This window comes from Hibiscus syriacus, unplaced genomic scaffold (assembly GCF_006381635.1).
Source record: "Hibiscus syriacus cultivar Baekdansim isolate YM2019G1 unplaced genomic scaffold, ASM638163v2 tig00116951_pilon, whole genome shotgun sequence".
Lineage (NCBI taxonomy): Eukaryota > Viridiplantae > Streptophyta > Magnoliopsida > Malvales > Malvaceae > Hibiscus > Hibiscus syriacus.
Genome location: NW_024063482.1, coordinates 1,778,100 through 1,849,551, shown reverse-complemented (window position 1 = coordinate 1,849,551; position 71,452 = coordinate 1,778,100). Strand labels below are relative to the sequence as shown.

General features: G+C 33.6%; 3 protein-coding genes, 1 long non-coding RNA gene, 2 other non-coding genes and 1 pseudogene across 6 annotated transcripts; 4 read left to right on the top strand and 3 right to left on the bottom strand.

Moving 5' to 3' along the window:
- Positions 1-15,149: 15,149 nt before the first annotated feature.
- On the bottom strand, positions 15,150-16,572 carry LOC120188883 (annotated as a pseudogene).
- Positions 16,573-23,671: 7,099 nt separating this feature from the next.
- Positions 23,672-26,990, bottom strand: LOC120188923 (jasmonoyl--L-amino acid synthetase JAR4-like). Its single transcript, XM_039192301.1, has 5 exons — positions 26,689-26,990; positions 26,051-26,355; positions 25,885-25,986; positions 24,959-25,782; positions 23,672-24,272 (listed from the first exon to the last, which is right to left on the bottom strand). The coding sequence occupies exons 2-5, from the start codon at positions 26,341-26,343 to the stop codon at positions 23,734-23,736; spliced, it is 1,758 nt and encodes a 585-aa protein (XP_039048232.1). The 5' UTR covers positions 26,344-26,355; positions 26,689-26,990; the 3' UTR covers positions 23,672-23,733.
- Positions 25,693-47,009, top strand: LOC120188924. Its single transcript, XR_005522458.1, has 3 exons — positions 25,693-25,835; positions 34,707-34,714; positions 47,000-47,009. It is a non-coding gene; the product is annotated as an uncharacterized LOC120188924 (long non-coding RNA).
- On the top strand, positions 35,761-35,841 carry TRNAL-CAG. The gene has a single exon. It is a non-coding gene; the product is annotated as a tRNA-Leu (tRNA).
- Positions 47,010-50,237: 3,228 nt separating the features above from the next.
- On the top strand, positions 50,238-50,317 carry TRNAL-CAG. The gene has a single exon. It is a non-coding gene; the product is annotated as a tRNA-Leu (tRNA).
- Positions 50,318-57,173: 6,856 nt separating this feature from the next.
- LOC120188813 (arabinogalactan protein 41-like) lies at positions 57,174-58,231 on the top strand. The gene is made up of 2 exons (XM_039192207.1): positions 57,174-57,382; positions 57,537-58,231. The coding sequence occupies exons 1-2, from the start codon at positions 57,259-57,261 to the stop codon at positions 57,629-57,631; spliced, it is 219 nt and encodes a 72-aa protein (XP_039048138.1). The 5' UTR covers positions 57,174-57,258; the 3' UTR covers positions 57,632-58,231.
- A 356-nt stretch (positions 58,232-58,587) lies between these two features.
- LOC120188675 lies at positions 58,588-59,555 on the bottom strand. The gene is made up of 2 exons (XM_039192090.1): positions 59,192-59,555; positions 58,588-59,125 (listed from the first exon to the last, which is right to left on the bottom strand). Exons 1-2 carry the CDS (start codon positions 59,411-59,413, stop codon positions 58,634-58,636), a joined length of 714 nt encoding a protein of 237 aa, XP_039048021.1. The 5' UTR covers positions 59,414-59,555; the 3' UTR covers positions 58,588-58,633.
- Between the last annotated feature and the right edge of the window lie 11,897 nt (positions 59,556-71,452).

The window sequence follows — 71,452 nt, the reverse complement described above, 5'->3', positions numbered from 1 at the left end:
TTAATTAATTTCTAAGTCAAATGACCATTTTGCCCTTTAATTCCTTTTATAATTACCAATAACCCTTCAGAAATTATTTTCAAGTAAATCATTGAGCTTTTCAACTTTTCCACTTTAATCACCAAATTCTGAAATTTTATAATTTAATCACTAACCCATAGTTTGGGATGTTACAAATCTCCCCTCCTTTTAAGAAAAATCATCCTCGAATTTTCATTGCCCACATTGATAAGAAAATTTCTAATATTCTCATGTTGCTTCCTTTACTTAATCTTTCCTGTTCATCGTTAACATACTTATCTTTTTCTCTTACTCATTCATCTATTGTCGTTTATCATATAAACAGTAACCAATAATCTCATCCATTTCCGTCTTCCTCTCATTCGATTCTACATTTTCCTTTGACCTTTCTAAAATTCCATATAATATCTCTCATCACGTATACAATAACATCTAATCCTTACTACTCAATATTATAAATCAATTGAATTCCTTCATCCTGCTTTAATTGTTTTACACCATAACCCAAATCTTTACTCATTCCTTAATTCTTGTCAGTATTACAATACACAAAATCTTTTCATATAAACTCACGTACTTGTTCAATGAATAATCACATTTTATAATAAAATGTATTAACTTTAAATCTTCTTCAAACATACTTAAACATATACTTCATAGAATCAAACAATATTTTCACATCACCTTACACACTTTTCGTCTTTCTATATCAAACTTATCATCTACACTTCCATATAACCTTCATCACATTTGATCCTTTATACTTCATCATTTTATTTCCTTATTCCATTATTCTTTTTAAAATCAAAATCTCCATATACATATATCATATCTTTTCATTCATGTTCACATACTTTTTCCTATCTTACTTATACTTATCCCTGATTATCAATCTTCATCACATCTTAATAACTTTGATAAGTAGCTTTACTTATACAGAACCTCATTCTTTACCATCTCTTGTACTTGGTATTATTATTTTTTCTTCCTCAAAACTCTCTTTGAAACTTGTAAATACTCTTTTCTTTGCCTTCATCATATCTATATTATCCAATTACATATCCATATTCAAAACCATATCATACTTAATTAAAGCACTTTATCTTTTCTCCCAATCTTATAACTCTATCACCTTTACTATCACAGTTAGTAAATATCAACTGTTCAATCTAGGGCATGAGCCCTAATTAATTAATCATATATATTTTTTCCAACCAGAATTATCTCAACAATAGTTTACTTAACTTGTCAAATCTATATTCATTCTCATACATCAAGAAATTTTCTTTACTCACACTAAACATTTTAACATCTTCCATCTTATAAAATAATCATTAACATACTTATTTCTTAAACTCTTTCCGAAATACTATTCGCCTCAATGAATCTGCTATTATTCCCATAATAACATTTGTTTACCATATTTTAATTCAACCACATAGTAACTAAATTATTTCATCTAACTTTTTCACTTTGGAATAGTAGAGATCCTCTAACATTATCTGATTGCAAATTAAATTTCTGAACACAATCCTCAACTTTTTAATCTAGGGTACCACCCTTTTCAACTTGATCCCATACCTTCTTTCCATTGAAATTTCCCTTAACGATATCTTATGCACACATAGTATTATTCATCTATTTCAAAATCAAACGTTGTAACTTTCTTTGTCTTATAAACTGTTCAATCTACATACTCATTCTTAAACTTTTCTATTACTCTTTATATTCTCTTGAACATTCAAATCCTTATCTCCTTCACTACATCGCATCACATAATTAAAATATACATTGTATTCGAATCCATTTCATATTTGGCTATCATAACCTGACAATATCTTATAATTACAATACCTTTCCATCACATAATTTTGTCAGCCATTGATAACTCTTTCCATCTATAATGTAAATCCCTTATCATTTCCACACTCTTGCTTATACACAATACTATTTACACGTCTACTATTCCTTTTTACATATCATCTCTTTAATAAATCTTTCGTGCTATCATAAACTTCACTTCATTACTTTAATTCTTTCATTACCTTTTTCCTTATGATTTTATATTCCTTTCATATCATTTATACTTTTCCTTCTTTATCCTTTTAACTTTTCTATCAATCCTTAGTTTCCGTAAAACATACAAATCCTTTAACTTAATACACTCACTATCACACTACTTTATTATTCAACTCATTTCTTTCAATCAAAACATAAACCTTCATCAAACTATCCATATATTTATTCTTCTCAATCAAAATAATTCATTCACTATTTCCATCACTTATCAAACCTTTATTCTCATTCGTCCATAATAAAATTCATTTGGTTCAAATTCAACATTCCATATACCTTTGTCTTATAATCGATCGCTGATATTCATATTCTTAAACCATTCCTTGGTCTTTATCCCTTTATCCTTTTATAATCTGCATTGTCTTATACATAACTAAACCATATCATGTCCTTCATACTCCCATGCTCTTATATATATTTCACATACTTATCCTTAACTATCACTCCTTATCACACTTTTAGGACTTCGATAGTCAACTTTACTTGCACAGAACCTTATTCTTTATCATTCTTATATTTTATCCACTTGTTTCAACAATCACCAAATTTCAATACTCATCTAATCCATTTAAAATACTTTTTCTGCTTCAATTTTCATAACTTCTAACAGAGCTTTTAACCTAATTTGAAAAGGTTGTCTTTAACCCTGACTTATTATCAATTAACTCCTTGTTTAATCTTTCAAGATCAAACCCTACTGCTTGAGTCTGTCAGACTCTCATATGATTTAATTCCCTGGCGGATAATACAACTAATTCACATTTGGTTTAAAGTTGAAAACCAAAATTCTCTATCTTATTTGATGGTGCTTAACTCTATGAAGCACTAATTCTCTTAATCATCTGAAATTTTTGTTCTCCACTCCTTTCATTCTGAGCTCTCTATAGAACTTTTACACAATTAATCATTTCTTGAAATGAGAAAATTTCAAAACCAATAACATCTTTTTTTTAAGGCGCCAGCCCTAAACAACCAATCACATGTATCCTTTGTATCTTTCTTAATCAGAATCAACTCAACAATAAATTTGTTTAACTTATTAAACTTACACTCATACACATACATGTGTAATTCCCTTTCTTCAAACTCATATATTCGATCTTCATTTGTCTTATGTGCTGGTCATCGATTTACTTATTCTTGAATTCTTCTACAAACGATAACCGCGTCACTTGGTTTTTTTTAACGTTCTTATGGTGACATTTGTCCATCATATTTCTAACTTGCCCACATATTAACGAAACTTATCAATTTAACTTCTTCACTTTGAAGAAATGAAAACCTTTTAACATTATCTTAATATCATTTATTCAAAGGTCTGTAACAACAGAACCTTCCTCAAATTCACCTTTGAGCTAGGGTGCTCATAACTCTTTTAACTATTTCGATACATTCATTCTATAAGTTAACGAAGTATACTATTGAAAAAACATCAGAATATCATTCAACATCATGAATAATTCTCTAATCTTATACAGGCATTCCCTGAGGTTTTCGCTCTTCTCCCTGCCTGTCCAGGGCAGGTGAATGCTATTACCTTCAGGTCTTTTGCCTTGTGCTTAACTTTGGAAGCTCTCATATATTCATGTGCTCATATCATTTCTTCTATCACATCTCACATGTGCATATGATCATCCAATCCATATCATATAACATATGTCATTTGCATATGTTCACATATCATCTATCATATCATATAAACATATATATCTCATAAATCATTCTCATGTATTCACTTATCTTATATAACATAACAATTTAACTCTATTTACAAGACAGTATACTCCTTACACTATCAGATCATAAACTTTTTCACTTTATGTTGGCATGTATACTTTTTAAAACACTTTTGACTTCGTTTTTAGCCTAGAATCGGCTAAACCGTAGCTCTGATACCATTAAATGTAACACCCCAACCCGTATCCGACCCGAATAAGAGTCCGAGATGTCACATTGACTTTTCAAAACCTTTTTCTTACAAAATATCAAAACCTTTGAACTTATATTAAGAAAATATGATCATATATTGTTTAATTGTGTTTGGTATAAAATTTTGAGATAAAAATGTATTTATGAACAGTTCATTACTATACATTTACATAAATACGTTTAACATTAGAAAACTCATTCATATGATTTTACAAACCAATTAGAGCATATCGTATTCAAATCTTTATTACATGCCAACCACTATAATTATTACAAAATACATATTATTAACTTCTTTTCTGATCTGATCTTTGGAAAGGAGAAACTAACATGTCTTGTATAACTTTATCAATCTTTGTCTTCTCAAAACCTACGTGTGAAACAATCAAACGTTAAGTCATAGACTTAGTGAGGCATATAAAACATTTAATGAAATTCATAAAACATCTCACATAACATAATCCATACATGTATATATACCAGCATTATCATGATCTCTATCATATTCATACACTATTATCATTCATATTTCTTATCTCTTGTTCATATAATCTCTAATGCTCTTATCATACATATTATGGAATTCCCTACAATTCATATCATATAGAAACATATATCATCATATAATTCTTGTACACTGTTGAGAACTAAAGGTATGTGAGTACACTGAGGTTGTGCACAAATGCTGTCACCACAGCTCGTATAAATTGCACCAAAGTGCCACGTAGAATTTGCACCGAAGTGCCGCGTAGAAATGCACCGTAGTGCCATATAATATTGTCCATAAGGACCACATATAAATTTCTTACGAATCATATACATATACCAAGGATCAATTAAGTGTCTCAAAAGACCTCATACATACTCCACAGAATATATATACGTCCCGAAGGACCACGTAGAATTTGTCCCGAAGAACCGCTTAGACCCTCTACTCTTAGTATGCCAACTATATCTATAGCTTCCTTTCATATGTACATATAATCGCATGTACTCATGTACTCATATATTCTTATGTTTCATATATTCATGTACTCATGTCATTTCTCTTGTAATCACATATCACATGTACATATAATCGCGTAGTTTCCTTTCATGTCACTTTTCATATGAATTCTTATTCATATGTCACATAATTCATATCACTTTGCATGGATTCATATAAATATATATATGAATTGTATTTCATCACTTATTCTCATATCATATAACATGGTCTATCTTCTTATGTTCACATAACATATAATGCATACAAATTACATTCAAATATGCTTTTACTCATGAATTCATACATACTACAAATCATGACATATCTTGTTCTTATATGTTTCCAATACATCACATATATCACTAGTGCAATTTCATGAAAACATGTAAATCATGTAGCATGTAAGAATATATACTAACACACATAATAATACTCACATAACATTTTAAAAGTTACTTCTTACCATAGTAACTCCATCATTGGCTCATCGCAAGCCAATGTCTGTTCAAGAACCTAAGTACAAAATAAATTGCACTCACCTTAGCCTTGTTTTGATTCAATCTCAATTCTTTGATTGTTCTAGAATTTGTTTAGGCTCACTATCTACATAAATATAATTTTCGAGATGAATTTCAGAAGCCTAAACCTTATAACTTGATGTTAATAACTCAGACTAATTTAATAAGCCAAATTTTAGCTTTTCCTTTAAGAGTGCATCGATGCACTATGGGTGCATCGGTGCACAAAATAACTTCGAAATATCCATGCATCGATGCACCCCTTAATGCATCGATGCACATACCCAGAAATCACTGTTTATTACACGAAAATTCACTCTTTCAAATTCAATTCTTCAAGTTTCATTCCCTTTCATATTCTTAACTCAAATATACATACTTAAACTAATTTATATCCATTTATCTCATCTTTAACCTCAAAAATCCATCTTTCATATGGAAATCAATAATCATACCAAATTTTCCATGTTATCCAAACTTAGTTCTAACACTTCTAACTTCTTATTCTCATAGATGACAAGTCAAACTCATCCTCCAAATTCATTTAAATCTTCCTATTTCAAATTTCACTTTAAACCTCATTTTCTTTAATCTGTCATAACTCCTTTATCTTTTGATTTTAAGATAAATTAAGCTTTCCTTAAGCTTAGTTATCATCTAATGATCAAAACCCAACCATAAAATCAACAAATAATTAACTAACAAAGAAACTCACCTTTGCCTTTTGGGTTTCACGTGAAGAAGAAAGAAAGAAGATGAAGAGAAGTTTTGGAGAAAATATCTCCTTCATCTTATCCTTATATCCTTATCAATCACATTTTTAATTAATTTCTAAGTCAAATGACCATTTTTCCCTTTAATTCCTTTGATAATTACCAATAACCCTTCATATATTATTTTCAAGTAAATCATTGAGCTTTTCAACTTTTTCACTTTAATCACCAAATTCTAAAATTTTATAATTTAATCACTAACCCATAGTTTGGGATGTTAAAATTTTCCTCACTAAGTCATAGACTTAGCGTGTGAATGTTTCACACATAGGTATGATAAGCGAGAATGGAAGTAGCGAGGAGCAAGACAGGTCAGTATGTTCCTTACGAGGATCAGATCAGAAACATATTGAACATATGTATTTTGTTTATGGAGCTAGTTAGCATGTAGTTACAAGATTTTAAATTAAATATGCTCTGATCGTTTTAAAGAAACAATTTGATTGTAATTATTAATGTAAAGCACCAATTTCTTTAAATGATGAAATTAAGATTTTAGTGGATTTGTAAAGAACAGAGTCTTGAAAAGTCAATGTGACACCTCGGACTTGGATACGGGTTGGAGGTGTTACATTACTTGTAGATTTAGAATGTAATTTTGTTCCGGAACAAATGAAGGATTAGGATCGAGTCAAAACAAGCAAGGCCAAGGTGAGTGCATATCCTAGATTGAATTGTATTGAGATAAGACTTGCGATGAGTCTATCTGTTATAGTTGAACTTATGATTTCATATTCATGCACATGCATACTTATATATGTATTGATGTTATAGTGATTTCATGCATAATTCATTTATGCTTTAACATGATGTTATATGAATAAATGTTATTATAAGAGAATTAATCCAGAAATGTGAAATAATGGAAGTGATCATATGTGTGTATATGAAGTGACTTATGTGTTTACATGAACAGTGATAAAAGTGATATAAGTATAAGAAATATAATTATATTTAAGCCCATGTTATTTAATATGAGAGATGTAGGTATAATTGACATGCCAAGAGTCGAGGGATAATCAGTGGTCCTTCGGGACATAGTGGTCCTTCGGGACAAATATTCAGTGCCCCTAGTGGGATTTTATTCGAGCTGTGGTGACAGCATTATGCAAACCTCAATGTACTCACGTACCTCCTGTTCTCAATAATATACATGAGTATCCAAAGATAAACTAAAGGAAATTATTATGAAACATAATTGTTCATTCATGCATATCATACTCATATGTCATAATGTGGTATCTACATGTGCATTGCAATGTCCTAGTGGATTGATAGAGACATACCTCATGATATTATTGTTATATGTTTATTTTATGCCTCAATAAGTCTGTGACTTAGCGTGTAAGTGATTTACACGTAGGTACCAAGAATTCAGAAGAGCAGAAATAGGGGTGGCAAGAACAACATCATTGCTAGAAGATCAGATTAGAAGTAACTGCTCAAGTATGTATTTTGATTGTGTATAGTGTGTTGGCATGTAAGAAAAGTGTTAGTTACGAATGCTCTGATCGGTTTTGTCTTGTTTTGGTTAACTTATGTAAAGTAACAATATTATTTTAATGAAAGTTTAAAATTTCCTTGATTTTCGTTAAGAGTCAAAGTTTGAAAAGTCAATGTGACACCTCATACTCGTATTCGGGTCGGGTACGGGTTGGGGTGTTACATTTAATGGTATCATAGCTACAGTTTAGTCGATTCTCGGCATAAATAGGAGTCTAGAGTGTCTTATAATGTATGTATGCCAGCAAAATAGTGAAAACTTCTGATCTGATATAATAGTAAGTATGTTGTCTTGCTAATAGAACGATATGGTTATTTTTTTATAGATGTCCAAACACGGTAGTTCGAGAAGTGAAGCGGGAGATGACAGGCCCGCTGAGAGTAGTAATTCACCTGCTCTGGCCAGGCAAGGTGAAGAACATGCATCTTCTAGAGTGCCTGTGAGTGATCAAGATATGTTTTTCAGGACGTTGGACGCTGTCTTGGCGCGTTTCCAACCTCCTGCAACTTCAACTCCGAAAATGAATGTTGCAAAGGAGTTGAAGGGTTTATGAGCACCGGAGTTTAGAGGTGAAGACGAAGAAGGTCATGTTGCTGCGGACCTTTGGCTCAATGATGTGAAAATTATGCTTGAAGGACTTCATTGTTCTGATGCTGACAAGCTGGATGGAGTAGCCTTCTTGCTTTGAGGGCAAGCAAGGATTTGGTGGACCAACGTTACATTGAGAATGTCTGGTGATCAAGTAACTTGGTCCTTGTTTTTAGAAGAGTTCAAGCATAAATACATCGGATATCAATTTATTCGACAGACGAAGCAAGAGTTCATGAATCTGAAGTAATAGAACTGTATAGTGTATGAGTACGAATGTAAATTCAACAAGTTAAGCCGATTCGCTGCTGAGTTAATTCCTACTGAGAATGATACTTATGAGTGGTTTGTAGAGGGATTGTGTCCTTGTTTGAAAGAGATGCTTATTGTGTTGAACTTATCTTCATTTCAAGAAGTGGTAGCTCTGGAAAGAGCTTAGAATGAGAGGTTCAAAGATTCCCGAGCCCAGACATCAAAAAGATCAGGTGCATCATCGAGTGTTGCACCATAAAAAAGGGCATAGATGTGAGTTCTCGACCCCAAGCGAGATCAGAGTCAATAACATCTTCTGCGAGAGGATCAAATCAGATGAGGGGTCAACAGACACAGTAAGTGGGATCTAGAGCTGGGAGATCTAACCCAAGTCAAGTCAGACAATGTCCATATTGCGGAAAGAATCACTCGGGGATATGTAGGATGATTTCTGGAGCCTGCTTTAAATATGGGGACACCAGACATTTTGTTCAGGATTTTCCCATGTTAGCTGGTGAATTTACTCGGCCAGAGAGGTCTGCCTCAGCTACCCAGAGGGGAAGAGGTAGAGGCAGAGGAAGAAGTCAGTCAGAGTCATCGGCTCCACAAGAGATACGTTCTACAGATCGTGTATATAATCTCAAGACTGGCGAGGATCGATGACACAGAGATAATAGCAGGTATTTTTCAGTTGTATGACAAGAATGTGTTTGTACTGATTAATTCGGGGTCTACTTATTCTTATATTTATAGTAAGTTAGTGAGAGAATTGAATATTCCGTTAGAAGCTACTAGTAGTGAGGTGGTAGTGACTAATCCGTTAGGGCACAGTGCTCGAGTCAATATGATGTGTCAAGGGTGTCCCATACAGATTCGGGGAATTGAATTCCCTGCTAATCTGATTGAATTACATTTTGATGAATTCGAAGTGATACTGGGAATGGACTGGTTATATCGTTACTACGCTAATGTTTATTGTAGACTAAAAAGAGTAACATTGAAAAGTCTAGAAGGTATAGAAGTTATTGTATTTAGTGAAGGATGAAACTCATTGGCTAATGTAATATCAGTGATGTCGGAAAAGAAGTTGTCAAGGATTTATTCCTAGTGTGCTGGATGTTAAAGCTAAAGAGAAGGGGATTGAAGAAATTCCTATAGTCAGAGAGTTTCCCGACGTTTTTCCTGCAGAGTTACATGGTTTGCCTCCAGATAGAGAGGTAGAGTTTCAGATTAAAGTAATGTTGGGAACTGCACCTACTGACATGGCCTCATACAGAATGACCCCAAAAGAATTACAAGAATTAAAGATTCAATTACAAGAATTAAAGATTCAATTACAAGAATTGTTGAACAAAGAGTTTATTAGACCGAGTGTCTTGCCATGGGGAGCTCCAGTTTTGTTTGTTAAGAAGAAAGATGGATCAATGCGTCTTTGTATTGATTACAAATAACTCAATAAAATGACCATCAAGAACAAATATCCCCTTCCTCGAATTGATGATTTGTTTAATCAGTTAAAGGGAGCTTCAGTGTTTTTGAAGATTGATTTAATATTTGGTTACCATCAATTGAAGATTCAAGATAAATATATTTCAAAGACAGTTTTTCGAACGAGATATGGTCACTATGAGTTTATCTTGATGTCATTTGGAGTTACCAATGCACCGACTACTTTCATGGATCTCATGAATAGAATATTCCAACACTATTTGGATCAATTCATAGTGGTGTTCATCAATAATATTTTAGTGTATTCAAAGTTAGAAGAAGAGTATAGTTCGCATTTGAAGATTGTTCTACAGGTTTTACGAGAAAAGAAGCTTTATGTTAAACTCTCTAAATGTGAATTCTGGTTAAGTGAAGTGATGTTCCTTGGACATGTGATTTCTGCAGAAGGAATTCGAGTGGATCCCCAAAATATTAAAGCTATTTTAGAGTGGGATGTTCCAAAGAATGTGTCAGAAGTCCGGAGTTTTCTGGGGTTAGCTGGCTATTACCGAAGGTTCGTTAAAAACTTTTCGATAATAGCATTACCCCTAACTAAATTATTGATGAAGGAGATAAAATTTGTGTAAACTCCGGAGTGTCAAGAGAGTTTTAAAAAGTTAAAGAAGATTTTGACAGAAGCTCCAGTCTTGGTTTAACCTGAGTCTGGCAAGAACTTTGTAGTGTATAGTGATGTGTCTCATAACGGTTTGGGATGTGTATTGATGCAAGAGGGCAAAGTGGTGGCTTATGCATCGAGACAATTAAAACCGCACGAAAAGAATTATCCAACGCAGGACTGGAGATTGCTGCAGTTGTGTTTGCTCTTAAGATCTGGATGACTCAGAAGGAGTTGAATTTAAGATAGAGGAGATGGGTGGAATTCTTAAAGGATTACGATGTAGTGATCGATTTTCATCTAGGGAAAGCAAATGTGGTAGAAGATGCCTTAAGTCGAAAGACGTTTGCAACCTTACGAGCTATGGATGTCAGACTATCGTTAAGAGGAGACGGTGCAATATGTACAGAATTGACTCTCAAGCCATCATGGCTAGATAGAATTAAATAATTACAATCTAGAGATGAAAAGTGTTCAAATAAGCTACAACAGATAAGGAATGGAGAGGTTACAGATTATGAAATGAAGGCTGATGTGAACCTATATTATCAAGGAAGGCTAGTGATTCCAGATGATGATGAGTTGAAGAAAGACTTTTTAACGGAAGCTCATTGTAGTCCATTGACCATGCATCCGAGAGGAAACAAAATGTATATGAATCTAAAGAGTCGATATTAGTGGCCTGGAATGAAGAGGGACATTACAGGATTTGTATCCAAATGTTTGGCGCGTCATCAAGTCAAAGCTGAGCATCAGGTTTCGTCAGGATTATTGCAACCAATTTCGATTCCTCAGTGGAAATGGGAGAATGTAACAATGGATTTTATAACGGGGTTACCTTTAAATATGAACAAAAGAGATTCAATATGGGTGATCGTAGATAGATTGACTAAGTCAACTCATTTCATTCCAGTCCGGACTAATTTCTCCATGGATAAATACGCTAAGTTATATATAAGAGAGATCATTAGATTGCATGGAGTGTCTGTTTTCATAGTTTCTGATCGGGACCCTCGATTTACTTCGAGATTCTGGAAGACCTTTCATGGAGCATTAGGCACTTGACTGAACTTCAGTACAACGTTCCATCCTCAGACATATGGACAGTCCAAGCGAACTATCCAGATTTTGGAGGATATGCTAAGAGCCTGTGTTATAAAATTCAAAGGATATTGGGAAAGCACTTGCCACTTGCTGAATTTGCGTACAACAATAGTTATCAATCAAGTATTAAAATGGCTCCCTATGAGGCTTTGTATGGGAGGAAATGTCGTACACCTTTGAATTGGTATAAGCTTAAGGATTGAGAAGTTCTTGGTCCTGAATTGATTCAGGAAGTGGAAAAGAAAGTGCATGTGATCCAAAATAATCTCAAAGCTACAGCAGACAGACAGAAATCATATGCAGACTTAAAAAAAATTGAGTTTCAAGTCGAAGATAAAGTGTTTTTAAAAGTATCTCCATGGAAGAAGATTTTGAGGTTTGGCCAAAAAGGAAAGTTGAGTCCTCGATTCATTAGACCCTATGAGATCGTAAAGAGAGTTGGACCAGTGACATATCAATTGGCGTTGCCACCTGAAATGGAGAAAATTCATGATGTCTTTCATGTCTTAATGCTTCAGAAATATCGATCTGATCACTCTCATATTGTAACCCCATAAGAGGTTGAAGTTCAACCAGATTTAACTTATGAAGAAGAACCGGTTCAAGTCTTAGCTTATGAGGTTAAGCAACTAAGGAACAAAACTATTCCATTAGTTAAAGTCTTGTGGAGGAAGGAAGCAACATGGGAAATTGAAGAGGACTTGAGGATTCAGTACCCCCATCTCTTTGTGTAATGAAAATTCGAGGACGAATTTTCTTAAGGGGGAGATTTGTAACATCCTCAATATCGGGTTAGTGACTAAATTGTAAAACTTTAGAATTTGGTGACTAAACCAGAATAATTGAATAGTATTATAATTTGATATAGGATTAAGCTGCAAGGAATATGGAATTGAAGGACAAAATGGTCATTTGCAAGAAAAATAATTAAGATTGGTTATATATATTAGCTACACGCGGAAGAGAATGAAGAAAAACATAAGGTTTCCAAACTTCTCTTCTCCTCCTTTATTCTTCGTGCGTGTGAGCCAAGGTAAAGGTAAGAATTCTCATTAGTTGTTTATTAGCTGAGATTTAAGTTTGGTTTTGATCATTAGATGCTAATTAAGCTTAAGGAAAGCTTAATTTGTTTTAAAACAACAAGATGAAGGGTGTAGGAAGAATTAAAGATTAGGAGTTCTTGAATGAAATTTTGGAATAAAGTTCATAATGAGAAATGGAAACTAAATTTGACTTTTCATCGACTTAATTAAGACATACGAAGTGTTAGAATTAGATTTAGAACATGTTGGAATTTGAGTGAGATTCTTGATTTCTATGTGGAGGATTGGATTTTGAAGTTTAAGAGGTATTGAATGGGTATTAATTAGTTTAATTAGGTGTATAAAAGTTAAGAATATAAAAGGAGATGAAATATGAAGTGTTGAGCTGAAAATGAAGTGATTTTCGTGCTCAAAGTGAAAATTCTGGGTTGTGTGCATCGATACATCTTAAATGTGTACCGATGCACTCTTAAATAAATAAACATCGAATGCAATGAGTGCATCGATGCACATGTAGTGCATCGATACAACCCTTAAGAAGAAAACATCGAATGTAATTTGTGTATCGATGCACAGGTAGTGCATCGATGCACACGTTAAGGGATGCATCGATACACTGTAGAGTGCATCGATACATACCTTCATTAAGATATGAAATTAGCCTTTATTTTAGTCTAAGAAGTGATAGTTTAGAATATATCAATTAGTATACTGATATGTATCAATGTATTACTATGTAGATTTAGAACGTAATTTTGTTCCGGAACAAACGAAGGATTAGGATCGAGTCAAAACAAGCAAGGCCAAGGTGAGTGCATATCCTAGATGGAATTGTATTGAGATAAGACTTGCGATGAGTCTATCTGTTATAGTTGAACTTATGATTTCATATTCATGCACATGCATACCTATATATGTATTGATGTTATAGTGATTTCATACATAATTCATTTATGCTTTAACATGATGTTATATGAATGAATGTTATTATAAGAGAATCAATCCACGAATATGAAATAATGGAAGTGATCATATGTGTGTATATGAAGTGACTTATGTGTTTACATGAACAGTGATAAAAGTGATATAAGTATAAGAAATGTAATTAAATTTAAGCCCATGTTATTTAATATGAGAGCTGTAGGTATAATTGACATGCCAAGAGTCGAGGGATAATCAGTGGTCCTTCGGGACATAGTGGTCATTCGGGACAAATATTCAGTGCCCCTAGTGGGATTTTATTCGAGCTGTGGTGACAGCATTGTGCACAACCTCTATGTGCTCACGTACCTCCTGTTCTCAATAATATACATGGGCATCCAAAGATAAACTAAAGGAAATTCTTATGAAACATAATTGTTCATTCATGCATATCATACTCATATGTCATAATGTGGTATCTACATGTGCATTGCAGTGTCCTAGTGGATTGATAGTAGTGTATGTTCATGATATTATTGTTATATGTTTATTTTATGCCTCACTAAGTCTGTGACTTAGCGTGTAAGTGATTTACACGTAGGTACCAAGAATCAAGAAGAGCAGAAATAGGGGTGGCAAGAACAACATCATTGCTAGAAGATCAGATCAGAAGTAACTGATAAAATATATATTTTGATTGTGTATAGTGTATTGGCATGTAAGAAAAATGTTAGTTACGAATGCTCTGATTGGTTTTGTCTTGTTTTGGTTAACTTATATAAAGTAACAATGTTATTTTAATGAAAGTTTAAAATTTCCTTGATTTCCGTCAAGAGTCAAAGTATGAAAAGTCAATGTGACACCTCATACTCGTATTCGGGTAGGGTACGGGTTGGGGTGTTACAATTAGAGATTAAAAATTTTTATTTGACGAATTTAACACATTATAATAAATAAATTAATAAAATTTTATTCAATTTTTTGGTCCTTAATTTTTATCAACTGTGATCTTTAAAAGTTCGGTTCCATTAACATTTTTTTTAAATTAACAACGTTAAAAACTTGTAAATATTCTGACCAATAATATGTTAACACGTGGTTAATTTTACATAATAAACGGTTATAAATATTATATTTTATATTGGATTAGTTAATTTTAAAAATAAAAAAATAAAAAAATATTAAATGTTTAAAAAAATTTACCCTGAGCTCAAAAGGTAAAGATAGTTTCGTTCTCCATCTCCATTTTTAACGTTCAAGACACATGCTTCAAGCTAATGAAAAACAATTACTATAAATTTACGGTACATAAAAACAATGAAAATGGGTGCGGCTGGGTTTCTAGATGCCTGCCTGATTCTTCCACTTATTAGCCAACACGGAGAGTGCCTTGGTGGAAGACCCATTGCCACCAAGTACCTTAGCAGCTGCTTCCTTGAGGTCTATTATTCTATTTCGAACACATTTCCCTTCTTCACCTTCCGTAACTTTTGCGATGTCGTCCCTGCAAACTAAGCCGCCGTTTTCTTCTGGTTTAGGTCTCAGTGCAACTTTGATATCCTCTCTTAGCATCAAAGCGTTCATCTTTGTTCGGCGTAAAGGGGCCATACGATCAAAGGCACCCCATTAACAACGCTTTCCAGAAGTGAATTCCATTTGCAATGGATCAGAAACCCACCGGTAGACCCGTGGTTCAGCACTTGAGCCTGTGGTGCCCACGATGCCACAACTAATCCCCGTCCTTTGGTTCTCTCCAGAAACCCCTTTGGTAGAAAATCAAAAGGCTTCTTTTGTTTCTCTATTGTCAAATAAGTAGCGTTTGCAACCGTATCATTTGGGATTCTCACGACCCATAAGAATCGTTGCTCACTCATTTCCAACCCGAGAGCCAGCCAACTCGTTTATCTGGTTATAAGACAGGGTTCCGCCGCTTCCAAATGAGACATATAAAACCGACGCATGAGGCTGATCATCCAGCCACTTCAAACAATCCCATCCATCAAATTTACGAGTTGGATCAATAATAACAAGTGGACCAACCGACTGAACCGGAGGATTACTGGGTTCTTTCTCTTGCAAAACATTTATTGCTCCTGCTTCCAACTCTACGAAACTGTTCACCATAATTCCTTCTGCTAATCTATGCCTCTTGCTATGATGAATTAGCCACTTGTAAGCATCGTTTCTCCTTTCTTGAGTCGGGTCAAGTAACTCTTTTCCGTGAATAGTTATGCACCCTGGAATTCTCACCAGTTCTAGCATATCCCTATACTCGCATGAAACCATCTGATCGAGCTTTGGTAAGTAAAGGAACAGAGACAAGGTCATGGCCGTGGAAGGGAAAAATATATAGGGCGATACGTCGAATTCTCTAGCGACATCGAATGCGTCGGTCCCGAAAAGATCAACGACCAAAGCAACAAGCTTTGTTTTCGCAACCAGAGATTTCAAAGCATCCCGAAGGAAAGAAAGGGAGCGAGACACGGTTAAAGAAATAGTGGTTTCGATCTTCGAGTCCTCTGGGAGGTCACTCAAGTCAGCAGGAGGAAGAAAACTATGATAAATGGAGGTTGGAAGAGAATCAAGGGTTGATTTTTGAGGTTTAGAAGGAGAATAATAGGTGGGGATAACAAAGCTGACAGTGAAGCAGTGTTGGTGGACGAGTCGCTTGGCGAACTCGACTAGTGGAATCAGATGACCCATCCCTGGACTCGTCAGAATGGCTATATGGGGTGTTTGTGATTCTGCCATGCCAAATGAAAAGGAATATAAACTACTCAACTCTTTCTTGCCTTCCTTTTCTTTTTTATATGATATTTCATTGAGATTTAAGGGATACATATATGCATACATACATGTATGGAAAGCATGAGGATTATGTTAATAATAATAGTTGTCTCATTTAATTTATTTTATTTTGTTCTATGATTTGGACGAATTTTCTGTCCTTTTTTTAATAAATGTCAAAGGTTGCTGTTATGTTTAGTAATAATATTTTTTTATTAAATTATCTATTATATTTTAATTTTGGTTGACATTTTTGAGTTCCATTCTAAATAATTTTTTTCCATATGAAAAAGAAAGAAAGAAAGAAAGAGGAGACATCTACTAACTCTAAATCATTATCCAGGCTCAACATTATTTTCTAAAGAAAAAGAGAAAAATCGTTCCAGATTAAATTTGAAATTTATTGTCAATTAAACCTTAAACGATATTGTAAAAAAATTCATAATAAAACACTTCATAATATTATAAGAAAAATAATAAAATAATAAATATTTATCCTATATTTATTTAACATATCAAAAATGATTAAAATTACAACAGTCTTATAAAAAATGAGAGATACTCGTGAATTGGTCAGGTATTAACACGTTTTCGTTCACTTGATATATTCCTCTATAATTGAAAATTAATATTTTTTATTTGTCCAACGTATAAAACAAATGGAATACATACCTCTTTCGACTCATGCAGAGATAAATAGAATTGATTGAATGAAAGTACTCGTCCTTTAAAAAAAAAATTAAATTCAGTTATATTTTAGATTTTTATATATTTTTTATTAGTAATCTATTTTTACTTCTTTTAAAATTTTATAAAATTATTTTTTAATATTTTATAAATTCATTTTCTAATCTGTTTTTGAACACGAAGTTACGGTTAAAAAATTGTAAGAGGTGACCCAAAACGTGAAGGCAAGCAACCAACACAATTATAGCTCTAATTTTGTAGAAAATAAATCTGAATGAATCTCTATAATTAAATACAAAATTTCGTCAGCTCCATCCTCAAAATTTTTGTTTGAGTACATTATCTATCTATGTGATATTTTGTTTATTTTTATCACTAAATTATCGTTATATAAAATTATATTTAATGTTATATTTTATTTTTATTTTGATGTTCATGTCGTTATATTTAATCGTTGATTTAACGAAAATAATAATATGATATAATAATAATTTTAATTTTTAAAACTTATATATTCTTTCAAATTATACTCATTCCAAAATAATTTAATAAATATTTAATATTTAAAAATTAAATCATTAAATTATTAGGCATTGGGACACATCCCAATTAAAGCATGAGATTGGGCCATTGAAAGGAAACAATTGGAGAAGGCCTATAAATCATGGCCAGATTCGACCCCAACTGAGCCCAGCAAAGCCTTACTTTGGGCCCACCACAGCACTGCCTCAGCTGAGCTGGTCTCCTTAAAGGCAACCGAGTTGGAAGCCGGGGAGATGAAGGAAGAAGAAGCTGAAACTGGTGGGAGAGGGAGAAAAGGGGAGACATGATTTACCGAAGATGGAGTTTGCTAACAGGCCCACTTTTAATCCTCGGCGGAATCGTGGGAGCCACCGTTGCTACCCATCTACTCTTCGTTGACTTAATTTCTTTTGCCTTTTTCCTTCTATTTATAAACCCTAGTTTCGATTAAGTATTACATATTTCAATTAATATTAGTCATGATTAGGTTTCGAAATTGATTTTGAATGAATAATTTCTGACTGCCAGTAGAGTTAGGAAGATGATCATTAAGTATACTTAAAAAGTGCTCTATTATTTTGAAGATTACCCGCTCCCAGATGTAGAAATATGGGTTGAATGTAAGGGAAGATTTTATGTTAAGGGATGTCAACCTTTATTAAAAATTTAAAGATACAAAATTACAAAATTTATGAAAGTACTAAATTAGTCTTCAAAATATAATAAATATTTAAATTATATAGTAATTTGAAATTTCTAGGGGTGCGACCGCCCTGCACCCCTTGGTCTATCATGCTATGGAGGATTATTTGAAAGAATGCCATGTAGAGTATAGGGTACGGCAGTATATAAAAACTGTTCATATAATTAAAAATTTTCTGATACAAGTGTCTAGGCATTTTTGATGTCTGAATTCGTGTAGAGGGGTGTTTCACAGTCTAAGAAACGTTGAATATTTGAAGGATCCTTATCTTAAGCCCAAGAAGAAGACGGAAACTCCGTTATCGACGGAGTAGAAAGAAGATCACAGCTGCTTTCTTGGTTTTGGCATTAGCCGGCAAATGCATAGGTAGCTGTGTGAAACATAACTTTTTAGTTGAATAACATCAGTTCTGCTTGTTTTACAATTTGCTCGGTGAAACTTGAATGTATTTAATAAATTGTGCCTGAGACAGAAATGAATGCAAAGGAACAATTTGCCATGGTTACAGGACAGGATTTTGAATGTCATCGATAACTGCCCACCATTTCTTCCTTGGGAAATTAGGACAAGGAACCGGAGTAACTTGACATGTTGCATCTTCACTACCATCATCTTCTTCCCTTGATAAGAAATCGATTTTTTCTGATTTTAAAATTTCAGTGGGGAAAGTTTAGGACACAAATCTGATTCAGTAAACAAAGTGGTAGAATGAAGGGTAATTTACATTATATATACAAATGCAGCTTACAGTTATAGACATCGATAATTTAGAATGTTTATGTTCAGACAACCAGTTGTGCGACAATGGTTTTATCTCTGCTTTTGATTAATCAAAGTATAAAAACTTTTGGTAACAACGAGAAAACTGTGCAATTCTTACGAATTCATTACGCAGCCGCTCTCGGAACTTTCCTGTAGAAGATGGCCGTTAACTGAAATGTTACTTTTCCCATGTTCCTCTGATTCCTTGAAAGTCTTGACAATATTTGCAAAAAGAGTTTCACCCTCCTTTGCCAGTATGAGCCATGATTTCCCTCTCAGCGTCCTCGACCCACAACTCTTCAACGTTAACTCCCCTAAAATCTCAAAATTCCTGTCCTCACAAAGTTCGCAGATGCTCTTTGAGGCAAATCCACAATTAGCAGAATCTTTATTCTACGGCCAAATATTTATTCGTTGTACAAATATAATATTTCCACAGTTTTTGCATCTACAACTAATCTTTATTCTTCTCTCCATTTTATTTCTTCATTGAATAATCATAATGTGAACTTTTTTAAACCGAAATGAAATGAAATTTAATTTAGGCTTAATGCATAAATCAAATATAAAGTTAACTTTAGGTGCCTAAATAATTTTTCATTAAAAATATGTGTTTAACATTATAAACACTACAATTTTAAGTTTCTAGGATGTAACTGCCATTAAAAAAATTCGTTAAGCGACACATGTCACGTTCTAGTAATTTTAAAAAGTTTGTTCTTAAAAATTTTATTATATATATAAAAAACTCCTAATTTATCTAAAATTATAAAAAAAAAACCTCAAATCCTTTACTCTAATCCTTATTTCTCCCTTACCACCGACACTGGCGTCGTCATTTCAATCTTCTTTTTTGGTCGTCGTCTTCCTTGTCGCCGATCACACCGTTGGACCCTGTGGTGTTGTGCAAAGCTTACGTTTTACCCTTGTCTTCGTCAGGTTTAAATTGTGATTTGAGGTTTGCCGGTGGTTGTTCATTAGGTGGCTAGTCGTCAGGTGGAGGCGTGGTCGGGGTTAGGTTCGGTAGATGGCAACGACAATAGCAAAGGGCGACGACCGATGTTAGTATAGAGATTAAAATTAAGGTTTTCAAAGTTTTGAGATTTTATTTTAAGATTTGAGAAATTTTTGGGTATTTTCTTAAAAATAATTATATTTTATGTTTTGTATTTTAAATAAAAATTCTCAAAGTAACGTTGGAAACGGTAGATACCTATTTTTAACGAAAAATTCTTTATGTACCTAAAATTAACTTTAGGTATAGTTTAGACACTTATTTTTATATTAAGCCTTTAATTTATAAAACTCTAACAATATTTTTACCATATTCAAAAATTACTTTTGATTGATAAATAAAAAAAGAATTGACGTATCATTCTTGAAAATCAGAAACTAAAAAAAAGAACAAATAAAAAATTAAATGAGTGATTTCAGTAATAAACGATAATATATATTCTTTCTAAATAATTCAAGTTTGAGTAACATTATTTAGAAGATATGTGTGAATTTTATCCAGATTATAAAGAAAACAAATACTACCACAAAATCACGAGAATGATAAAAGAAAAAAAAATGAACAATAAATAAAAATGAAAAATTTTCAGATATGGTGGCCCATTTAATGGCCAAGCTTCGTCCCACCCAAGATCACACGCTGCTCACCTTCTCTGTTGCTCCTGATGCTGTTTTACCTTTAGTTGATCGGGATGTGTTAGGTCCCCCCCACTTTAAGTCTCTGTAAACATTTAAGGTTGTTTCCTCTTTCTATTCAAAAAAGGGAAAAAAAAAGAGTATTGTTCTTCCCAGCAGTCTTAAATTTTAAGTAGTTACATCTGCAGTGGTTTTAATTTATTACATATTTATCTACGTATATCATCTACATCTTGCAAAAGTAGCAACTTGTCCCTCCTTTGAACAAACCTTTCTTCTCTTCCAAATCTTACTCCCCAGAAATTCTCCCAATCTTCTTCTTAGAGAAGAAGAAGATCCCTTGGCTCTGCCATTCATATTGCTGGTAGAATCCGCAATGATGGCCGGGGTGACATCTTGCCAAGGAGAAATCCTGGTGTTCATCATGTTGGAGCCACCAAGGGAAGGGAATTTCATCAGATGCCTCTCGATTTGATGACTGAGTGATACCAATTCATATGAATCATACAAAGGGCTGCCACAATCCCATATATCCAATGCCGCTGCTTCATCTCTTTCTTTGGTTTCGGATGCTTTTTTCATATTTTGAGTTTGAGAAACAAGCCTGTGGGATTTGTCAGATGGAAGAGCTTTGCAATGAGCATTTTACATTGAATTTTAAATTAAAGATAGCTTGTCCCACTCTGTAATGTGGGAATCCTTGAATCATTCTTTTCTTCTTTTTCTTATTATTTGTGACGAGTGATGAACAACTTGAATATCTTAATTAGCTGACAATTGAAACAATTATTGTCTTTCAATAATAAACTTAGGTGGCCTTCATATATAAAAAGCCAATAGAAAAGGCAAAACAGTTGTCCCAATGAGGGTGAAGAAAATGACAGATCCGCACACTAAGGAAATTGGGTTTCAAGGTTGAGCTATTAGATTATACTCACTCTGCATTTTAAACACCAGATCAATCAAAGCATAATTTGCAATTTTACATACTTTGTCTTGACGGTCGAAGCTATGTTTGCTTTTGAGTAAAGATATTGATGTATTACTTGATTTAGTAGTGCATTTGATTGAACCTAAGTTGAAGCCATATTGAATTTGTTTAAAGATTAATTAACTAATAACTTGTAACCCTCTATCTGATCCGAACATTCTAGCAAGTAAGAGATGTTACATTATTTGAGAATTAATTTAGCATTTACAATATTTTTCGAGAATAAGAGGACCATTTTGTAAAACAAACAAGACATATATGGCATGCGAGCAAATGGAAAAATTATTTATGCCTAAACCCCAAATTGAGAATCTTGTAGAACTAGCATAATTTCACAATGGGTAAACGCATCCCAACAACTATATACACTTTTATCATTAGTCAATTCAGAGATGATAATAGACTTTATGTGACAGCACTCAACAATGTAGTTGATCAGCTTTTATGGATTCCAAACATATAATATATAGTTTCCAAATTTCAATATTGGTTGGGTGAATATGACTGCCTATAAACATGCATGAATCGATCAAGTAGGAATGTCCATTGGGTGCTGCTAAAGACAATTGTTTTTGAAATATTGTCGATGATGAGACACACTAAAGTTTTATTTATGTTTTAATATATTTTAAATTTATTTTATAATTTATACTATTGTTTTTAAAATTTGAATAAAAATTTTTCATTGAAAACGCCATGTAGTTATTGGAAAAGGTTTTAATTGTATTATTTTAACTTTTATTATTCATTAAAGAAATTTCGTACAAAACAGACATGAACTAGACTGGTGAAGCCGACCTTTATGTCCAAAGAAGATGAATATGCATGCATCCAAAATTCCCGAATAATGTTGTGTTTTTGTTTTTTATTTTATTTTTCGGCCGGCATTATCGGTTCTCTATGAGTTATCATGTTTTTCTTTTCTTTTTTAATTTGAAGATCCGTTTTTTAGTATTTTATTTAAATATTTTTTTATTAATTTAAGGCAATTGAAAAATAATATTTATTTAAAATTGTCTCAATCAATTCACAATGAACACGCACTCTTACCGATGTCATTGGTTGAACCCAGAACGTGTAAGAAAAACAACACCCTTTAATCATTATAACCTAATCCAAATGAAAATGATAGAACTTAGTCGTAACCAGGGAATTAAATTGCGATTGCAGTCACGATAGCATTTTTGATTGCGTTTATCGCGATTGTCGACATAACTAGAGTATTACGATGATTACGAGTACCACAATCATACAATAACAATTTCGTACAACATCATTACCGCTATAAAACATACATTAATACGATAACGAACCGTCATTTAAAATTTAAATTCATGATGATAATTATTTTTATCTTAATCATGAAGAAGTTGAAACAAGATTTTCAAAACCCTAATGTTTCTCACAAATATTGCTTGAACATACATTAAAAAAAACATCATGAAACCCAAACTACGGCGCGGCATTCGTTTTTCTTTTTACACTTGCAAGTCTTTGCTCGTTGGGAATCTGAATTATCCAGAGTACAAAATATTCATGTTGATAATGATTACAGCAAAACAAAAGTAGCAGACTAGAACATTTTCCACGTCTAGGAAAAGATAAACCCCACCATATTAACCTTCCTAATCCACTTTAAAGGCTGTTGATTGATTGATTTGGGACTTTATTTTATTTCGTTAATGAACATCAAATCATTTATAAAAAGTTAGTCACCAATTATGTCTCAATCTATTGAAAAGATAAGATTGTGGCCAGTGGAATACCTTTCGATTTATTATAAAACAAAAAATGCTGAGAAAAAGGTTAGCTAGAAAGCAGTACTGGAGTAGCTCTTGGCCACATTGTCGCACAAGATTTGCAACACTTTATGATTCGTCGGTCCGACGCATCGTGGTGTTTTAAACTGGCTAACAGCACCACCTAACCCTAAGTAATGGTCCAGTATCTTCTGAAACGTTCCCCTCCGAAGAATTCGGAGCTCGAGCGGACCGATGGCGTTCACCTTCCGGGAACTAACGTAGCCGGCATCCACAAACGAACGATCCAAACAATTGCAGCATTCTTTCAGCACTTGGTCGCTTACTTCCCCACTAATTTCCCAGAATATCACGTAGTGACCGGGGTCCGTCCATAAGTCAACATGGCTAGAGAAATCGATCACTTCCAGCTTTTCCTTGGCAATTAACTTGGCTGCTTCTTCCACGGCTTGCTGCAAATCTTTCTCGGTGTTCTTGTCGATGTTCACGGTGAGCAGCAGATTTCTTCTGCATATAAATTTTAGTTCCGGGGTCGAGTTATGGAACCCCATAACCTTGACAACATCCCCTAACCGGTACCTGTATAAACCTGTGGTTTACAGTTGAAAGGGTATTAAAATATTTGATTAAAAATCTGCAGACTGTTCGAACTCGAGTACGTCTCGAGTCCTTAACGTGTATACACTTACATCCTGAGAAACATGGCTAATGCAATGTTTGAAGGGGGAGGCAAAAGAAACTGCAGACAGAGTCAACGATCCAGAATAGAAAATTTCCATTTCCAGCTAGCTGATACCAATGACTAAAACACAAGCAGTTTCCAGTAAACATCTTTTTTAAAAACATTAGTATATTATTGTGTGATGCATGTGATCATTTTTTAATTATTTCCATAACCTAGGCAGTTTTGTTTTACATGATCCTATACTTTTCCAGCACGATACACAAAACCCTATGACATCCAGATAATCTCCTCTCTTTCTTTGTCATATATAACAATGTTAATTATAGTTTAACAAAGATTGTTGACAAAAAAAACCCATCCTTTTCATAATACATCATTAATTTGTAAGTTTTTATCCTTAATACCTCAAAGACTTCGGATATTTATGAGAAATCATTGACCTCTTCACCTACATCATTTATGCCTCTAGGCTACTCTTTATTCTCCAGAAAAAAAATTCCAGCAATTAACTCATGGACTACCCTGAAAGATTTTCTGACATACTGAATTTTCAAAAATGGAAAACCTATAGAGAAAAAAAAATTTAGTACCTGCAACACTTGTGACAATAACCTCGTACTCTTCACCAACCTTAACTTCAGTCAGACCAACTGGTTTGGGCTCCATAGAGATGAAACTAGCATCAAGCTTGTCTTGGACTTGCTCTTCAGCATTCTCTCTCAGTGGAATGAACTCAAAATACCCAATATTTGGAAGAACGGCATAAGTAGTTGACTCTGGAGGCACTTTTGGATTGACATTTGCCCCTATCCATCCCTCAGAAGAACCATAATCAGCACTTAAAAGAGGCACATCTCCTGCATAATGCCTTAGTTTTTTCAGATAAGGCTCCATGGAACCAGTCATGATCCCATAGATGTATTTTACATTAGGGAAAAGCTCTGGAATCAATCGGTACCAATTACTCAGTCCTGAACATTTCCTATGAATCAAGTCAGCCAATTCAGGATTCGGGTTCAGCCATTTAGCCATCGCTGATCGAACCGAAGGGAAAGTGATGCGCCTTGTGAGGACACCTTCTCTAATATCAGCACAAAGCTCTTCCCATACTTGTTCAAAAGTTCGAAACGCATGAACGATGCTATGTGCAAAGGTAGAAGAAACAAACTGAACTTCCTCCCGGAAAATCAATCCACATAAAAGATGGCAATACAAGGATTGGTGGAAATCTGGAGCAAATATCACCTCATCGGGGCTGCAACACTGAGATTGCATCGCTTTCATCTCAGTTTTATACTGCGAATTGCGGAACATATTGGTCGTTGCAGTTCCGGCAGACAAGCCCCCCTTGGTTTTACTCTGCTTGCTACTATAAATGAACTGCAAAGCCTTCCCGTTCTTAATAGGGAATTCCCTGTACATCAATCCAAACTGATGAATAACAGAGAAACAGCTCAAAGAAATTTGGTAAGCAGTTTGGGGGACAAGAAAGGTTAAAAGATATTCAATTATATACCTGTTTCTGAAAGCATAAGAAGTACGGAATATCTGCAAAGTAGTTTCCATCAATTCGTCATTGAAAGGCACGAACTTGGGTTTTCCTTGGGTGGTGCCAGAGCTGCAAATTTACAACAAAAATTTAAGATTCAATTTGAAAGGAAAAGAAAAGGGTAAAAGAATACCTGAGAGATATGTTGGTTATTGGTTTTCCGGTGAGAATCGGGGCAGAAGGACCCTCGGCGATTCTTTGAATGTAAGGCTCCAAGTCCTGGTGAGTGACAAGAGGAACACAAGACTTGAAGCTTTCAGGGTCAGTTCTGCCAGCGAGACCCAGATTCTGCAAATACTCGGCGCCTCCATTTTCTTCTAAAATCTTCTTCAAAGTCTCACGTTGAACGTTCTTGGCATCTTTGGTAATCGCTTCAAACTCTTTTATCAATTTATCAACGTCCACAATTTCCATATTTTCTAACATAGTTAATGAATCCTATGACATAAAAATCAAGACAAGGCAATGAAATGGTGACTAATTTACCTGTTATTTATGGAGAAAAAAAGCTGAATTTGAAAGCATAGAAAAATCAAAATTGACTTCTTCTTTGTTATTAATAAATGCAAGAAAAAAAGGAACTGCTAACAAAAATTAAAGAAACAAGCTTTTGTACTGTGCTCACGAGGTACCCGCAAAAAGATGAAGTAAAAAAAGTCAACAATTAAACAAAATTGCAAATGAAACAGAATAAAAAGTAAGTATTTGGATAAACTGCAGTTTGAAATTCAGTGAAAACCTTCTTTTTCTCCGGAGATGAAATCCAGTTACCTGAAGAAACTCGGTGTCGTTTTACTAAAACAGTGAGACAGAGATCAGGCAAGCTGGTATCAGTCAGAACAGACCTATCCACTTTTTGTAGGAAAAGCAGGGATTTGGTGAAGGATTGTTTTTGTTTTTTCACAGAATTCAATGCTTTTTTTCTCGTTTTCTGAAAGTGATTATCTCTGTCTACTTCTTCTGTAAATAAAATGGAAAAGGTATTCAGTCTTAACTTGTAAGAAAGAAAGTGGGGGCAAAGGCAAATACAAATTGCTTTGTTTTTGTTTGGCTATGGAGAATAGGGAGGTAAGAGAGAAGATTATTTGGCTCGCAATTTATAGTTAATTTTACTCTTTTTTTTAAAAAAAAATAAACTATACTTTTCATCCTTCAACTTTGACATTATTTTTATTTTGGTAGCTCATCTTTAAATGTTTTATTTTTTTAAGATTGAATTTTTTTATCACTCATATCATTACTCTATAATAACAAGATGATATGACATACTTTATTAACATTTGAAGTGCATAGACAATAATTAATATTTTATTAAAATTATTTGTACCTTTTTATTTATATGAGAATTTTATAAATATTTAATTGTATATCTCTGACTGTCGAAGTTTCCATTTGAAGATCTCAACATTTGAGAGGCTCCTCTTGAGATGGGAAGCAATATATCTTTATTCAGAGAATCATACTCCATCCAATGATGGTGGTGAAGATTAGAGATTAAAAATTTGAAACATCCAACATTATATTAATTGAGTTTGCGCTGTTTTCGGTTAAACATACATCGAATACATGTTCAAAAGGGCAGAACGAGTTTGATGAGAAATTTTGAGATTTATCGACAGTTGAAATGATGAATGAAGCGTTGACCAAAATCTAAGTTGATTCAGAAAAAGTGAGATAAAAGAAGAGGAAGTTCAAATATATGATTGAATCACGAAACCTTGGGTTAATTTTGCTTCAACAGGGAAACAAAGGCAGTTCCTTCACTAGACCTATACTGTTTTGCCGGCTAAAAGATACATAAATGAATGCCCCTAACAAAGAAGCTTTTTTCTGAACCCAGATTTTATTAATATAATAGACACCAAAAATGTATGGAGCAGTGTGGATCAGACACTGACTGATAACGACGTACCACACAGTTGACACCAACTCAAACCATGACGATTCCTTTTCCATTTGATGGGGAAATTCTGATAGTATCATTCCTCCTTTATCACGGGGCAATGGTGAGGGGAGAAAAGGGTAGCTGTTAATGCCATTCATCTATTGTGCCTGGTGGGGTTGAATATATGTACAAATATTGTAAAATGTATGGTACAAAAGTGTATTTTAATTTTATTGTAAAAAAAAAGTCTGAACTTGTTTATTGAAATGTTCAATCGGTTAATTCAATTATGGTTGATCCGGATTAACTATTTGAATATTTGAATATTGTGATGGAAGAAAAAAAAATACTTAAACAATGAACACCAAAATTATTTCATGATCTAAGATGATTGTTACAATAACTTAAGGATCTCGTTGTTATCAGGACTCCATGACGATTTCAAGAAAACGTGTTGACTGCATGCATGTCGACATGATATCAACATGTATGCATGGTGACTTCCCATGCCTCCCCTACGTCCGGACTACTTTGTTGTCAGGTAACTAAAGGTGGGGCTAGGCATGCGCAATGTGCGCGACGAAATAGGATCCCGGAATAGCAAATGCCCAAAAAGTTTACAGTGAGATTATTGGTATTATCGTAGATGATTAAACTATCAAAAAGGAGCTCAAAAAACTTTGTTTGAAGGAAGATATGAGAAATACCAATAATTAGTACTATGCTACAGCTGTAAAGTTTATCTCTTTTTTTTTTGTCTAACTCACTTTACGAAAAGGGTCTCTTTTTAAGAATTTACACAAAACCTCCAACGTACTAGCCCCGGCCCTGCAGGTAACATGCATGCAACCAGTATAAGAGCTCGTCTTGTAAGCAGGAGAGACCATAAAATCAACATGCAATCAATCTATTTTCTTAAAATTCTCGTAGAGTCCTAACGAAATCCTCGAGCTACTTTAATAATCACCTTATATTATGAAATAATTTCTTATAATTCTTGTTCAAGTAACTTTTTTTTCTATCATAATATTCAAGGAATTTTGCCATATAGTTTAAATATATTTTCAAAAAAGTATTATAAATAGTTAAAAGTTTTCCATATACATCAATATCGGATTTGACTTGTTCTCCAACCAAACTAGCAAACAAATGAAAATAAAAACAGAGAGACAAAAGTTGTAAATCAGGATTATCTTCATTCAGTGCATTGGAGCCCGTTCCTTCCAATGAGTCGACTATGACAGATAATTCATATCTCTATATATATCCATCCTTAACCATAAAATATATTAACCACAAGTTTAAAATTATTATTACATAAAAAAAAACACCCCCAATTACCATTAACAAGTGGTCCTGAAAACGTTTTTTTTAAGTAAGAAAACGAATTTATGTTTGACAACTATTTATTTATTCTGCAATTTTCTTAATCTTTTGAATGTAACAAATCGAATTCCCTCTTGTAAATCATGGTTAACCAAAGGTTAGAGAGTGACGTTTAGGGTTATAACATTAATTAACAAAACACAATTAGGAAGCTAATAAGAGAAAATACGAGTATAAGGGGGACCAAACAAATCATGTTCAAGAACTTGATTAAGTCATAAAAGAAATTGATTTGCTTGTTGAACCGGCTTGAAGAGTTTTCATTATGTTGAGCATCTTCTGCTTGTAAAGATACTTTTTGCTAAAGTTGAAGCAAAAATTTTCTCATCTTTCACGAAGGAAACGTGGATTGTGCAACAAAAATGCTATGTACATGCATGTGGAAAGAGTTGGCTTGTAATGGCTTTACATGTACTTTCTTAAGCATATGGAAAACTTTTAAAATTTTATGACATGACAAATTTATAAAATTCTAGTGAACAAAACAAATTATTAATATAAAATACAAAGAAAAAATCTAAACATATGATAATTTAAAATTTTCCCAGGCTCTCGGTTCATCCCAGAGCACAAATTCATTATGGTTGATTTTATTTTTCTCTACTTCGTCTTCAGAGAGAATATAAGACATGTTTTGAGTGAAAACCAGATTAAGCCTTCTTTTTGTCTCAAAGCAAATCGAAGCCAAAAAAGAGCAGGGGGTTCAGAATTTGAGGCATGAACATATGCTCTCCTTCCTCTTGGAGTCACTGGCTTTTTGAATTCATTTCTAAATTATACCCACAACGAGTCATTGGAGGAGGACTTGATGGTCTTCCTTTTTGTTCACTCAAAAAGAAGAGAGCATACATATTTAATATTTTATGATAGAGAAAATAATTTGCATGTCAGAAATACTAGAAAAAACAGAAGAATACAAGACCAGTAAATAATTGAATTCAATTCTGCAAAAGAATTGAAAAGATCTAAACTCCAAAAAGATGGTCTTCAAGCTGAGCAATCAATCAAAACTCAATAAACCCGCATGTAATGCAATGGATGCTAAACAATATAAAAAACTGAATCAATTATAACTAACAAAAACACAAATTTTGATGTCAAGATGGCCGAGTTGGTCTAAGGCGCCAGCTTAGGTACTGGTCCGAAAGGGAATGGGTTCGAATCCCATTCTTAACATCAAGTTTGTGCCTGCATTTTTCTTTCGTGGTCATATTTTTAAACTTAAAATGATTATCTTTGAGTTTAAGTATCAATGTTATTCTTAAGGTATCAATACTATATGAATTAGAATTAAAAAATTTAAGCAATTCGTTCATACGATATCGATACCCATTCAAAGAATATCGATACTGACTCTTCGATATCGATACCGAATAGAGAGTATCGCTACCGAAATTAAATGGCGCATTCTGTTATGCCAATTTGATATCGGTGCAGGCAGTGTAAAGTTACGCTTCTCACAATTGCAGTCGACTAGCAGCTCACTTGGCCATCTCTGGTTTTGTTTGGTTAGAATTGTTGAAAGCATCTTGGTGTCTCATTGCTACTGCCATTGTTTCGTTTCTATCCCAATGTGACGTGCAGTAAGCTTGGTGAACTTTTGTGATCATGGCTGCTTATCCTATTTTGAGCAGGGTGTTTCTGGAGTTCTGTAACTTCTTAATTGTGTTAATTGTCACTTCTTCTATTAATACACATGTTTGTTGTTCGTTAAGCGAAAAAATTGATATCGATGTTGTCCAAAAGAATCAATACCAACAAATTGAGTATCAAAACTGAAGGTTAGAAAAGTTAAATTTGTCCCTTAAACCAGTTGAGGATGATGGGTAATGACCTATTAATAGGGGTGTCTATGTTAGATTTAATTAAACTTACAAAAGCAATTAACACTTAATGATCCTAATAGGATAATTAAATCAATCAAATCATTTTCATGACATAGTTATTAAAAGTTACAGTAAAAGGAACGGAAACTTACTCGATGATTCCATTATGATGCTTAAATATCCCAAAAACAAGTAATAATGAATGTTATCCAATTCCAATACCGTATAATCATCTATTCGTTTTGTGGTGATATCAAGACTTGTTTGATTCTTGATGAAAATGAACCAAGACCCTTAAAGCAGAGTGTTTTTGTGTTTCAGAGAAAAAGAAACCACGTAAAAAATGTCTGCTACGTAAATTAAAAATTGATTCCATTTTGTTTTTAATTCACAAAATAACCAAAAGACCACTCTACTTTGTCAGTTACACATAACACCAGTCAAACTTATATTTTCATGGTATAAGAAGGAGGAATTTACACCCGATAATTGTCTCTTCAATAATATACTAATCATCACCGTGTGTACAACAATAACAATTATCAATTACTTAAATTATATGAATCAATATTAGAAATCAAAATTTCTAATATTTCTCCCACTTGATTCATATACGACAAGTATATAACATATTAACATAATCTGACCTCACTTAAATAATGTAATATACAAGTCACAACTTCGTAAGAACTAAACCGACCGAATCATGGTAGTCACGGGCTTGACAAATGTCCCGATTCCTTCAATGTATTATAGGTCAATCCAATTCAAACAATCACAATTTAATAAGATAGACACCGGAAAACATCTTATCTGACAATGTCTTAAAATAAGACCCAACATCTATAATCATAACAAAATATACATAACTGAAATATGATTCATAGATAAAAAAAATCCAAACAAACATCGATATCTAGAGTATTAAATAAACATAAATGTGCAAGACATATATTCATACATGTATGACTAATTATCCGCTATACAAAGACTTTAAAACTATTCCCATTTCACTAACATGGTCAATAAATGTCTTAGGAGCTAGTCCTTTAGTCAAAGAATCCGCAATCATATCATTGTGCCAATGTGCACTATTTGAACTCTTTGATTTTGTACCTCTTCTTTGACATATAGATACTTTAAATCCATATGTTTGACACACTTGGAATATCTATCGTACTTTAAATCCTCATCGATTTAGCAATGGTACCAACGATGCCTAAACCATCAACAAAATTGCATAGCCACAACGATTGAACTCTAACTTCAAAGCATGCTACAAATTCAACCTTCATAGTGGAAGTTGCAATGATAGACTGCTTACCACTCTTCCATGAGTTGCCATCAACTAAAAGGAACAAAAAGCCAAATGTGGACTTTTGGGTATCTGAACATCCGACATAGTCCGAGTCTGAGTAACCAACAACCTCAAGGTTACTAGTTTTTCTATATGTGAGAATGTGATCTTTAGTGCCTTAAAATTTTCTTTGTAGCTCTCCAATGAAAAAAATCTAGGATTTGATTGATAACAACCCAACATACCGACCGTAAAGCTTATATCTGACCTGGTACAGGTCTGAGCATACATCAAACTCCCGATAAAGATGCACAAGGGATATTATCCATTTCTTTATGCTCCATATCATTATTGGGACATTAGAATAAACTAAAATTGTCTCCTTTCTCGATGGGAACTGGACTAGGTGTACATTATTCCATTTTAAATCTTTCTAGAACTTTGTTGATGTAAACCTTTTGAGACAATTCTAAAATTCCTTGTAATCTATCCCAAAATATTTTTATTTCGATCACATACGAATCCTCACTCATATCCTTCATCTCAAAGTTGCTAGAGAGATAATTTTGAACATCATGCAACAACCCACAATCACTAGCAGCAAGAAGAATACCATCTACATATAACACAAGGATTATAAACTTTCTTCCCACAACCTTCATGTGGATACACCAGTCAATGGTCATTTTTACAAAGTCATATGACAATACAATATCATTAAACTTCAAGTACCATTGTCAGGAAGCTTGTTTAAATCCATAGATTGATTTTTTCAACCTACATACCATATTTCTTTCACTTGTGGTCTCAAAACCTTGAGGTTGATCCATATATATTTCTTCTTCCAAATCTCCATTGAGAAAGGTTGTTTTAACATCCATTGGTGAAGCTCAAGATCAAAATGAGTCACCAAAGTCATTACAATCCTTAAAGAGTCATTTCTTGAAACTGGAGAGAAAGTCTCTTTATAGTCAATGACATCTTCTTTAGTGTAACCTTTGACAATAATTCTGGCTTTGTACCTCTCGACATTGCCCTTAGAGTCACGCTTGGTCTTAAAGAAACATTTATAGTTATTAACATGTAGCTACACAATTACCCAAAGGTAGATCTTACTCATGATTAATAACAATTGAAGTAGGTTATGAACTTTGTTTAATTAATATATAATATACATCCAAATATGACTTGTATGTTAAAGTAAACTTAATGATTGACCTTATATATGCTATATGAATGATGCATGTTTGATGATTGTTGGTTGTGTTTAGATTTAGCCCAAAGGTGAATTTAAATGTGATGTTTTAGTATATGTTATAGTTTGAATTGTGGTTTAAATTCAAAGCAATTAATATGTGTGATGTAAATGTTTGTAGTGGTCTTTACTATGTCAAATATGACTGCCAATGGCATCAAGTTTGATGGGAAGAACTATGATGATTAGATCGAATATGTCAAGCTAAATGCTGGTATTTTGGGACTCAATTTAGCTCTAGTTATAGATGAGCCCACTAAACCGGCTGATACTAATTCGGAGGCAGACAAGAAACTATGGGAGAACTGGGAGAGATCGAATAGGCTTATGATGAGCTTTTTTAAGCTTAGCATAACGGCTAATGTTAAACCTTCTTAACCCAATACTAAAAATGTGAAGGAATTTGTGGTTGAAATTAAAAAAGTGTTCTATAATAGACATTGTGGATAAGTATGTTGTTATTGCTTTTATTAATGATTTATCTAATAGAGATTACACTATAGCTCAGTCAATGGATGAACACATTACTCACATGGTGAATACCTACAACTAGCTTAAAAGTTTAGATATGGATCTTGTTGAGAGGGTATTGATTGAGTTCATGCTGAAATCATGTAAGGGTGATGATTTCCAGCAATTTCAGAGAACATACAACCAACTTAAGGAAAAATTGTCTCTTTCGGATAGTAAGGTCATGCTCATGCAATGGGAGGCAAGACAAATGGAATACCTTAAAGTCAAATTTCCCCAAGATAATTTTTCCTATTATTGTAATTCAAACGCTAGTTCTAGTGACGACAAAGCTCCAAGTAAGAAATAGAAGAACAAGAGAAAGCAACCATTTAAAGTTGCCTCTTCAATACTACAATAATCATCACCGTGTGTACAACAATAGCAATTATTAATTACTTAAATTATATGAATTAATATCAGAGAACAAAATTTCTAACATTTTACTTTTTGGTTAAAATCGAATTAACCAAGTAAACTAAAATTTAGTTTGGTTAATCGATTGGTTACTTTGATTTTAGATCGGTTAATGATTAATAAAATTTTCAAAGTTTGGTTAACTATTAATTCGGTTCAAAATTGATTAATTAACCAAATTAACTGAAAATATTAAATATTATAGATATGTAGGTAGGTAGGTAGGTAGAATATTAAGCTCAAATCCATTAAGAATTAAGGTCAAACTATTTTTTAATCACATTAGACCGTTAAATTTCAAAACTCAATTAAATTTTAACTCAAATGAAAAAATACCTCAATTAAATTTTAATTAATATAATTATTTTTTTATATTTGATTAATTCGGTCGTGTTCGGTTTTGTTAATAATTTTTTTAAAAAAAAATTAATTCTGTTAACGATTAAGGAAATAAAATTTGGTGAATGGTTTTGGTTAATTCTATTCAATTCAGTGACAGAACTAACCGTCTTAACATCTCTACCTATTAAGATTATATGATATTAAAATGAAATATTAGCTCGTTGAATGACTAAAGAATCTTTGTAAAGTTTAAATTACTAAAACTCTCTTGAAAACATAAAATTACAAAAAAGTCTCTACTAGCCTAAATGTTTAAAAGTTGATGTTTTTTTAACCGTTTGAATTATTATAAAATAATATCTATTTAGAATTTTTTAATTTATTGATAACTCACACATATTCTACATAAACAATTACTCGAACATACGACCTATAAAAAGAATTTACCATTGAAACCACTTGATAAGTTCTAAATACGGATGTTTAATAGATAATTGATACATAGGAGTTACTAATAAATCATGCAAATCCCATGTGATAAATAAATAGACATGCCTTGAAGGCTAAACGCCGTGAATATAATTATGTGATTAGGAATGGGAGATTAAATAACCTTTCACACCGTCCATAAACCTTCCACAATATAAGAAGAAGCTTATTAATGATATTAGGTTACTAAATAATTTGCATGTGACGATGAAAGGTTATGCATGGAGAAATACTCAAATTAATAAAAAGGAATATAAGAGTAATAAATAATCCAATTCGATTCTGCAAAAGAATTGAAAAGATCTAAACTCCAAAATGATGGTCTTCAAGCTAAGCAAATCACACAAAACTCAATAAACCAGCATGTAATGTAATGGATGCGAAAGAACCTAAAAGAAATTGATCATTATTAGTTAACGAGAACTGACTTGCCAATGTCAAGATGGCCGAGTTGGTCTAAGGCGCCAGTTTCAGGTACTGGTCCGAAAGGGCATGGGTTCGAATCCCATTCTTGACATGTTTTCTGTTTGCTATTTTTTTGTGGTCGTATTTCAGGGGAAGTGAATATTGTACATAGCACATTTAATAAAGACCATGAAAACTTAAATAAATGGCACTAAAGTTGCATTCGTCATTGTTGATGATTCTTTAGTGGAAAAGCATCAGATTGATCACTAATCTAAAGCTTTCCATGACAGTTCTAGTTGGATCTTTTTGGCTGACCAATGAATTTGGATAACTTTACGACCACCACTCCCTTTTTAACATTAACAAATTTTGATTAGGTTTTGAGGCCATTGGCACTTATGGGATATTCTATTTTATTCTAGGCTGACTATTTGGTATCCTTTTAATTTTTGTATTTTTGTTAAATATACAATGTGGGACTATAAGTTGGAATTACTAACACGAGCAAAATTTATCAATATTTAAAATATTAAAAAATTATTGAATTATTTTAAATTAGAACTAAATTGATAGGATGTATAAATTTTAGAGACTAAAATTTATATTATATCATGTTATATCATAATTTCTATTAAGCTAACGGTTAAAATTAACAAGTAATCAAAATAGAAACAAAACATGACGTTAAGTATGATATTGCCAAAGAAAAATAATTGAATGACCAAAACAATAATACAAAATAGATGAAATACCAAATAAGTGATTTATCCTTCATTCTATAACCTAACTCATTAGAGAAAGGGTGATGTAAGGAAACAAATAAGGATTTTATTTTCTTTAAAAATTGTAAATTAGATCTACGGTTTCTTTATAATTATGGTTTAAATTAGAAATAAGGGCTTTGTAAAATCCCAAAAATCAGACTAGTGACTGAAATGAAAGTTTTTGAAATTTAGTGACCAATTTAAGAAAAATTGAAAAGTTTAGGGACTTAAATATGAATATTGTGGTGTTGGATTAAATAGAAAATATGGAAGGAGTGAAGGGTATTATGGTCTTTTCAGCTTAAAGGATATTTTGTTTCCTTTATTAAGAGATAAACACGTGGGTTTTTGGGAGAGATTTCTAGAAGCCTTTTTCATCTTGCTTTCTTCTTCTTCCCGTAAGCTTCATTGCAAAGGTGAGTTTAACATTAGCTGTTTAATTCTTGGATTTTTTTAGTTGGGTTTTATTCTTTGGGTGGGTTTTATTCTTTGGGTGTTATATAAGCTTGAGGAAAGCTTATATATGATCAAAACAACAAGAAGAGAGAATTAAAAAGGGGATTGTTATAAGGGTGTAGAAATGAATTGTTGGTATGATGAAGTTTTTGAAGTTTTAATGATAAATTTGGCTTGTCATAAGAAGGATTAAGAAGTTTAAAGCATTAAAAATGAGTTTGGAACACATTGAAAGTTTAGTGAAATTCTTTAATTCAAGAGCTATAGTGAGATATTGAAGATAATGAAGTGTTATAGTGCTAAAAGAAGTATGTAACACCCCCCAACCCGTATCCGACCCGGATCCGAGTCCGAAGCGTCACATTAACTTTTCAAAAACCTTTACTTGTATAAAATAGTGAGTAATTTAAAATTTATTATTACATATAACTTATTCAAAACCTTTATCGAACTATTCAGAGCTTATACAATATATTATTTTGAATACATGCCAACTAGAATTTTTTGTATTAAAATACATATTATTCACCTTTCTTCTGATCTAACCTTTGGTAAGGAGAACTGACCTGTCTTGCTCCACATTGCTCTTTACTCTTCTCACTTCGGTAACCTACGTGTGAAACAATCACACGCTAAGTCGATGACTTAGTGAGGCAATAAACATAAAATATAAACTATAGCTTGTAATCATGCATGAACAATTACTACTATCACTCATACCCTTATTCATGTAACAAATCCCTATAACACATATGCAATATATATCATTACATATAAAAACATATACACACATATATTCCTCACTCATCATTTCCATCATTAGTCTTATTTCACTATCCATATTATTATCATTTATATGTGTTGATCATATCCTCTTGAACCTAACCTTGTTAACCAACATATGCTTCGTGTAACCAAACAATACGCATATCATCATATGACTCGTGCAATACACATATCAACATATATCAAAGAAGCATATTTTTCACATGTAATATATATTTATTTTTATATCTTTGTCTAGCCCATGTACATTTCTGAGAACTATAGATATGTGAGTCTATAGAGGTTGTGCACTACTGCTGTCACCACAGCTCGTATAAATGCACCGAAGTGCCACGTAGAATTGCACCGTAGTGCCGCGTAGAAATTCACCGAAGTGCCATATAAGGTTGTCCCTAAGGACCATATATCATTCCTTAAGAATCATATACATATGCCAAGGATCAAGTATGTGTCTCAAAAGACCTCACACATGTTCCAAAGAATACATATATGTCCCGAAGAACCGCGTAGACCCTCGACTCTTGGCATGCCAATTATACTCTAACTCTCATGACACATAACATGGGCATCATCATTTATGTCATTTCACATATATACTTTCATATCACATGTCATATAAGCTCATAGCTTCTTTTCATATTCTCGTAGGATCACATAGTTCATATCTTATACTTTGTTTTCTCATGTTCACATATACCATGTCATATGGCTCATATCTTTCTCATGTAGTCACATAGTTCAGTTTCACATATGGTCATATATATACATCACATAGCGCATTCTTCTCATATCATTACATTCAAAAGCATGTTAACACATATAATCATGCATACATACAATTCATGTCATTTATATACGTATAATCATATATTCATGCATTTTAACATAGGAAATAGACTCATCGCAAGTCTTGTTTCCATTCATCATACATCACTAAAATACACTCACCTGAGCCTCACTAAGTTCCAATCCACTTTTATGATTTCATTTCTTTCGATCGAATCTTGACTTGATAATCGTTCCGGGGCTTGTTTGTGCTCGATATCTATATAATCATACATTGATACATATTAGTATCCAATTGATATACACTAATCTATCATTTCTTAGACCAAAAGAAAGGTATAATTTTATTTCCCTTGAAGTGCATCGATGCATTTTACAGTGTATCGATGCATCCCTTAACATGTGCATCAATGCACTCCTTATGAATCGATGCATTAATTGCATTCGATGTTTCTATTTTTAATGGGTGCATCGATGCACTTCCTATGTATCGATACACTCTGAACAATTTCTGGAAATTTACCCTTGATGCATCGGTGCACCTTGAATGTGCATGGATGCACATAGCCCAGAATTCATTTTTAAGCCCGAAAATCTACTCAAATCAACTCAAATGCTTTATCTTTCAATCCCTTTCATGTTCTCAACTCATATATACATGCTTAAACCAATTTATATCCATATAAACAATCTTTAGCTTCAAAATTCTTTTCCTCATATGTAACTCAAGAATTAAACCAATTTTGCAATATGTTTTAATTTCAATTCTATGGCTTCTAACTTCTTAATTAGACCATTGGCAAGTCAAATTTAACTTTCAACTATAGTTATGAACTCTATTTCAAGATTTCACCCAAAAACATCAAATCTTTAATCCCTCCTAACTCCATCATATTTTGATTTTAATATAACTTAAGCTTTCCTTAAGCTCAGTTATCATCTAATAATCATAAACCAACTTTTATTTCCACAAATAATCAACTAACCACAAAACTCACCTTTACCATGGTGACTCACGGCTGAAGAAGAAGAAGAGAACTCTGGAAGTTTATTTTGCCTTCTTTTCTCTTCCACGTGGCTTCCTTATCTAATAAAGGAAAATAAAAAATCTTCAATGTCAAATGACTATTTTACCCTTTACTTCATTCAATAATTACTAAATAATCTTCATCATATTTCTAATAAATCATTGAACTATTCAATTATCCCACTTTAATCACTAATTCTTGAAATTTTACAATTTGGTCACTAACCCGGTATTGAGGATGTTACAAATCTCCCCTCCTTTAAAGAAAATTCGTCCTCAAATTTTCACTGAACAAATCAATAAGAACATATCTTCTATTAGTCTCATATTACTTCATTTCTTAATCTTTTTTTCCTTTATTTCTTCAACAACATTCTTCCTTTATACATTTATCTACTGTCACTGATCATATAAACAGTAACTAGTAACTTTAATCCCTTTCTGTCTTTTCTCTCATTCCATTATGCATTTTCCTTTGACCATTTCTGCGACTTCATATAATATCCCTAATCATGTAGACAATAACATCCATTTTCACCACTCAACATCATAAATTCATCTCTAACTGCCTTACAATAATAACCAAATTCGTTTTCCATCATCATTTAACCAAAAACACGACCTTAAATATTCTTTAAATATGATTCAACATACACTTTAAATAATATTTTTACATCACCTTTGTAACATCCCAAACTAGGGGTTAGTGACTAAATTGTAAAGTTTAAGAATTTGATGAATTAAGTAGAAGAATGGAATAATTCAATGATTTATTTGGAAATAATTCCTAAAAGTTGTTAGTAATTATTAAAGTAGATGAAGGGCAAAATGGTAATTGAACAAAGATAATATTAAATATTAATAAATGGGTATTATAATACATGAGATGTATGATTGAAGAGATAAGTTTTAGACTTATCTTCTTCATCTTCATCTTCTCTCAAACGTGAAGAGCCAAGCTTGCAAAGGTGAGTTTCTTTGTTAGTTGGTTATTTGCTAAATTTATGGTTGGGTTTTGATCATTAGATAATAACTAAGCTTAAGGAAAGCTTAAGTTATCTTAAGATTGAAAGATAAAGAAGTTATGAAAGATTAAAGAAAATGAGTTTTTAAAGGAAATTCTGGAAAATAGTTAATAAGAGATTTTTAAGATGGAATTTGACTTGTCATCAATAAGAATAAGAGATTTATGAAGTTAGAAAAGATTTATAACAAATTTGAAAGTTTAGTAAGATTCTTAATTTTAAGAATCTTGATGAAATATGGAAGGTAAATATGATTTATATGGACATAAGTTGGTTTCAATAATGATAGTTGAGTTTAAAGACATGATAGGGGATTAAAATAGAAGAATTGAATGAAGAATTGATGAATTTCGGGCTTGAAATACAATTTCTGGACAAGGTGCATCGATGCACATTCATAAGTGCATCGATGCATCCTTTTAAAATAGAAACATCGAATGCATTTTATGCACCGATGCATCAGTAGTGCATCGATGCATACCTTCATTGAAAGAGGAAATTGGCTTTTCTCTTAGCCTAAGAAGTGACAGTTTAGAATATATCAAATGGAATATTGATATGAATCTGTGTATTGTTATGTAGAGATAGAACGTGATCCGTTTCGGGACAATTGAGGAATTAGAATCGAATCAAAGCAAAGCTAAGGTGAGTGCAATTTATTTTGTACTTATTTTATTGAATTAACATTGGCTTGCGATGAGCCAGTGATGGAGTTACTATGGTAAGAAGTAACTTCTAAATTGTTATGTGATTACCATGTATGCATTAATACATAGAAATAGATGGATGCTATGTTATATGATTTATATGCTTAAGTGAAAATGCAACATATGATATATGTTATTTGACATGACATGCATGGTTACATGAAAGAAAGCTATGTGACTACATGTATATGTGAAAGAAGCTATAAGCTTATATGCACATGTGATATATGTGATATGAATTACATGAAATGATTTACGTGAATACATGTATATATAATACATGTGATATGATATGAGATATATGGTTACACATACATGTGGTATGTGACAGAAGAGAAAGAACAAGTGATACGAAATGTATAAATAAATGCCCATAGTATATGATATGAGAGCTATAGGTATAGTTGGCATGCCAAGAGTCGAGGGTTTACCTATGTTGAAAGGAACATATGGATAGTTGCCGAGGATCTTTATGACCTCTGGATAGTTACCGGGGTTCTTTGTAACCTCTGGACAGGTCCTTCGGGACGAATACTGAACGAATGTTCGGTGCCCCATGAGGGAATTTATACGAGCTGTGGTGACAGCATTAGTGCACAACCTCAATGTACTCACATACCTCTATTCTCAATAATATACATGGGCAATGAAATTGAAAGACAAATGAAAGTGAAAGTGATACAAGAAGGTAAGTTGCATGTGTGCATGACCTGATTGTATATTGTTATCATACAATAGATTCATGCATATTGATATGTCATGATTCAATGATATGAATGCACATACATGAATTATATGATGTTATGTGTGTTTCTGGGTATAGTGATATATGTGTTATATGATGAGTATATGGTAAGTGGAAAGGATTATTGATAGTGTTTGCATATGTATGTCTTTTATTTATATGAAATGATATATGTTTATATTATATGTTTTATATGCCTCACTAAGTCTATGACTTAGCGTGTAAGTGATTTACACGTAGGTACCAAGAAACGAGAAGTGAAAGAATAGAAGTGGCAAAGACAGTATCACTACTAAAAGATCAGATCAGAAATATTTGACAAAGTATGTATTTGGTTATGTATAAAGTGTTGGCATGTAATAAGTCATTAAGTACGAGCACTCTGATAAAGTCTGTATTTTGTTTTAAATAAAGTTTTAAATTTCCCGGGATTTTTCTTAAGAGTCAAGGTTTGAAAAGTCAATGTGACACGTCGGACTCGTATCCGGGTGTTACAACCTTGCACACTTTTCTTACTTTTATATCAAAATTATCATCAACACTTCCATATAACCCTTATCGTATCTGATCCTTTAACTAAATTCCTTTCATTTCTTTACTCCATTATTCCTTTATTTATTCCTTATACCCCAAATCATATCTTTCATTTCATGCTCATATACTCTTGTCTTATCACTTATACTCATCTCTATGTACCAATCTTTATGACATCCTCATAACTTTGATAACCCATTTACTTATACAAAACTTCATTCTTTATCATTTCTTATACTTGTATTTTCCTTCCTTAAGGTTCCATGCAAATACTTATCTTCTTTTCTATATCATAGTTATCTAATCAGAATACACAACTATATTCAGTTTCATATCATAATTGATTAACTCAACTTTACCTTTTTTTCAATCTTATAACCTTTACTCTGACAATTAATCAATAACATCTGTCTAATCGAGGGCACAAACCCTAGTCAACCAATCACATACATTCTTTCCAATCGAAATTATCTCAAAATTCGTTTACTTAACTTGTCAATTTCACCTCCATTCTCATACATCCTGAAATTTTCGTTATTCAAACTCAACATCATAACTTCCTTTGTCTTATAAACTGATCATTGATATATACATTCTCAAACTCTTCTTATCAATCCTCAGCTTTACTCAAATATACAAATCCTTATTTCCTTTACTATATCACCTTACTATGGTCCAAATATACAACTGTATCCAGATCCATTTTATATTTGGTTGTTTTATCCTGACAACATCTCAAAATATTAAATTCTATACCTTTTCCATCACATAATCTGGTTAGCCAACGCTAACTCTGCCCATCCAAAATGCAAACCCTTATTCTATCCACATTCTTGCTTATACATGGTATTATTCCTTTATTTCAAACTCATCGACTCTGGCTGTATATATCTTATACACTTGTCACTGATACACTTATTCTCGAATTCTCCACAAATTCTAATCACATCTTTAGATCTTTTAACGTCCTTATGGTGACACTTGCTCACCATATTCTATCTTATTCACTTTATAACAAAACTTCTCCATATCACTTTTTCTATTCAAAACAGTGAAAACCTTTTATCACTATTCAAATATGATTTCAATTTTCTGAAATCAACCTTTAATCTTATAAGGCACTTTCTGAGGTTTCTGATATTCATCCTACCTGGCCAAGGCAAGTGAATTGCTATCATCATCAGATTTGTCAGCTATCGATTCACTTCGACAATTTCTATAATCAATTTCTACTATATTATACAAATCTTGTTCTATTGGCAAGACAACATACTTCTTACCCTATCAGATCAGAAATTTTCACTCTGTGTTGGCATGTACACATTTTATGACACTTTGGACTTTAGTTTATACCGAGAATCAGCTAAACCGTGGCTCTGATACCATTAAATGTAACACCCCAACCCGTATCCGACCCGGATCCGAGTCCGAAGCGTCACATTAACTTTTCAAAAACCTTTACTTGTATAAAATAGTGAGTAATTTAAAATTTATTATTACATATAACTTATTCAAAACATTTATCGAACTATTCAGAGCTTAAACAATATATTATTTTGAATACATGCCAACTAAAACTTTATGTATTAAAATACATATTATTCACCTTTCTTCTGATCTGACCTTTGGTAAGGAGAACTAACCTGTCTTGCTCCACATTGCTCTTTACTCTTCTCACTTCGGTAACCTACATGTAAAATAATCACACACTAAGTCGATGACTTAGTAAGGCAATAAACATAAAATATAAACTATAGCTTGTAATCATGCATGAACAATTACTACTATCATTCATACCTTTATTCATGTAACAAATCCCTATAACACATATGCAATATATATCATTACATATAAAAACATATACACACATATATTCCTCACTCATCATTTCCATCATTAGTCTTATTTCACTATCCATATTATTATCATTTATATGTGTTGATCATATCCTCTTGAACCTAACCTTGTTAACCAACATATGCTTCTTGTAACCAAACAATACACATATCATCATATGACTCGTGCAATACACATATCAACATATATCACAAAAGCATATTTTTCACATGTAATATATTTATTGTTATATCTTTGTCTAGCCCATGTATATTTCTGAGAATTATAGATATGTGAGTCTATAGAGGTTGTGCACTAATGCTGTCACCACAGCTCGTATAAATGCTCCGAGGTGCCACGTAGAATTGCACCGTAGTGCCGTGTAGAAATGCACCGAAGTGCCATATAAGGTTGTCCCTAATGACCACATATCATTCCTTAAGAATCATTTACATATGCCAAGGATCAAGTATGTGTCTCAAAAGACCTCACACATGTTCCAAAGAATACATATATGCCCCGAATGACCGCGTAGACCCTCGACTCTTGGCATGCCAACTATGCCCTAACTCTCATGACACATAACATGGACATCATCATTTATGTCATTTCATATATATACTTTCATATCACATGTCATATAAGCTCATAGCTTCTTTTCGTATTCTCGTAGGATCACATAGTTCATATCTTATACTTTGTTTTCTCATGTTCACATATATCATATCATATGGCTCATATTTTTTTTCATGTAGTCACATAGTTCAGTTTTACATATGTTCATATATATACATCACATGGCGCATACTTCTCATATCATTACATTCAAAAGCATGTTAACACATATAATCATGCATACATACAATTCATGTCATTTATATATGTATAATCATATATTCATGCATTCTAACATAGGAAATAGACTCATCGTGAGTCTTGTTTCCATTCATCATACATCACTAAAATGCACTCAACTGAGCCTCACTAAGTTCCAATCCACTTTTATGATTTCCTTTCTTTCGATCGAATCTTGACTTGATAACCGTTCCGGGACTTGTTCGTGATCGATATCTATATAATCATACATTGATACATATTAGTATCCAATTGATATACACTAATCTATCATTTCTTAGACCAAAAGAAAGGTATAATTTTATTTCCCTTGAAGTGCATCGATGCATTCTACAGTGTATCGATGCATCCCTTAACATGTGCAGCGATGCACTCCTTATGCATCGATGCATTAATTGCATTAGATGTTTCCATTTTTAATGGGTGCATCGATGCACTTCCTGTGCATTGATACACTCTGAACAATTTCTGGAAATTTACCCTTGATGCATCGGTGCACCTTGAATGTGCATCGATGCACATAACCTAGAATTCATTTTTAAGCCCGAAAATCTACTCAAATCAACTCAAATGATTCATCTTTCAACCCATTTCATGTTCTCAACTCATATATACATGCTTAAACCAATTTATATCCATATAAACCATCTTTAGCTTCAAAATTCTTTTCCTCATATGTAACTCAAGAATTAAACCAATTTTGCAATTTGTTTTAATTCCAATTCTATGGCTTATAACTTCTTAATTAGACCATTGGCAAGTCAAATTTAACTTTCAACTCTAGTTATAAACTCTATTTCAAGATTTCACCCAAAAACATCAAATCTTTAATCCCTCCTAACTCCATCATACTTTGATTTTAAGATAACTTAAGATTTCCTTAAGCTTAGTTATCATCTAATAATCATAAACCAACTTTTATTTCCACAAATAATCAACTAACCACAAAACTCACCTTTGCCATGGTGACTCACGACTGAAGAAGAAGAAGAGAACTCTGGAAGTTTATTTTGCCTTCTTTTCTCTTCCACGTAGCTTCCTTATCTAATAAAGGAAAATAAAAAATCTTCCATGTCAAATGACTATTTTACCCTTTACTTCATTTAATAATTACTAAATAACCTTCATCATATTTCCAATAAATCATTGAACTATTCAATTATCCCACTTTAATCACCAATTCCTGAAATTTTACAATTTGGTCACTAACCCGGTATTGAGGATGTTACAAAGTATATATAGTTGATTTTAAAGGCATGAAGAGAGTCAAATAAGTAGAGTTTGGGGTAAAGTGTTGGAATTTTCAGGTTTAAGGAAATATATTATGGGTAGTAGTATCGGTACTGGTTGAGTTAGTACTAATACTACAAGGCAATTTATGAGAAAATTATGTGTAGGGTATGGATCTTCATGAGGTATCGATACCAGGGGTATCGATACCAATTGGGAGGTATCGGTGCCATTCTTTCAAAGAAATTACAGAATAAAAATTGGGTATTGATACCGTGGAAGGGTATCGATACTACAAGCATAAAAGTATTAGTATTGTGCTTGTAGTACCGATACTACTTGAGTTGGGAAATTGAAATTAGTGTTTTATTTAGTTGCATTGGTATGAATATTTTATAGTATTATGAATTTCGATATTCATTGGATTGTATATTCATGTAGATATCGATCGAAAGAAAAGTTCGGATAGGCCGTCAGAGTAAGATTCGAAGAGAACAAGAGATTGGTATTGTCAAGTGAGACCAAGGTGAGTTCATGGTATTCAACATAAGTTATGTTAGGGAATTAAGACTTGCGATGAGTCTAATTCCGATATTAGGTTATATGAGTATCAAAACATAAACATGTAGTAATATAATGCTAGATGTATATGAGTAAATGCATATGTTTAGACATTGAGTACATCTTTATAAGTGAACTATGTGAATGTATGTATGAGTGATAAATCATATGATCCTGAGCTATGTGTGATAATAAGTTATGTGATCATAAGAAATAAGATATATGATAAAAGGAATGTGAAAGTGATATATGTGATTACATGTCTATATGAATACAAGGAAATGTGACATGACATATATGTGATAATGGGATATGAGACTTTACGAGAATGTTACATGATATATGTGATATGAATGTGTATATGTGATAAACATAAAAGATAATGCTCATGTTATTTGTTATGAGAGCTAGGGGTATAGTTAATATGCCAAGAGTTTAGGGTTCTATGTGGTCCTTCGGGATATATATATAATCCTTTGGAACATATATGAGGTACTTTGGTACACCTACTTGATCCATTGGAATATGTATGTGGTTCTTAAGAAGTGGTCCTTCGGGACATATGTGTTATATGTGGTCATTCGGGACATCTATGTGGTCTTTCGGGACATTTCTACGCGGACCTTCGAGACAAATTCTATGTGCCCCTAGTGGGAATTATACAAGCTGTGGTGACAGCATATGTCCACAACCTCTATGTACTCACATATCTTTAGTTCTCAAAAGTATACATGGGTTAATAAAGACATAAAACAATTACAATGTATATGATATGTATATGTGTGACATGTTATGTAAAATGGATTACAGGATTCGTGTATATTGCTTGATTTATGTATAATATGATGATTACTAATGTTATGAATATGAGTTTTCAGTCATAAGTACTAATGATAAGATTGGAAATAATGAAAATGATTGTATATGAGTATAGAAGAATTGGCATATAAGTTAGTATGATATTATCGTATTTAATGTACATGCATTGATAGGTAGTGAAAGTTTATATTATTTATTTTTTATGTCTCACTAAGTCTGTGACTTAGCGTATGAGTGTTTTACACGTACGATCCGAGAAGTTCTAAAGAGAAGATAGACAGAGGAGACAACGTGACTTCTGCAAAGATCAGATCAGAAGAATTAACAGTAGGTTTCCCTATTGTATTATAGTGTTGGCATGTATTTAAAGAATTAAATTGTAAAAGCTCTTAACAATTTTTGTAAGCTTTTTGAGTTGATATATGTAAATTATTTAGCATGTTTAAATTTAAATTCTAGATTTTCCTCTATTTTTATACAAGAAATGATTTGAAAGGTTGATGTGATATTTCAGACTTATATCCGGGTCGGATACGAGTTAAGGGTGTTACATGCTTAAACTATATATATTTTATATTTCACGTGCTTAAAGCATTAATTGTCAAAGTAGGTCCCTAATATTTCATTTGATTAATATTTTAAAGTCAATTTGGTAGGTTCATTAAAAAAATATTATCCAATGAATGTTTGACATGTGACCTGATTTTTTAATTTTATATATTTTTTAAATAAAAAAATATATATTCTCTTTTATATTTCTTTTATTTTATTCTTCCTGACATTTATTCTTCTGTTAAACCCTAAATATATATATAAGCACCTATTTTAATAAAAAAATATAATTTAAATAATTACTTTTTAAAACCTATAATTATTAATAATTATTTTAAAATTGTCCTACCACAACAAAAATTGGTCCCTAATCTTTCATTTTCTGGAATGAAAAATTAAAAAGCAACCATTGGAACTACATTAATGGTCCCAAATCGAATTATATATCCATCCCACCACAACAACGTGATAAATTTTTACGTTTGCTTTTTGATTTCCTTCTCTCAAAGAGGCTGTATACTACAAACGGTCACAGACGCAAGGTCTTATATGAGAAGGATGAAATTTTAAAATTTTAAGATGAGATAAACTTATAAAATTTTAAAATAAGGTAAATTTATAAAATTTTAGGATACGAAAAAGTATTATCAATTGAAAGTATAAAAAAATATTTAAAATATATATTACTTTGAAACTTTTAAGGAACGATTGTTCTCATTCGTCACTCTTCGATCCATCCCTAACCGCAAAGTTCTTGGAGCTATTAAACTAATTAATGTCCCCAAAGCTCAACCGTATTAAACTAATTAAAAACAAAGCCATCAAACGACGTTGCTATATTCTCTTTCTTTTGTCTCCCCTTAAATCCTTTCCCTTTCCACGTCTGAAAGTCTTCCGAAATCCAATCAATATTAGTTAAACATACTTAATATATGTTTAATACTCCTATATTATTTTAAATAAAACCATATATCCATGTTTCTCGTATGATGTAGTGAATATCTAGCTGAATCTTTCAGCCTTACGTGGAAAGCAAAGCAACTTGCGGGGAGTTGAGAGGGACATTCTGGGAGAACAAAACTATTAACTTGTTTTTCCCTTTTAGCTTAGGACACATAGGGTGCATGTACCCAATTGGGAATTGGCCTACCAAATTCGGAATCCAAGCCACTTGCTGAGACTGGGTCCAATTGTTAGTGATTGAGCAGAAAATGGTGGATTAACGACTGCCTTTATCAGCTATTTACAAGCCAGCCAAACAGTGGCGGATCCACATCTTCTCGAGGGTGGACACGTAATGACAAATTAGACAATGACTTTGTGCCATTGCCGAGTTAATATCATGGCCTGGGCGTTGCAGTAAATTTATACAACTAACCTAGACGATATGACAAATTCCATTTAAGAAAATGAAAAAGAAACCTTAGAGATTCATGTTCCGAGAATCCAAGTTTTTTCAACACTGTAGTCCTCAATATGCTGACATTCCTCATTTTTTACGTGCAATGCTTAGCGGAATAATTTACCTCTCTACAACTAAAATCAGTGACGAAAGACAATATATATGTATCCATATGTCTATATGTATAAGGGATGGTTGTGATGCAAAAAATGAAGCTAGAGACACCAAAATTTTAACACCCTAAATTTACTAACAGCTCGGGCTTCTTTATTGGACAAATATAGGTAATATACTCCAAAAAGATGGTCTTCAAGCTGAGCAAAGAATACAAAAGTCTATAAACCAGCATGTAATGTAATTGATGCGAAAGTATATAAAAGAAATCGATCGTTAAGAATTAACGAGATCTTACCAATCAATGTCAAGATGGCCGAGTTGGTCTAAGGCGCCAGTTTCAGGTACTGGTCCGAAAGGCATGGGTTCGAATCCCATTCTTGACATCAAATTTTTGCCTGCTTTTTTCCTGGTCGCATTTAAGGGGAAGTGGATTCTGTTTTATTGAACCTTTATGTTGTTTCATGAGATGTTGATTGGCAAGAAATTTGGTGATTGCTTGATTAGGTATTCTTAATAGGCTGGTTACTAATGATTGATTTGAAAGTGGAGTAGTGGACGACAAGTGTATCTTGTGTGGTGCGGTGGCTTAATCGATAAGCCACCTTTTCTTTGAATGCATGTTTTCCGATGGTGTAAGAGGATTCTTGGTCTTTGTAATCGTGAGAGGCCTGTGTGTTCATGAGAACAGGAGCTATTTCTTAAGGGTAAGTCTCTCCTTACTCTTATTCTTAAATTGGCATGGAGTGTGTTGATTTACTTCATAATGGAGGAACCAAATAGGTGTACATTTAGCAGTTTGGTGAGAAGCGAAGAGGACATTTTCAATTTGGTAAAGTTTATTGTTCATCACAAACTATACAATAGGAAGTTAAATAGGATAGGGCCTATAAATTCTAGTCTTTGTACAGAATGAGATCTCTTAGATTAAATATCATGCGATTGATATTTGTTTATGTTGCGGAAGACGGCTATCGGATAGAGCAAAATCGCAACTGATAATTTGAGAAAATAAAAATAAAGATAAAAAGAGACACAAAATTTACGTGGAAAACCCCTAAATAAAATAGGGTAAAAACCACGGGCAACGGTAGTAGAATTTCACTATGAGAAAATAGGAATTACAACCTCTCTCGATCTACCAAAGAGAAAACAATGATAATTTTCTCTCGATAAAAAGGAAAAAACAACTCTCAAGAAACTCTCTAAATTCTCTCTAGTATCGGAAGAAAGCTAAAATGCTTTGGGATGATTTTGAAGCTAAATGAGCTAGGGTATTTATAGTTGAAGCTTTAAGGACTAATTTTTAAATACCCTAAATTACAATGACTAATTGCATAGTTTTACCATCCAAAATTTTCAACAATTTGGTGGCCAAATTTGACCAATTTTGCCACCCCATTAATGCCACCAAATTGCCACCCATAATGTTGACAATTGATGCAATTTGGTGTGCCAATTTTCAACAATCTCCCACTTGAAGATTTGATTGGAACAATCATATCTTCACACCATTCTTTCTACCTTGTACCTTTCATGTTGCTTACGTTTCTGACAGGCCACAGGAGGATCGACACCAGGTAAATTTATCAGCATTGATCGCCTTCGTCATGAAATCTGCTATGTTGTCTTTGGTATGGATCTTCTGCATATCTACCGTTCCTTCTTCCACCTTTTCACGAATGAAATGGTACTGAACTCATATGTGCTTAGTCCTTGAATGAAATGTTGGATTCCTTGCTAGATGCAAGGCGCTTTGACTGTCACAAAACAGAGAGACATACTCTTGATTGTGCCCAAGCTCCTCCAATAGCATCTTCAACCAAATTGCTTCTTTACTGGCTTGTGTAGCTGCTACATATTCTGCCTCTGTTGTGGATGTAGCCACAACTGACTGCAATTTTGAAACCCAGCTTACAGCTCCACCAGCAACTTTGAACACATATCCTGTAGTAGATTTGCTTTTATCCAAATCCCCTGCATAGTAAGAATCTACATACCCATTGATTAGTAAGTTTGATCCTCCGTAACATAATGCAACATTTGAGGTCCCTTTGATGTATCTTAGGATCCTCTTTACAATATTCCAATGCTCTTTGCCTGGATTCGCCATGTACCGACTAACCACTCCCACTGCTTGTGCAATGTCTGGTCTTGTGCATATCATAGCAAACATTAAACTTCCCACTGCTGATGCATACGGTACTCGAGACATCTCCATCCTCTTTTCTTCACTGCTAGGACTCATACTGGAGGATAATTTGAAGTTAATAGGAAGAGGGGTAGAAATTGGCTTACAATCTTGCATGCTAAATCGTGACAAGATTTTCTTCAAGTAATTCTTTTGTGAAAGCCAAATCTTCCTATTACTTCTGTCTCGGTGAATTTGCATCCCTAGAATCTTGTTTGCTGATCCCAAGTCCTTCATTTCAAATTCCCTAGCCAGTAGTGCCTTCAATTCTTCAATATGATCTTTGTTGGGTCCTGCAACCAACATGTCATCCACATACAACAGCAATATAACAAAATCGTTATCACCAGACATCTTGAAATAAGCACAAGGGTCTGCATTAAGTCTGTTGTATCCAAGGCACATAATGAAGGAATCAAATCTCTTATACCAACACCTCGGCGCCTGCTTTAGACCGTACAGAGATTTGTTCAACCTGCAAACCAAGTTCTTCTTTTCTTTTTCTTCAAAACCTTCAGGTTGGAGCATATAAATCTCTTCTTCAAGATTTCCATGAAGAAAAGATGTTTTAACATCTAGTTGTTCCAAATGTAAATTCAATGTAGCACACATTGCCAAGACTACTCGAACTGTTGTTAGTCGAACCACAGGAGAAAAAATTTAATTGAAATCAATACATTCTTTCTGAGCATATCCTTTGACCACCAGTCTTGCACGATACCTCTCCACTTGATCGTCACCATTTCGCTTGATTTTGAAAACCCATTTGTTACCAATTGGCTTCCTTCCTTGTGGTAGTGGCACAAGGTCCCATGTATTATTTTTATGAAGGGCTTCGATTTCTTCTTGCATCGCCATCATCCAGAGTGAAGCATCTGAGCTGTTTATTGCCTCCTGGTATGTTGATGGCTCATCGTTCTCTGTTAAAAGGCAGTATGCAATATTACCTTCTATAACATAATCTGAGTGCCAATTGGGACGTCTTCTCACACGATCTGATTGACGAGTTGTTGGAGCTTCAGAACTCTCTGGTTCTTGTTCATCATGTGATGGTTCTGCTTCAGAAGAATCTTCTTCTTCAAACTCTTTTTCCACATGTATCTGAGTAGTCTCTGACTTTTCAGCGCTATCATCGTCTTTTTTTCTTTGTAGTTTATCTTCTACAAAGATAACATCCCTGCTAATGATCACTTTACGGGCAGTGGGATCCCACAAGCGATACCCCTTTACTCCATCAGCATACCCCAAGAATTTGCATTTCCTGGATTTTGGATCCAGCTTTGAAATTTCTTGGGCGTTGTACATCACGTACACAATACTTCCAAATACATGGAGGTTTGAATAATCAACTGGTTTACCAGTCCACATCTCCATTGGTGTCTTCAGCTCTATTGCAGTTGATGGAGCTCGATTCACCAAATAACAGACGGTATTGACTGCTTCTGCCCAGAATGATTTTTCTAGGCCTGTGTCCCTCAACATTGCTCTTGTTCTTTCTAACAAGGTTCTGTTCATCCGCTTTGCCACTCCATTTTGTTGAGGAGTGTTCGCCATTGTGAACTGTCTTTTGATGCCTTCTTTCTTGCAAAAGTCATCAAATTCTTCGCTTGTGTATTCTCCTCCATTATCTGTTCTGAAACACTTGATCTTATTTCCAGAATCAAGTTCCACCCGCGCTTTGAAGTTTTTGAAAGTTGAAAACACGTCTGACTTCTTCTTAATAGGGTGCACCCAACATCTCCTGGAGTAGTCATCAATAAATGAGACAAAGTATTTTGCTCCACCTAGGGATGTTACTGGTGCTTGCCATACGTCAGAGTGAACCAATTCTAGAACACTTTTGCCTCTAGAATTTGATGTGTTGAATTTCAACCGGTGCTGCTTACTTGTTATGCAATGCTCACACAAAGTAGGTGATACCTTTATTAAGTCTGGAAGTAGCTTTTGCTCCACAAGGACTTTCATTCCTTGTTCTGACATGTGTCCAAGTTTCTTATGCCATAGCATTGCATAATCTGAACTACATGAGGCAACAGAGGCTTCTGCTTCTAAAAATGTCTTTCCCTTCAGCATGTACAAGTTTGCAGCTATCTTTTCACCTTTCAACACCACAAGCGCTCCACGGAACACATTCATGATTCCTTTCCGTGTTTCAATCTTGCTAGCATTATTATCCAACAATCCGTAGGATAATAAATTTTTCTTCAGACCTTTCACGTGCCGCACATCTCGAACAACTTTAATTGTTCCATCATACATCTTCAATTTGATGGTTCCCACACCAACGATCTCTAAGGCATGATCATTGCAACTATACACAGATCCTCCTGAGACATGTTCATAATGATGGAACCATTCTCTTCTTGAGGTCATGTGATATGTCGCTCCCGAATCAATGAGCCATATATCTGTAAATCTTTTTCTGCCTTCCACGGTGGTTGACGCTTCACAGCATAGAGCATTTCCATCATCTGAAGTGTTTGCGGTATTGCCTTGTGGATTGGAGTTTTTATTTAGACTCCAACAATCCTTCTTTCCACAGTGGTATCACTTTAAATTCTTCTTGCTCCTCGACTTCGATCTACCATGTTTATGACTGCTGCTTTGGCCACGTTCTGTTGATCTCCCTCTCATCGTTGTCAACGCTTCTGCTTGTTGCAGATTTACTTGTCTGTCTTCCTTGTTCTTGCGCCGATTTTCTTCTTGTAGAACAGCAGCTGCAACGTCATCGAAGACTAGACTGGTGACATTACTGTTTGTCAAGTTGATGATGAGATGATCGTACGAATCCGGTAGACTTTGAAGTAGAAGTTCAACACGTTCTTGTTCTCCTATTTTACAGCTTAAGGATGTAAGCTGAGAAAATAAGGTGTTCAGTGTATTTTAGTGCTCCGTCACTGAAGTAGATTCTGGCATACGGAGAGTGTACAATTTCCTCTTAAGGAAAATTTTATTGTGCAGCGATGTGACCTCGTACAATTTGATGAGATGATCCCATATCTCCTTAGCTGTCTTCTTCGCCTCGATGCTTGACAATACTTCATCTGCTAATGCTAGATGAAAGTTTGCCATAGCATTCCCGTCCATCTCGTTCCATTTGATGTCATCTGCGAAATCCACCGGCCTTTCATTGATAGCCGCTAGACACCCGTCTTTCCTTAGGATGGCCTTCATCTTTCAATTTCCACAATGAGAAATTTCTCTCATTGAATTTTTCAATATCAAATTTCGTTGCCATAGCTTCTTCTACGGATAGCTCCCACTATTTCACTATCGTGAATAGTTCTCTAGAACCTTCAAAGAATGGGTAATAACTTTTTATTTTCTTATGTTGGAGGATCCACCTTTTTGGTGGTAACCACAAAAACAATAAGCAGATATTACACACTCTAATCTAGCTCTGATACCAATTGTTGCGGAAGACGGCTATCGGATAGAGTAAAATCGCAATTGATAAATTGAGAAAATAAAAATGAAGATAAAAAGAGACACAAAATTTACGTGGAAAACCCCTAAATAAAATAGGGTAAAAACCACGGGCAACGGTAGTAGAATTTCACTATGAGAAAATAGGAATTACAACCTCTCTCGATCTACCAAGGAGAAAACAATGATAATTTTCTCTCGATAAAAAGGAAAAAACAACTCTCAAGAAATTCTCTAAATTCTCTCTAGTATTGGAAGAAAGCTAGAATGCTTTGGGATGATTTTGAAGCTAAATGAGCTAGGGTATTTATAGTTGAAGTTTTAAGGACTAATTTGTAAATACCCTAAATTACAATGACTAATTGCATAGTTTTACCATCCAAAATTTTCAACAATTTGGTGGCCAAATTTGACCAATTTTGCCACCCCATTAATGCCACCAAATTGCCACCCATAATATTGACAATTGATGCAATTTGGTGTGCCAATTTTCAACAATTTATTTTTGTCGTAACTTACTACTTTTCTTTAGATATAATACGAAAGGTTTTTCCCAAAAAAAAATATGTATATTAGATTATGTGTTTAAATATATAAGCATATTGTCAAACACTACTATTTAGCATTGTTTAGGAATTAATAATCCAATGGACGAAATAATAAATTAAACAAGTTGATGCATGGGGTACATAAGCTCCCATTCAAACAATCTGAGGCAACAGCAACAACCACTCCATCGGTTTTTTCTCAATTGTTTTGTGTCTAAAAAAGAATCTTTTAGTGTTTAATTATGTCTCACCCAAACACAATTTGACACTACGATGGTAGGTAAAAGGTTGTATTTGCAAATCGTTATAAAATAATACGTTTGTGATGAGGTTAGGTTTTTATTTTCATCGTTGTTATGGTCAGAATCAAATGTTTGGAGTTATTTCACGTTATATAAAATTATTTTAATAATAAAATCATCGAAATATAAGATTATTAATATATTATCGAACATGATATACTATTTAATTTAATTTATTTGATTTAAATATAAGGTTTAAATGCTTAATAAACTTTTAAAATAACAGTTTTTTTACGTAATGTAAAGTTTAATTTTTTTTTAACATTACATGAACAAGACGTGTGTCATTTAACGGACTTTTTTAACGTTCATTATAGTCGAGACACTTAAAATGATAACATATATAACGTTACGCGCTTGGATTGATCGAAGAAAAATTTAATCACTTTAACGAAAAAAATAATATAGTTTGAACACTTTTTTTGTATTAAACCTAAAAAATAATATAAATTTTTATATGTAAGGAACATATAATATCGACTTTAAAAATGAAAATTTCGTAGATAAATGAGAAAAAGAAGACTAATATGAACAACATTATATGTCTCAACAAACTAGAAGAAGGTCTATCTCAACAAGAATATAAAAAACTCCACATATCACGTGACCTTGCAATCGACAATTCAATATTTAACCTAATAAAGATAATCAATAAATCTGACCCACTCTCCCAAATCATCCGCAATTTTTAATGTTCACAGTTCAATTTATTATTGAACCTGTAATGTCCTTGCCCTTCCCTTTTTATTGCAAACTTTCTCCCTTACAGTTTATGCCCTTCTTTCCCTTCCAGCTTTACATATGTAATAGTTTTACAGAGAGATTTGTTCAGAATTTGTTGGTGCTAAAGGAAAAACAAAATGACAACAATCTCTTCCTGTACTTTCATGGGCGTTGCGCTCATCTTTGCTCTTGTTTTTGCTATTATGGCTCCCAGTGTTCCGGCTCGGTCTGCATCTCCAGCACCTTCTCCCACTAGTGATGGTAATTTCCTTTCTGTATTGATCCCAATAAAAAAAGTTATCTTTTTTGGTCTGTAGTAATAACTGAAACTGTCTTCCCCATTGTTGTATTCTTATGGAGGATTTGTCAAAAGCTGGTCTTTGTTTCTTATTTCAATCGTCATTCTTTCGTGCAGGAACTTCAATTGACCAAGGGATTGCTTACGTGCTGATGCTGTTGGCACTTGTGCTCACATACCTCATCCACCCATTAGATGCAACTTTCTTTTAGATCATTCTTTACAGCAATTGAGAGATTTGGTTTAGGTCAGGGTTGTAAAACAAATTGCCATGTTAATAAATGTATTAAGTTGTTTCCTTTTTAGCTGCCATGAATCTTTGTCTTCCACTCATCATCTTTGTGTCTGCAATGTGAAGCGTAGTGCTTTGGGAACTTGGAACAAAAACAATCCCACAAATTCAGCACGACACGAGGATCAAGTTCAGTAAACAGTTCCTTTATCCCTCCATCCATCATTGTTTGAAATCACAGATTAGAAGAATGAACTAAAGTGAATATTCTTCCATTAAGAGACATTCTTTGTATTGAACTTTTGTTATTCACACTACAAGATCTGCTATTAGGCACTTCACAACGACTTCAACAAAGCAAGATCTTCGATCACTTGCTCGCCCTCTGCCAGTCTTATACTGCTTATTGTTCTGAATATATTCTTTAACAACTAGTTGGATATCTATTGCTGATTTGCTAGAAAGTGGAGAACTCTATATGCGGTGCGGGAGGATCTTCCGGAAGGCTTGAAAGGAACTAGTCCGGAGGACACTTGACCGAAAGATATGTTTAGTTGTATGTTAACTCGGAGGTATAAAATAATTCACTTCAGAATTGAACTCATATCACGATTTGTTGAAGCTTGTATAAGCAGTTTTGTTAAGACAACTTTGTCTTCTCATCGGTACTTGAGAACATAGGAAGTCTATCTCCCAAGATACAAGAACAATCGTACACTGCCAACAACAACATTCCGATAAGCAAATCGAACTCGACATTGTCTTTTTCTATTACTAGAAAAGAAAAAAAAAATCAAACTCAACAATCTTGCATGGATATGCCATCCAAAGTATAAATACAGCTAAAAACGCTTTCCAAGTACATATACACGATCCTTGAATGGACTAAATATAGTTATTTAGCCACCCAAATAAGCTACTTAAAAAAATTCTGAAGAAATTGAGTTTAAAGTTCATCTTATATTAATGATGAATGTAGTAATCATCCTCTGCCACAGGAAACATCCAGAGGCATCTTTGAGATAGTTAATACACTGTCTAATTTTTCTGCTTCTTTTTCTTTCGAATACATAACTGAAACAATCAATTTCCTTTGTGAATTTCTACAAGATTGTTGCTTGGGATGATAAAATTGAACTGTATATGAAAGCATGGCTGAAATAAGAATCAATTTCACTGCAATTCCAACAGCATTTTGCCACTTACGGGGGTTGAATAAAACTCTAAGCCAGCAAAAGAGAAAACCAGAAAGCCCTCTCCTCGTGTTTCGACCTTCATTTTTCTTCACAGTTCCTTCCACATCGCTGTCTATTGAAGTTTTGTCATCAACGTTGGCAAAACAAGCATTCAACTCTTTCACCACATCCAGGGGTCTTCCTTTGTATTGTGTTACTTGCTTTGTAAGAAACAATCTGCTTTGCTCCAATCGACAGAGCACCGAATGCTTATCTCTCAGCTGCCAAGCCTGCAATTTCTGCACGTAAATATGAACATTAAATATGATGGGGGAAATAAAAGAGAAGAGAGAAAGTAAAGAAACCTTGAAATGGAAAAGGGTGTTCTCAACATCTTTCAACGAATCTCTGATGGGAATCAAACTCTTCCTTTCCTCATATGGGGTCTGCCCAATATCACAAAAGCGACCGTGGTCTGAACAATGCCTGCAGAAGCTGATACTGTTGTCGATTTCATTGTTCAACCTGTCGTGCAAAGCCCACGCCCTCTCGATGAGAGTCTGCAGTTTATCGTGATTCAGCTCCATTGGTGGAAGAAAAGAAAAACACCCCCATAATTCAGAACACTCCTGTTCCTCTTAACTTTTTAAAGTCCCATCATTTGGACTTTATTCTGTCATTTTTGTTTCTTTTTAAAAATTACTGTTTTCTTTCTTTTTTTTGTTTTCTCTTGCTGTGGTGGAAGAAAAAGGAAGCTTGAGGAAGAATTGGGAATGGAAGGTCGGCCTCTACTTTTTAATGGTGTTTTCGTAATCAGGTATTCGGACAAAATCATTGTGGCCTCTTTCACTTTGTGTTTGTGTGGGTGGGTATGTTTGCTTTAAAGGCAAGTTTTGGCTGGAAATGGAACTCCGAAGCTTTGTTGTTCCGTACCCCACAATCTCATTAGATGCGATCATGTACATATGGCCTTGCATTGCGAGCCATACATACGTTTCCATGGATATGAAAGTGGTCATGTTAGATTCTCCATGTACCATGTCATTGAAGGCAAAAGCAAAATGGAAATTGAAAATATTAGATAAGAAATAACATTAGAAGTGATTATGGAGTGAGTCGATTACCCTTAGGGTGTGTTTGGTTGGGGGAATGTGAGATTCCCATGAAAATGGAATCTATATTCCCCCGTTTAGTTGGCCGGGAATGTCATTCCTAGTAATCTTACATTACCAATAGTGGATTTTTTGAGATATATTATCGGGAATGTCATTACCTCCCTTTCCTTATGTATTGTTGGATTACCGACGTTTTGGACTAAAATACCCTTAAAAAAATTTCTTTCAAAAATATCATTATTCTGTCATTGAATAATAAAAATTCTACGAATGTTAAATTACAAATTTATCCTTAAACTATTTTAGATTTACAAAAAAAACCTATAATTAAAATTTTATATGAAGTTCAGGGGTTAAAATAAAATTTTACCCTTTCATTAAACCTTTTTATATTTTTAATTTTGTAAAAAATATATATATAAATTTTATGAATTTAATTTTTTTAAAGAAAATATATAAATATTTTTCAACTTGTTAAAAAAACAAATATATAATAAGGACAATTTGGTTAAATATACATTCTAATAATATTTTATTCCTTTAACCAAACACGATAATCTTACATTCCTGCTAAATCAACTAAACACAAAATAGAACATTCTCAGTAATCCTATTCCCTGGTAATCTTACATTCCCACTGGTAATCTTACATTCCGTGAAGCAAACGCACCCTTAGGGGGTGTTTGGATCAAGGAATGTGAGATTCTCATAGGAATGAAATCCACATTCACATGTTTGGTTAGTCGAGAATCTCAATTCCAGTAATTTTTTATTACCAATAGTAGATTTTTTTTGTATATTACCGGGAATGTCATTACCTCCCTTTCCTTAGGTATTGTTGGATTACCGACGTTTTGGACTAAAATGTCCTTAATTTTTTTTTTCAAAAATATCATTATTCTGTCATTAAATAATAAAAATTCTACGAAAGTTAAATTACAAATTTATCTTTAAACTATTTTAGATTTACAAAAAAAAATCTATAATTAAAATTTTATATAAAGTTCAAGGGTTAAAATAAAATTTTACTCTTTCATTAAACCTTTTTATATTTTCAATTTTGTTCAAAATATATAAATTTTATGAATTTAAATTTTTTAAAGAAAATATATAAATATTTTCTAACTTGTTAAAAAATAAATATATAATAAGGACAATTTGGTCAAATATACATTTCAATAATCTTTTATTCCTTTAACCAAACACGATAATCTTACATTCTTGTTAAACCAAACAAACACAAAATACAACATTCCAGTAATCTTATTCTCTGGTAATCATACAATCTCACTAGTAATCTTATATTCTGTGAACCAAACACACCCTTAATAACATGCCATCATCTCCCATCATACACTATGGTAAACTAGTTCTGTTAAAATCAAATATTGGTGATACAAGTGAGCTCCGGTGGTTCATTAAGTTAGCGCATGATAATGATGGGGCAGGGTTAGTTGGGCTACTAATGCTTAAACGTGGTTAGCAGAAAAGCCATATTTTTAACCAAGTCAAACAACGTAATAAGCTCTATCCACCTCAATTTCTTTATTTTTAAAGTTTGTGCCTTTCTCACCAAAGGAAAAATTAAGGGCAATATGTCATTATTAATATATGGTCATGATTTAATGAACAGTGATTTGGCTCTTTCATTAGCCATAAAGACCAATAAAAAAATTGCAATCAGTGAGGAGGCAGCCGCCTTAATATGATAATCACTGTTCAACCTACCCAAGCACACACGTCCACTATGAAATAATCGAATACACTAAGGTTGCGTTTGATTAAGAATATCATTATTAAAGAAAATAATTCTTTTTTTCGGAATCACATATCTACGTTTAGTGTAAGAGCATTATTTTCAGGTATTCCCTATATTATTATATTGTGTAATATAGACAAATGGTCTTCTAACTATGGGATGATCTTTATTGAGTCCCTCAACTATTAAAAGTTATAAAATGATCTCTCGACTATAGAGCGTTGCTTTGTTGAGTCCCTCGACTATTAAAAGTTACAAAATGGTCACTCAACTATTCATTATGTTTCAAACACGTCATTTTTCGTTGAAAAAGTAATAGTTGTATGAGCTAGACGTTAACATGCTGACTGAGATATGATAGTCTTTTGAGATTATGAGATCTAATTTTATCATATCTCAGTCAGCAAGTTAACGTCCAACTCTGACGGCTATCAATTTTTTAATGGAAAATGACGAGTTTGGAATATATGAATAGTCGATTGACTATTTTGTAATTTTTAATAGTTGTAGGACTTAACAAAGCAACACCTTATAATTGGGGATCATTTTATAACTTTTAATAGTCAGAGGACTCAACAAAGAATCACCCTATAGTCAGGGGACCATTTGTGTACTTTATCCTATTATATCTTGGGTGTTTTCCGATAATGTCACTCACTTCGCCTTCTTAGATATTAGACAATTCTCTCCCTTTAGGACAAGACTAAAATAATAGAGCTAGTTCGATATGATCATTCATTTAGTACATAATTACCCGAGTATAAATCTATTTTATTTTTTTATGTTTTTATTATGATTCCAAATAATAGCAAAATATATATTGAATTACTTTTCTGTATTTTTAAAAAATTAAAATAATAAAAATAATAGAAAAAAGTATATTAAATTATCTTTGTAAAAATTGTACAAAAGAATATATAAATTAGAAATAAATAAAATTATATTTTTTTATAAACTTTTATGTAAACAATTTCATTTTAATTTTTAAAATTCAACTAGTTAATAAGAAAATAAATCTCAAGGATAATTTGATAAAATATACTTTATTCATATATTATATTTTCCAACCAAACATTGTAATATCACATTCATGTCTAGTAAACCGAACAAGTTAATATAACATTCTCATTAATATGTCAAGTAATGTTACAACCTGATAATCTTATTTTCAAAAGTAATCTTACATTTTATGAACCAAACGACACTTAATAGAAGGATAATTATTTGCAATAATAATATGTTTTATTAATTTTATATAATTTTTATTTATATAATAAAAATTTTAATTTTATATTAATACTTAATATTTAAATTTAACTTAATCTTAATTCTAAAATAATTATTAAATTTTAATTTTAATATTCACACATAATTTATAAGTTATGTATTTACCTTTTCTAAATCAATATCAAATCGGTTAAAATTAATTTTTTTAGCACAATAATCAATTTATTAGAATTAAGGCTTAATATAAAAAAATTTCTAATTATATCTCTTTCCTCATATATATGCCTAAACATTTTTTGGTCAATCCAATTATCTAATATTATAAAAAGTTATCGCTTTAAGTGTCTCTATTGTAATGGATGTTAAAAATTTTGTTAAGTGATATGTGTCGTATTTATTTTTTTAATTATTAAAAAAATTGTTTTTAAAGAAATACTCTAATTCCTCCCAGCCTTCACCGTTCATGCGTGAACGTCCAGGAATTGTATCTCCTCTGACTTGCATGGGTAACGAACGGGGTAATGAGTGGGTTTTAATTTGCAATGGGTTTTAATTTACAAAGGAGAAAATGCAGGTAATGAGCGACGGGCCGACGGCGAGCAGAGCAACGGACAAATATTTAAGGTTTAAAATGAAAGATTTTAGGAATTTAGGGATTTGGAGTCGATGACATTCGGTGGGTGAGCAGTGATCGATGGATAACTGTTCAGAGGTGGTGGTCGAAATTGGTCGACCATAAAGATTTTAAGGATTTTAAATTTTTTTTTAGATTTTAAAATTTTGTGGGGTTTTTTTTAAAACTATAATAATTTTAAGATTTTTTTTTTAAATTTTACAAACACGACATATGTTATTTAATGAAATTTTTAATGATCTTTACGGCAAGACACTTAAAATAGAAATATTTGTAATGTTAGACACTTAAATTAATAAAAAAAATTAAACACCTAAATGATAAAAAAAAATGTAATTTAAATACTCATTTTTATATTAAATCTAAAATTAAAAATATCACAAAACATTGAATTACTAAATTAACTTTTTAAAGGGGCCTACGAGATCTTCTTACCATAAAAATACAATATTAAAATTTCCTAATAGCTACTTAAAACTAATTAAATGAGAAAATAAAGTTAGGACCCGCAAGATTGCCACCCTAATCAGCTAATCTCACACGACTTTTAATATATTACTAATGGAGCTGGTAGCGATAAGTGAAATGGGCCCTACTTGTTGGATTTTATTTCACAAAAACATTCAACGATCAACATAATAAGTGGCTGATATTCTACGTCGCTCCACTTCACACGGTATCGGAGTGGATTTCCTTGGAGCTCGGCTCACTGCTGTTTTCCCATGTGACACAGCAGAGATTTTGTGGGCCAACCTATTTTTCTTGGTAAGACTTGTAAAACACACACACTTGTCGGCTCGGTCTATGAAATTAAGGTAGACTCAAAACCCAGTAATAAAAAAGACATACTTTCCATACCTACATAATGAATTGGTAAGTTTGACTGGTTTTTTCCCTCTACTTTTCAATTTAATGTTTGAAGATCGTATGTTCCCATCATTCCATGTTTTCGAAATGGTCGTTTTCTTTATGTATATACGTTTCGAAGGAAGACCATTCTCATCGTTAATCAAGATTTCCAATGCACATTTCTTCCGTCTTTGTTTGAATTTTCATCAATAAAATGCACAACTTTGCCTTGCATGCAACCATTACCCTCCACCCAGTTTAATTATTACCAAATTGAATTGTAGCTACATGGAGAGACATTATCAAATATGTTTGTTAATGGCTTACATTTAGTTTATTTTCCCTGATCTCCAATCCTTGACCAGTATGAAATCATGCTATATATTTCTGTTGTGAGACAGCGGGGGACCACCACTACAAAGTCAAACCAAACTCTGCATTCTGTTGTCGTTGTTTCCATACATGTAAAAAGAAGAAACGAATATCGGGATTCAGGGAGAGACTCAACTATTGGGCAACCAGAAGGTCCAGAACCCTCAGAGTCATAGCTTCAAACTGCAAAGTGGGTCTGCTTCAGATCATCAGAAATCAGCCCTGCTTTTGAACTCACTTTGCTGCTATCTTTCTACGTTATTTACTATTATAATACCCCCAAAGCCTGCAATCCACAAACCACCCTTTTGACTGAAAAAAAAGAGATATTTGTCGGCGCCGTGGATTCAAGCACGCCGAGATATCTCACCTGAAAAGTGAACTGCCATGTAATCGGACCTATCATTGTAGGTGAGCCTATGGCTCTTTAGGAAATCCCTTTCCAAAACGGTTTTTTTTATTATTGCATATATAGACTTTTATTTCCTTGGGGAGAGGGCAAAGAAAGCGTAGTATCGTGTCTAAAGATCCCACCGGGGTCAATCTCTGTTGGGTCGACGTATCATTTATTTTTTGATTCGCGTTGCATTTCGCGTTGCGATGGTCTACATTGTCGTTGCGATTTTCCCAATTCGCAATGCGAATAAGTAAATCGCAACGCGAATTGGGAAAATCGCAATGCGATACTGACTATCGCAATGAGATACTTACTATCGCATGCGATAATACAAAATCGCAACGAGATACGACTTTCGCAACGCGATTCTGACTTTCACAAGCGATAACATAATCGCAATGCGATTTTCAAAGCGCCATTAGTATCCTGGCCAAGTATTTTATTTTTAAATTCCAAACACGAATATTAATATATTGGAACACTGAACCGTCCACAGTATATCCCGTAATCGCAACTCATAACCTAAAACCTAAAATCACAACTCAGTCCCATCCCATCTCTCACTCTCTCTCACCCATCTCCGACGAAATCCGTCCCATCTCCGGCGAAATCCGTCTATCTCCATCTCTCAGAGCCACCCTCACAATCAGAAATGGAAAATCAACCAAATCAACCAACGAGTGTTAGTTTTTTTAATTATTTTCTTTTTGAAATTTTTGCATTATTATTAGGTTTTTCATATTGAAATTGATGATAAGTTTACTGGTAATTTCAATAATAGATTAACCATTTCACTTAGATTGCTTATTAATCAACCGAGAATCGCAACGCGAAATGCAAATCGCAACGCGATTTTAGTTTCGCGTTGCGATAGTCAAATTCGCGTTGCGATAGTCATTTTCGTGTTGCGATTTTCATTTTCAGAAACTATTCTTCTTCTGCAAATTGAAACTTGAATGAATTGCATTACTTCAACCAAAACAAAGACAAATACGAAATTCACAGTGTTGCAAATTTAAGTTTGAAGAATAAACTACTCTTTTTATTATTGTTTTGGTATATCTTCACAATGTAGTTTTTGGTATCTCTAACTTAGAATGTTTATGTTTTTGTAGAACTTTTATTCGGCTCAATTGACCTTAAGAAATAAAGTCAGCTGGCCAAAACAATTGCGTCGAAGCTTTCACCTGTACAAAAAAATGTTGAGGATACATTCTTCGGGCCATGGCTGAAAGTACAACATCCCGGTGGAGATGCGATGTTGACACACCTGTTTCAAACCATGACTAGCGATCTACCAGAGACTATACAACGTCGTGATGAAGAGATATGGTTTGATTTTCCACCGGCGTATACGTGTTTGGGCGGGAGGAGTTTGCTTAATCACCCGGTCTAGCTTCGACACGATGATGTAGGTCGGTACACTAGACACATTACCCGCCCATCATGGCTATCCGGGTTTTTTCTTGAGCTGGAGAGGCTGAATCTACACGTAGAAGACCTGAAGATTGTTGAATAAGAAAGATGGTTTTACTCGGATGGATGGTCGACGTTGTCCGAGTTGCCTTCTAATTCTTTTGCATGCCGGCTTTTTAGGCAGAGAGGCCAAACAACCTATTCCAAATGATCTAATTCAAATTGGTAGAAGACCTAAATGCGTGGAACCTGTTCCGTGGGGCTCATATTTATGGAAGCTACATGGAATAAGTTATCGTCTGCCTTGGATGATCGAAAAAGTTTGTATGGCGATGGTTCCAAATACACTTTGACAGGCTTTATTGGGCCTTTAAGGTAAGAATTTTTATAATGTTTCCAAAATTATAAGTAATTTTAACAATTACTAATATTTGTTATTATATTTTGTAGATTTGGATATTGAGGCCTTTCCCGCCTGAAGACATGCAATAAAAACTTCAAATGATTCCCAGGGCTATTTCCTAGAAGAGGAACGGACCTTGCAATGGCGATTTACTACGGTATGACAATAAATAATGTAAGTTCATAATACTACCATATGTTTATAAACAAGTTATTACTAGTACACGTTTAACTTGTTTGAGCTTTTATATTGTTAGGAGGCCAACACTCCTCTACAGAGGCTGACACCCACGGAAGCTGAGCTTGCCATTGATTGGTGGCAAGCTAGTAAGCGTTTTTTTTGATGGAACGGTTGATGAGCAGCCTCCACTTCGGGAGCCATCACCTCGCTCAGCTATCCCTCACCCAGAGCCATCATCTGATCGACCCGACTATACACCTCCACAACGACAGCCATCACCTACTCTGTCACATCATCGAGCCTCTTCTCCACCATCACCGCAGATAGGCGACCGGCAAATATGCCACGACGTTTATCTCCCTGTTCTCCACCTCCACCTCAACGGATGTTAGGGGAGTTACGTGATGAGGTCATGTCTTGCATGAGGAGGTCGGTACTTTACGCAAAGACGATGGTGCATGGCGTGTTGAGGTGTCTACATTACGCGGTAAGGTAGCCGCTCTACGTGAGATGGTAGCATCGTTGCAGAATGAGGTTCATACTCTACGCAACGAGGTAAGTTTAAGATTTTCATACTCGTAATTCATTCGGTTGCTGCCAATACTGCTAAACTGTTTTTGTTAGTATTTGTTTTTGGTTTTTTTTGTCTTTTGGTTGAAGTAATGCAATCCATTCAAGTTTCAATTTGCAGAAGAAGAATAGTTTACTTTCGCAACATGAAAATGACTATCGCAACGCGAAAATGGCTATCGCAATGCGAAATGAAATCGCAACGACAAAATCGCAATGCGAAATGAAAATCGCAACGACAAAATCGCAATGCGATTTGTCATTGCGATTTCATTTCGCATTGCGATTTTGTCGTTGCGATTTGCATTTCGCATTGCGATAGCCATTTCCGCGTTGCGATAGTCATTTTCGCGTTGCGATTTTAAGTTTCGTGTTGCGAAAGTAAACTATTCTTCTTCTGGAATGTTTATATATGTTGTCCTTTTAAATGTTTATATAAGTGCTTACTTCTGGAATGTTATCTGAGCATTTTGTGAACTATGATAGAATAATGACTTGGGCGAATACAATGCTAGTTTGAAACATATTTGCCTTTTTTTAATATCATGTTTGTTTATTTACTGATTTATGTATTAATTTTTTTTAGCGGCCCGATAAGGTGGATGCTTTACGTCGGGTTTTCCTTACACGACAGAGTTCACGCATCAGATGGCGTGGACGTGCTATTACGTCTCCGTTTACCCAAATGGTGCGAAGACTCCGCAAGAAGAAGCCCGACTCACCTGTCATCCCTCAAGAGTCCCCTCCAATCGTTCAAGAGGCCCTATCCTCCCTCAAGAGTCCCCCCCCCCACCGTTCAAGAGACCACTTTCATCGTTGAAGAGGTCCCTCCCACCATTCCAGAGCCCGATTCACATGGGGTAATATATCGAAGTATTGAGAAACCCCCACCAGTTCCGGACATGATGGATGATAGTTGGCTCTCGTATGAGTTACCGGCTAGTACCCTTCCGGTTATCTGAAGTGGAGAGGAGACAACTACCGAAACAATTGTGGATAATACCCTTTGGGCTAAGCCGCAGTTGATTTTTATCTACATGAGCGGAGCCAAGGGTGTTACACTGACATAAGCAAACTCAACGATGAAATGTTTTTGTTGCTGATCGGTCTTGGTGGTGGGGGTGCTATTAGGGTTGAAGACAGTGGCTATTTCGGGGAGGTAAGTCTTATTTGACTTATACATGATTTTGATTAATTTTTTAAAAATTAATGTAATTCACTAATATATGTCTTTTTTTGTAAAACAGCATATCGATGCGGGTGTCACATCTTCTAATAATAAGGAAGCTTAGGAAAAATAAAAAAAAAAATCGCGATATACATAATCAACGAGTGAATCATTTCGTGGCAACGGACAAGCTAAACTTTATCCTGCATGGTGGGAGTCGATAAGGTTAATGTTTATTTTTTAAATTTTTTAAAGGTGTTCATAAATAAGTTCACAAATAAATGAATTATTACTTATGATTGCAGGTTTTATCCCTGTTTGGAACGTCGTCATTGGTTCTCGTCACTTCAGCTCCCATCCCTGAAGATAATAGTATATGACAGCATGATAAATCTATCAGTCTGATTTGAGAGATATTATCAAGGGATGGAGCTCTCATTTGGCTAAATTCTGGATGGGATTAATTATTGGACTCATTCTGGACACAAGAAGCCAAAGAAGTTCAATGTCACAGTTGTCAGAGACGAGACCGTGCCACAACAATTGCGGAGGCAGAGGGGATTGTGGTCCTCTCGTATGCATGTGCTTGGCGCGTTTGACGACGGGAAGCACAGAGTTTCTACCTCCCACCGATAGAGATAGAGTTGCAGTAGGCTTGTAGTTTCGGCATTATATGGTTAGAGCGATATATTCTAGACGCTGCCTACCTGCATCCGCGTTATGAAAGTATCCATTGTTAAATGGTAAGTCAAATGCAAGTTTTGTTAACATATATACTCCTTTTGGTTTGAAAATGTTTGGTTAAGTACTATAATTCAATAATTTGCTGTTTATAGGTTTTAGATATGTAGGAAGTCTTGTTTGAGCAAATGTTTGGTTTTTGCAGGTTAATCCTTAAGTGAGCTGCGTGAAATGGATGTACGGGTGCAAAAGTTGATTCATTGATTCAATAATTGATGAGGAAATAAGAATTATTATTATTTTTTGATTGTTTAATTGATTGTAAAAATGATTTGTAAATGTTGATTTGTTTAATGGTGTGTACATAATTCTTATTGTGCTTGTTAATTGATTGAAATGTAATTGTTGATTTGTTGATTTTCAATCTGCATTATGTTGAAGGCAAAACAGACTATCGCAACACGAAACTGACTATCGCAACGAGAAAATCGCAATACGAAATGAAAATCGCAATGCGATTTTCATTTCGCATTGCGATTTTCTAGTTGCGATAGCCATTTTCACGTTGCGATTTTTCATTTCGAATTAAGATAGCCATTTTTGCGTTGTGATTTCCCCGTTGCGATAGTCAAATGAATTTCTAATAAGTGATAACAACTGAACAGATCATAGCAATGTTCAAACTCAAGTTACTAATACATGCCTAATGAAAATGTTAAAAGTGCCACATAAAATACACATAATACAACGTTTTCATTTAAAAATCACCTAAGTTAACAGTCCAAAAGGTGAAGCCGGTTGTGATTGGGATTTTGAAGATGATTGCGATTTTCAGAATCTCGTTGCGAAGTCAGAATCGTTGCGATTTGTATTATCCGTTGCGATTGTTAGTATCGCATTGCGATTTTCCAAATTCGCATTGCGATTTACTTATTCGCATTGCGAATTAGGAAAATCGCAACGCGATACTTACTTTCGCAACGAGATAATACAGAATCGCAATGCGATTTTCAAAGTTCGCAATAGGTTTTAGTTTCGCAACACAAATTTTTTGTGTATATATCTACGCAGAAGCAACAACTTATAACCTAAATACTTAAATCGCAACTCATTCCATCTCCATCTATCACTATCTCCGGTGACATCCGTTCCTATATCCGTTCCTACATCCTTCCCCATCCGGCAACAGGTCTTAGTTTCGCAGCTCATTTGTTTAGTAAATTAATTTACAACCATGAAATCATCTAATGTTGATCATGTTTGGATAGATTTGTGTTTTGGAGGTCATGGGAGAATGTTCATGGTGTTTTACAATATATCCTTTACCCATGAATCTTCAACTAAAACTGTCATTAAAAAAGTTAACTTATGAAACTATAATGTTACGTGTTTCAAAGAAATTGAATTTAGAGCCCCTAAGTGGATTTAGGCTATCTTATCAGAGGAGTGGTAAAGTTTATTTGTTAACCGAAAATGAAGATGTTGAACGATTCATTGCTTACATTAGTGTTTCAAGTGATGATGTTACATTGTATACTGTTGAACCTAGAAGTAGTATTGTTGGGTCAGTAGCGGGTAGTAATCAACTAAGTTTTTCTCAAAACCCACAACCTTTCTCTAATCCAAATCCCAATCAACTTTCAGCACCAAATTCCGGTTTTCGTATTGACCAATTAGACGATGATGAGCCAACAAAAAAAATTGTGAGTACTAGTCAGTATTCGAAATTTGATCTTGGTCAATACCCGAACTTTGATATTGATCAATACTCAGATTTTGATGATGTTTCAGAAGAAGAAACAGACCCTCATGTAATGATTTTGATATTGGTCAATACCCGAATTTTGATGATGAA

Excerpts from the sequence above, each read along its gene's own strand:
- LOC120188923 (XM_039192301.1), bottom strand. The coding sequence starts at position 26,343 with ATGTTAGAAAATATGGAAATTGTGGACGTTGATAAATTGATAAAAGAG. Across the intron at positions 25,783-25,884 it reads TCTTATGCTTTCAGAAACAG|GGAATTCCCTATTAAGAACG; the intron begins GTATATAATTGA and ends ATTGATGTACAG. Across the intron at positions 24,273-24,958 it reads TATTGTCACAAGTGTTGCAG|GTTTATACAGGTACCGGTTA; the intron begins GTACTAAATTTT and ends TGTAAACCACAG.
- LOC120188813 (XM_039192207.1), top strand. The coding sequence starts at position 57,259 with ATGACAACAATCTCTTCCTGTACTTTCATGGGCGTTGCGCTCATCTTT. Across the intron at positions 57,383-57,536 it reads ACCTTCTCCCACTAGTGATG|GAACTTCAATTGACCAAGGG; the intron begins GTAATTTCCTTT and ends TCTTTCGTGCAG.
- LOC120188675 (XM_039192090.1), bottom strand. The coding sequence starts at position 59,413 with ATGGAGCTGAATCACGATAAACTGCAGACTCTCATCGAGAGGGCGTGG. Across the intron at positions 59,126-59,191 it reads ACACCCTTTTCCATTTCAAG|AAATTGCAGGCTTGGCAGCT; the intron begins GTTTCTTTACTT and ends ATTTACGTGCAG.